Source organism: Dermacentor albipictus, chromosome 1 (genome assembly GCF_038994185.2).
Source record: "Dermacentor albipictus isolate Rhodes 1998 colony chromosome 1, USDA_Dalb.pri_finalv2, whole genome shotgun sequence".
Taxonomy (NCBI): Eukaryota; Metazoa; Arthropoda; class Arachnida; order Ixodida; family Ixodidae; genus Dermacentor; species Dermacentor albipictus.
The window spans coordinates 66,334,031-66,406,119 of NC_091821.1; the positions used below are offsets into that span (position 1 = coordinate 66,334,031).

General features: G+C 47.0%; 3 protein-coding genes across 3 annotated transcripts; all 3 read right to left on the bottom strand.

Annotated features, from left to right (window-relative positions):
• Positions 1-11,863: 11,863 nt before the first annotated feature.
• LOC139055176 (zinc finger protein Gfi-1b-like) lies at positions 11,864-19,015 on the bottom strand. Its single transcript, XM_070532731.1, has 2 exons — positions 18,762-19,015; positions 11,864-12,564 (listed from the first exon to the last, which is right to left on the bottom strand). The coding sequence occupies exons 1-2, from the start codon at positions 18,786-18,788 to the stop codon at positions 12,112-12,114; spliced, it is 480 nt and encodes a 159-aa protein (XP_070388832.1). The 5' UTR covers positions 18,789-19,015; the 3' UTR covers positions 11,864-12,111.
• Positions 19,016-37,354: 18,339 nt separating this feature from the next.
• LOC139055190 (kinesin-like protein KIF18A) lies at positions 37,355-39,299 on the bottom strand. The gene has a single exon (XM_070532732.1). It carries the CDS (start codon positions 39,154-39,156, stop codon positions 37,945-37,947), a length of 1,212 nt encoding a protein of 403 aa, XP_070388833.1. The 5' UTR covers positions 39,157-39,299; the 3' UTR covers positions 37,355-37,944.
• An 18,175-nt stretch (positions 39,300-57,474) lies between these two features.
• LOC139055193 (kinesin-like protein KIF18A) lies at positions 57,475-59,429 on the bottom strand. The gene has a single exon (XM_070532733.1). It carries the CDS (start codon positions 59,274-59,276, stop codon positions 57,984-57,986), a length of 1,293 nt encoding a protein of 430 aa, XP_070388834.1. The 5' UTR covers positions 59,277-59,429; the 3' UTR covers positions 57,475-57,983.
• Positions 59,430-72,089: the final 12,660 nt, after the last annotated feature.

The window sequence follows — 72,089 nt, forward strand, 5'->3', positions numbered from 1 at the left end:
ATCAATATGCAGATGATACAGTTCTACTCACTCGTCATATGCATTATGAAGAAGCAATTAGCGCCCTACAAAATGCAGTCCATAAGGCTATGCAATGGTTTGAAGAAAACTGTGTTTATATCAATGTTAAGAAAAGCTAAATCATGTGCTTTCGTAGTCCATTAAAAACTCAAAAAATGAACTTGCCAATATTTCTGCATAATGAACATTGTATTTCATGTAAATGTACTGCTATAGAATATGTGGAGACATTCAAATACCTGGGTATAACGTTCAACAGTGGCATGTCTTGGCAACATCACATGGCGTTTTTGTGTGGGAAACTACGTAGTGTTGCATATTTACTTTTCAACATAAAGGGTTTAGTACCTCTACCAGTCAAGAAAATGATAGTGCATGCACTAGCGTACAGTGTGCTGAGGTATGGGATAACGATCTTCGCCTTTTGTACAGAGCACTGGAAAAATCGGATTGATAAACTACTAAAAAATATATTAAGAAATGTGGCCTATGGTACTACACTTAACGACAATAATATTTTTCAGGAATTAGGATTTTGCACATTGGAGGGTTTATTTACCAGGACTGTTATTATGCGGCATAATTGGAGCGATGAATTCAAAGAGGCATACGATACACCTCGTTTGTTAAGAAATAAAAAACGTTTTAAGGTACCCTATTCCACTACTAAGTATGGTGAAGCGAGAAGAAGTGTATACATCTCAAAAATATTTAACGATTTGGCCGATGAATTCTTCTTGGCAACTTCGAAAAAACAGTTGAGGAAATTATTGATGAAACGTTGAAATCTACTCCTGATCTTTACTTAAGTTGTTGATGTGTTTCTCTTTATTTACTATGTCATTGTCTGTTAACGGGTAATACTACCAAACATTCTTCTCAAAGTTGAAAAAAACGTGTTATTATGTATGTGTCTACCTTTTCACTTTTTATGTCAATATATAACCACATCGCTGTACCGACTCTGTCGGGCCTAGTCACTCAAGTCCTCGTAGACTTAGACAGGCCCGTTTCTTTGTTTTGTGTTTGGATGTGTGTCAATAAATATTATTATTATTATTATTATTATTATTATTATTATTATTATTATTATTATTATTATTATTATTATTATTATTATTATTATTATTATTATTATTATTATTATTATTATTAATACATCGCTCCTCAAAAAAGGGAGATCGCTACGGATTTGGAGGTGGATAGTGTTGATAGCAGGCTGGCCCATCTGATTGAAGCCAAGCGGTCTGTGCTGGCTGGGTGGAAGGGGCAGCGGCTTAAACGCAGGCTGCGTAAAAAGATTTCCGAGCTGAATAAGCTGATTGAGGAGCACTGTAAGCTTTTGTCTAGGCAACAGTGGGATGAGGTATGCAACTTGGTTGACGAGCAGTTGCGCAACGGGAGGTCGTGGGGCTTGCTTAAGCATTTGCTGACTCCAATACGATAGTTAGTCAGGGGCACGTTCTTGCTAGAGCTGTACACGAAGCAGTGGGGTCTGCCTCGGAGGAAGAGCTGGTTGAAAAGCTGGCCAACAAATACCTTCCTGTTGCGGACCCGGATGCTCTTCTGACGAAACAGGCCTACATGGGAGAGGACAACTTTTCCCTAGATTAGGACTTTTCTGTGAAATAGATAAGCACGGTTTTGCATAACCTTAACTGCAAGTCGGCTGCAGGACCGGATGGGATTTCGAACAAGCTTTTGAAGAATCTGGACGATAGGTCGATCAAGTACCTTACCGGGGATAACCGGACGGGATTTCGAACAAGCTTTTGAAGAATCTGGACGATAGGTCGATCAAGTACCTTACCGGGGAGGTTAATGCTATGTGGAGAGACGGGGTGGTTCCGAAGCAGTGAAAGACAGCTCTCACGGTGCTGATTCCCAAGACTGGCAAAGTCTCGAGCATTGATAACTTAAGGCCTATTTCGCTCACTTCGTGTATGGGCAAGGTAGCCGAGCATGCGGTGCTTAATCGGCTTACAAGGTACCTTGAGGAGAACCAGGTCTACCCTCACACTATGATTGGTTTTCGGGCCGGGCTGTCGACTCAAGACGCAATGAAGCTCATCAAGCATCAGGTCATTGATGGAGATGGAAGGGGCGTTAAGGCCATCCTAGGGCTGGACCTGGAGAAGGCTTTTGACAACGTTCGGCACTCTTATACTATTAAGTCCGTTTCGGATCTTGGCCTCGGCGCACGCTTTCATGACTATATCAGGTCCTTCCTGTCAGGCAGGAAGGCTACCTTGAGGGTTGCGGAGCTGGAGTCAAAGACGTTAAATCTTGGAGCCAGGGGCACTCCTCAAGGGGCCGTCATCTCGCCCACATTGTTCAATCTGGCCATGGTCGGATTGACCAAGCAGCTCTTGGAGATTGAGGGGATTAAGCACACCATGTATGCAGATAACGTGACCATATGGTGTCCCGGTGGTAGTGAGGGCTATATCGAAAGTGTTCTGCAGGAGGCAGTAGATGTAATTGAGAATTATTTGGACCTGACGGGGTTAAGGTGCTCCCCCTCCAAGTCGGAGCTGTTGCTGTACAGTCGCACTAAAAGGGGACCCAAGCCAAGGGGATGGATCCCCGTGGACCAGCTTCGTACTTCAGCTTCGTGCTTCGTAATTCAGCTTCGTACAAGAAATGGCGATCTCATACCTAGGGTAGATAAGATCAGGGTTCTGGGGATGATGATTGAGTCGAACGGCGCCAACACGCTGACGATCCAGAAGACGATTGCCAACACAGAAAATGTGGTACGCCTAGTGAAGAGGGTGGCCAACAGGCAGACGGGGTTCAAGGGGGATAGTCTGTTTAAACTTATGCACGCATTTGTATTGTGTCACTTTACTTATGTGACGGCCATCCACAAGTGGAAACCATCAGAGAAGGAGAAGCTTGACACGCAGATTAGCAAGATCACCAAGAAAGTGTTGGGAGTGCCAATGTGCACCAGCACCGACCTACTTCTCCAGCTGGGAATTCATAATACCGTGGATGAGATACCTGAGGCTCAGGAGAGGACGCAGATGGTGCGTCTCTCTACGACTAGCGCGGGTCGGCAGATTCTGAGAGTTAGGTGTTCCTCAGGAGAAGATTTCGCAGCTTCATGTCGGTATTCCCTTGAAAGTCCGTAAGCGGTATCACGTCAAGCCTGTTCCCAGGAACATGCATCAGGAGCGAAATGTGGGTAGAAGAAAGGCCAGGGGGGCTTGCTTGCTGAGACTCATTCGTGATGAGAATCAGAAGGTTGGCTTCGTCGATGCCTCTTTTAACGAGAATAGGAAGCTATTTACCCTAGTTGTCGTGGACAATGAGGGCAGTGTCGTTAACGCTGCTACCGTTCGGACTGATAGGCCAGAGGTCGCGGAGCAAGTGGCTATTGCGCTCGCCCTGGTTGACAGGCGCAAGCCTTTTGTATATAACGACTCAAAGTCGGCCGTTAGGGCCTTTGAGAAGGGCTCGGTGGCTAAGGTTGCTTTTAAGATTATGCAGACATGTGAGACCTCTCAACACTACTTATGCTGGTTCCCTGCTCACCTTGGGATGATTGAGGGAGCCCCTCCGAATCTCAATGAGTCCGCTCATGAGGCAGCGCGAGATCTTACCCTCCACTCTGCCCCGCGCCACGGCGTGGCGGTACTCCCCGAGAACAGAGACTCCCCTTCCACATACAATGAAATCACGAAGTGTTACCTTCTTAATCGCAGGGTTTACGGTTTGCCGCATCCTAAACTAAACAGGGCTCAGGCACTTACATTACGCTTACTACAGACTGGTACTTATCCTTGCCCACGGAGGCTGAACATGTTTTATCCGGAGACGTATACAGAGCCTTATTGCCAAGATTGTGGTGCTTTAGCCGCGCTCGAACACATGGTCTGGTCTTGCGAAAGAATTGAAGACTCGGCGATCAAAGACGCGTCCAGGTGGGAGGCTGCACTTCGCAGGCCAGACCTGGATGAACAATTCTGGGCTGTCTAGCAGGCTCACGACGTGGCCGTGAGGCTTGGCCTTCCGGTCCCGACGTGGGAGCGGCCCGCTTAGTGGTTAATTATCACTACTTGCAGGACCAAATAAAGTTTTCCATCCATCCATCCTCAAAAAAGAAACAAAGAAAGCATTGCTATAGCAATGGTTAACATTACTTTTAACAGTTTTAAAGCGTGAATGAGTCACAGACAGGCTGCAGCAGCTGCCTCTGGAAGAAGCACAACACCTGCCAGTACTTCAAAGGGGAGAGAGGATAGGAAGGAGAAAGTAACGAAAGACATAGGAATCACAAAACGGAAACGGACAAACGTTCTTAAAGTACAAAACCATTACAGACAAAGTTGTCGTTGAAGTGTTGCTTTCGTGGAAATTAAAGTTTTTAAATACTAGTATCGCTCAATTTATCTGTACACATGGGCACATTCGAACAAGCATTCTTAATCGAACGTGCCCGTGTGTAAAAAGGCTCTGAGTGATGCAGATGACAAGAACTTGTCTGAGCGGCACAGCAGGTCGTTCGACACGCTTGGGACCCGTTTCATAAGCTTATATGTGGCGTTTATACGCTAGGGTGATGGACTTGGTCGAGTTGCTGATGCATGGTATTCGACGTACAGCGCACACAAGGACGAGACGTACACGAAGAATGACACAAGCACGCAGCGAAACGGAGTCTTCCAGGAAGTTCAGAGCCTAATGAAATCTCTTCTGGTCGGGAAGAACCATGGCGAAAAACAAAACAAACACCGACCAAAGTAAAGAATTATATTAAAGCTTGGTGTTTCGCCCCCCACAAACTACGCACAAGAGCTCCATTGTCTACGCTGCTGCTACAGCGCGCGCGGAAATCGTATGCTCGAAAGAGGAATAGTGTCGTAGAGACCTAGAACGTACGACGCGACTTGAGAGCTTGTGGTTACCCCGCCTCCTTCTTCGCATCCGTTCAGCGACACCTAGCTCGTCCGCCATACTCTACTACAACAGGAAGTTTCAAACAGGTGGCTGTTCCGTACGTTCTGGGGATCAGCGAAATCGTTGCACGTGTCATGAGTCAGTGTGACGCGCAGGTCGTCCACGTACCCTCACGTATATAGCTCAGCAACGCCTTCGTGGACCTTAAGGACTACCTGCCAAACGATAAGTTCCCTGGTCTCGTGTGAGGTATCCCCTGTGCGCAATGCGACTACAAGTACATCGGAGAAAACGGCTACATTCAAAGAAGACTCGAGGAGCATCGGAGCCACGATAACAAGCACCACGTGGCCATCATCGCCATTGCGGAACATGCTGGCACCATGGGAGAGAGCACGTGTTCTCACAATTTAAATAAATTTGAGTCAGCACCTTTTTCTTGAGTCGCTACTTATCCAGACAACTGCACGAAGTTTGAAACAAAATGAGGAAAATTATTACGCGAACTCCACGTGCCCCCTACGTCATGTACACAACCGCGTATAACCTCGCAGCCTTCCTGCTTACCCAATCGTTGTGAACAAGTTGTGGGGGCCGAAACGTCAAGTTTTGAAATAATTTGTCACTTCGGTCGACGTCCGTGTTGCTTTTCGCCAGGAGTCTTTTATTGCCTGGATGCCTCCCGTGCGCGCCAGCAGTGTGCGATACCACGTGATAACCTGCTTACCAGACGGCTCAGGTCGTCATGGCGCTTTCGGTGCTCCCTTGCAAATCGAACGAGACAGAAAGCAGTAAAATAGTATGCTCGAATAATTATTTATCCGTCGCGCACTGTAGAGCATAAGGTTCCAATGGGAGGACGCTTAAGCTTCGCCTTTAAGAGTGGAACGCGATAGAATTCAAAGAACCATGGCTGCTTCTCACGCTTCCCGGCCACTGCAGCGTATGTAACCGTAATTTTTACTGGGAAAAGCTCGCGGCGAACGCTATGCACGAAGGCGGGCTTTCTGGCAGAAACGCGGCCTCTTACGTGGGCCGCGATGCCTCGGAGGTGAGCCCCATCTGTAAGTGTTTCAAGAAAACGGGCGCGCCGCTCCGTGACTTCCGAGATATTCGCGCACCGGCGCGCGCAAATGGAGGACGCCGTGCCCGGTCTATGAATGGTAGAAACGCAGGAAGAAGGATTTGTTGGCGTTTTCGCGTAATGGAATTATATTTTCTCGTTAATTCAAATTACAATCCGACGCTATCGTGTCTAGAGGTTGTGTTTAAGTCGTACCTTACGATTTTTCTACGTGTTTTAGCTTGATAAATTAAATTCAGTAACTTCCTTGCGCCACATGGAGGGCCTGGGTATGGGTGGTCTGAAAATCTTTTGGAACGCTGGAAACCGAACACCGACGCCGAATTTTCTGCGACACGGGGCCCTCAACGCTATCGCGTTAATGAATAACTTTTGAGTCGGTACACTTTTAAAGGTACCCTTAGATCGCAAGGGTAGGCTGCACAGCTCGCACAAGCGCGCTAGGTGCAGCCTCACGCCTCAAACGAAGAGAACAAACTCTATCAAGTACAACTAAAATTTAAGTATTATGTTTCCCACTTCCAAAAGCGAAGCTGTTAGTGCGACTAGAAGCGTTCGAAAACGTTATGAGCGTGTTTTCCAGGTGTCGTGGGAGAACTAGATCATACACCCAGCTTATGTTTAGCGATAATAGGGGTCATATTAGGGGTGATGTGTAGTAATATTTTGAAGTGTGCGTGTGTGGTCCAATAAGAGACTACACAAAGATTTCTAATCTTTTGTTTTCTACTTGTTTTAAGAAGTTACATAAAACTATTATGAAGTTTTCCCGTTGCCCTATAGGAGAAATAAAAGTGGCAGCAATGTTATAGTTGGAGAGAATGGAATCATGTGAACTGAAAGTTATATTAAGGGTATTTATTTATTTATTTATTTATTTATTTTACCCTCAGGGTTTGCACATTACAGAGGGCAGGGGCATATTAGAGACAAAAATTGGAAAAAAAACAGTTGATACATTAAGAAGAAGCAGCAGGAACAATCGGCAAATTAATGCAATAAATGTACAGTTGCAACAAAGAAAAAGCCGAGTAATTTCAAGATATAAAAATAAAACAAACAAAAGGGTAATTCGGGGCGAAATTTTAGCGCGTCTGACTTAATCATGAGCTTCGCAAATAATTATAAATATTTATTTTCTCCCTATTATCTTGTCTGGGTGCTACCACTTCGTTTGCTTGTTGTGTGGTATAATTACGGCCTTTGCTCTAAATTACTTATACAAGCATTCCAGAGCGCTGTGAGTGTGTTTTACGAATCGCGTAGAATTACTCCTCTGTCCTGGTAGGGCTATAACTGCCACCGGGATTAAATTTGGAGAAAGTGGGCACAAAATTACGGCTGATGGGTATGCGAAGTTAAACTGCCGTGACTAAATTACGGTCTTTACAAAAAAAAAAGTAATAAGTACTCGAAAGCCATTATACGATTTTTATCTGCTATCTTTTCCAAGGAACTGTATACTCGTGATGAAAAATATGGGGACAAGAGGTCGTGCGAGAAAAAGCCAATTTTTCGGCAACCCAGACTGACAACCTGAAATTGACGAATGCGATGCGATATTTGCAATTCCAAGTCTGAACTGCAGTCCTCAGCTTTTTTTTTTTTTTTTGAAGAGGAAGAATCATACTTTTGTACGCGGCACCGAGGTCACATTTGGTGGAAAGGAAGCCGCATGTTATGGGTAATTTGCGGTGAAAATTTAATATTCTTGGTTTAATTATTAGCTTTCAAAATAATTACTGAATACTAGTTTTCTTCATATATACGAAGCCCACAGAGTGTTCGCCTGTTGTTTGCGGAAAAAAGTGAGTCGCAGTGACTTCATGTTACCTAAAAATAAGGGGGGGGGGGTAGTAGTTATTTTTGACATGCGTGCAATGTTTAATGTGAACACGTCGGTTAATTACGGCGTTACGCAAAGGTTTTTTCAGGTACAGTCCTAGAAATAAACGTAGCGTCAGCTGCTAACCAAAAACTAATAATCGCTTTGGGTAGCAACATTAACTACCCAAAGAAGTTCATACATAAGACTAGCCCATGTAGTAACAGTTTACTAAGATCTTAGTAATTGGTAGTAATGGCACCGGTAGTGACATTTACCACCCCCAAAAATTTGTTATTAGGGTTTAGTTTATCAGCGGTCTTTCAATAGCCAACAAATAATCGAGTCGCTTCTATTCTAAAATCAGAATTAGGTTTTAAAAACATAACCGCATTGCCGCGCAATTTAGTCTTGTTTACAAACCCATCAATTAATGGTATGTAAGATTAATGCTTGCGAGGACCATTCAGCTGCGGCTAACTACACTGTACAGAAAGGAACAAAGAATAAAGGGGAACACTGCATCGCAAAATACAATGACCACGAAACTACACGACTACTTTTTGAGAACGACCTTACGTGCACGTACTACGAAGGCTTTAAGTACCATTTAAATATAGTCGCTTTGAAATAAAAGGACGACTACTCCGGAGACAGGTGGTCAGCGGTGCGGACCTCAGGATGACGGACGACAAGTGGTAATTAGGCGCTAATTTTTAAGAAAAATACAATAAGGAACTTTTAAACTTGTAGTTTAAGCGGGCTCATCGTAATTGGCAAATTTAGGCGAGCTCTCCATACAAGCCACCTCAACTATTGGATCTGGAAAAACGAGATTACCCGAAGAACTGCGGCACGACGAAATTCGGCTATCAGAGCGCGCGAAACCGAAACTGGGAGGCTGCAGGGAGCGGAAGGCCGCGCCCCTTGAGGCGAAGTTCTCCGGGTGTCCACCCAGCAGCGGCGAACCAGCGCGATGCAACAGCAGGAGCACGGAGCCACAGCGGGCAGCCAATTGAAGGTCAATTTCCAATTTCCTCGAACGCTGCTGAGCGGTCGTTCGAGTTATGAACTCCTCGCGAGCAAGCGAGCGCGTTGAGACGCTTGGCACGTTTTGATTTGGCCTTACCGAGACGCAGTTAGAACGCAGGCAAGAGTTTGCACGGACAAGGAACGCGCGGATAACACAGGCTTCAGAGAGTGAGGGTGACGTGGCGTCACGGCGATGCCCTCTCCCCTCACGCAACACCTGGCGCGCTATCGTGGCAGCAGGCGTTCGCTTTCGCCCGCTCTGCTCCGTCGAGGCGCGGTCGTGACGTGGCGTCGCAGCCAACGAGAATTTACATCCTGTCTCACTGTTACAGACGACAGGCACCGGCTGTTTCGCTCAATGGGCCATTTGACGCTTTCGCATTAAAATAATAATATTAATAATAATAATAATAATAATAATAATAATAATAATAATAATAATAATAATGATGATGATGATGATGATGATGATGATGGTGGTGGTGATGATGATGATGATCAGGACCACTCTAATGGACGATCTTGCCAAGGTGAAATCCTCACGACGAGGCGTCGTACAGATTAATTGAACGAAGTGAAAGTGAGTCGGCACTTACAAATGGAATGTCCGCAAGACTTGCAAGTCAACAATCACAGTGAGGGAGGAGGATACTATAGTGTATATACCTAAACTGCCCGCTTTATAGTTGAACCAAAGCATGTTGGTCCTACATTCTTGCAAACGTAGGAGCTTCTGCCGAGCTCAAATATGTTAACAACTCTCCAGCGTGCAGCCGGTAGTATTCCCGGAGAAATTACGTTACAAGAGGGGAAAACACACGCAGAAATGCACAGCTGCACCCATTTATCATCTTTGTCGGTATAGTATCGTCTAATATTAACCACCGGCGCTGATCGGCCAATGTTCTACTTGTGCTGTTTTATTCCCAGCGTTTATAAAATGAAAAAGAGTGAAATAGGACAGTAGACACGCTGGTGCCATATTTTCTAACGAACCATTTCATTTTCGCTCTTGGACTTTCTGCGGGAAGGAGACTTCATCCCCTGCATTCTGAATGCCCTCTCTTAGCGGTTATTTACCCTACTTCTTCCACTACACATATGAGCGCAGTCAAGGCTTTTGGCCCTAACAAGGACTAATACCATTACAACATTTCATTTTCTATTTTTGTCATACTTTGTCAATGGCTCACACTCAATTCCATCATATTGTTGAATTCCGTGAACCCACCGCGATCGCTTAGCGGCTGTGGTGTTGAGCTGCTAAGCCCGAGGTCGCGGGATCGAACCCCGGCCGCTGCGGCAGCATTTCGATGGTGCCAAAACGAAAAAACGCCCGTGTCCCGTGCATCGAAGGCACGCTAAAGGTCCCCTGGTGGTCAAAATTAATCCGGAGTGTGCGGCGTGCCTCATAATCAAATCGTGGTTTTAGCACCTGAAACCCCAGAATTCAGTCGTCGAATTCCGCCTTGTTGATGTTTTGAGCCAATCAGAGGCTGTAGCAGTTCTGTGAGCCAATAAAAACTGACACGATGCCGAATTCGACGTGTCCACAGACGCTGTCGCGCTACCGTTAACGCCGGGATCGGCCACTCGGCGCGACGCATGATTAGAATGGTCCATAGTATCAACTGCAATCCCACATACGCTAATATTATTTCCAACTCTCCAAACACAAAACGCCTACTTTTAAACTCCAAGGTTAAAATTGTTAACTCTCTTATTATTTTTTGCACTTGATTTAACCACCCGATTTATGGCCAATCCCCCACTGTGCCTATGTACCACGGCCACACAGGACAACAACAAGAACAACTAGCCGAAGTTTCTGCATTACCTACGGTCAATCTTCGGGCCCTATCTAGTTAAGGGCACGAGTTAGTTTTTGCCTGCGCTGGCTTGATCTCGAAGAGTGTAATGGAGTACATGATCGGCAACGGCTGGCACCTTCAGCCGCGTCATCGGTGTCTGCTAACGCCGCGGGATCAAGCCAGCGCACGCAAAAGCCATTCGGCCAACTGAAACGAAATGTTATTTTAAGGCGCAAGCCTTTAGTAGCTTACCAAGCTCTTATTATGTTGCCTTATGCCCTATCTATGTTAAAAAAGAAAAGAAAAACGATGAACTTTCATACTCAAACTTTCTGAACCCCTATTGTGAACTTTGTTTTTGTACGCCTCCGTTGTTTGTCGTTTCCCTATTTTTCTTCCATCAATATTCCAATCGACTCTTACTAATATATATTGTGGACAAATTTACTTTCCCCTAGCTCTCGCTGAACCCAAGGGCTTCAAGGAGGCCAGAAGTGCCCAAATCGCATCTCCTTTCGCTCTGGCGCCATCTTCGAGACGCTGTAGCAAAACCAGAACGAAACTCTCGACTCTTTCGGTGTTCTGAAAGCGATGTGCTATGGCCGTGTTCTGCTCGTGCATACGCTACGAACCCGTCGTCTGCTTTCGTCACCCTCACATGCAGTTTGATATGGACCATTGCTTGACCTTGTCGGATGGCGCTACAATGCTCCATTGGTCAGAGCCATATAAGAGTGTACCATTCATTGACAGTGGCTAGACCTCTTGGTGCCGCGTACAGGAACACTAGCAGCATATATAGTTAAACTCGGTTGCTCCTTTAGGCGCATCATAGGCACATTGCGCGGGCTCAATGTTGTATACGTTTTCAAGCTTTGCCAACGTGCCTGTCAACTAATCGCCAGGTTGACACCCAGAGTAGCCGTCACATTCGTCACCCTTTTATGCATGCTATAGCTTCATATCTAGGCTCAACTATCTTCGCTTCAGAATAGTGGCTAGCCGGGCTTGTTGGTTTGTAAAAGGATGCTTCTCTTGAAATTGTCGCCTATGTGTTTTACTCTTTAGGTAAATCTTCAACTGCATCTGGCCACATCTCTTGGATAAAATTACTGATAGGCTTCGAGCTTTCACGAAGTCTGCTTTATAGCATAGTCAGCAGAGATGGAGAGAGAAAGACAAATGTTCTCATTAGCCTTTCTTTATGTTTTCGATACATGAAATCACCCAACGCAATACGCTATGTTTCCATTTCCGGGCTTGGGTCTTCCGGCTTCACGTCATGTACTGGCTTACGAAGCACGGCGCCACGTCGATAATTTTTTTGTGTGCTCCTAAAACCAATCGTTGAAATAAAATGTGGCGCGCAAATACGGCTCCTGGCCGTGCGTCCTGTAGGCCAGCTGGTTCACTGCCCAGCCTTTCCTTTCGAGCTACCCGGTGACCGACTCGGGCGGCGGATTCGCCCGAAGCACCACGGTGTGCGCCGACTGCCTGTGTTCTTTGAGCTCGGCCTTCCCTCGGAACATCTGCCTGCAAAGGCCGCACATCAGACTGTCCGAGTGCGAGTGGCGCATGTCGTGCAACACGGCTGCGCCGATGCTGGCAAACTCCGCGCCGCACTTTCTGCACATGAGCTCGCCCAGGTGGGTGCCGAGGTGCGCAGACATGGTGGCCTGCGACCGGCACAGCCTCGAACAGATGGGGCAGGGCAGCTTGCTGCCCCTAGCCGCACCCGCGTACCTGTGCGCGTACACCTCGTGCGCCATGAGCCGACTGGCGCAGCGGAAGCGCTGCCGGCAGTGCCGGCACTCGTGCACCGTGGCGGCACCCGATGGCCGGATCCGCGGGCTGAACTTCGAGCGTCTCCTGTTTGCCGACGGCCGCTGCAAAGAACGGAGAGAGCACCGTCATGTAATATACTCGCGCCGCAATAAGCTGCTGAGTCCGCACATGTAATCATTTAAACAGGGCAGGCGCAAGAGCGGTCACGGGCCAGCTGCTACATTCTACTAAGACCGACATACATTGGCGCTGCGTCCGCGCCAAGAAGGTTGGAGAAAAAACTGCTGGAGTGGAAACTATGTCCCGAAAGTGAAGCCGCACCGGAGGGGAACGATAGAACTATATATAAACGATAAAAATGATGAAGAAGCGCTTTCCGCACACTTCCCACGAGTTAATCAACCTCGTTGGTTAATCATGGATTATTTTACCAGACAGATACTTATTTGCGTGTACCTCTATATTACTGGTTTTATAGTGATATTTGAATATCCTGACATATTGTGTTGGGGAGAAAGTTATCAATATTCAGAAGAAATTACTATTTTCGTTCGGAACAGCCAGCTTTTATTTTCTAATTAGCCTAGCATTACAATAACTGAGCCAAATCACTTAATCTGTAAGCGCACATCACCCGACAGGGCTCTATTTCAAGTGAAGGAGGGGCAAATATTGGCTTCACGTTTCCTGGTAAGAAGCTACGGGAGCTCCCACTCCAGCAGTGTTTCTTCAATCTCCTTGGTCCGCACAAACGGGGCCCATGTGGCGGAGCTGGTGCGAAAGGCGGTTATGTTTTCCTTTACCCTTGACTTTCTATATTGCATCCAAGTATCTTAAAGTCCGTATTAGTAAAATTACGTCGATGGTCGCGAGGAAATCTGTGTTCAAAGTAAATGATGTAAGCAATGACCCCTTTTTTCTATTAAGCGCGTATCGCATTGTCCATATACGATCGACAGATGTACAAGGACTCCTCCAAACATTTCTGAAAATTTTTAAAGCGATAGCTTTCTTTGGCTCTTCCCCCCACTTTGCGGTTTGTATGCGTCTGCCCGTTTATGAGGGTAGTAGATTCAACTTAGGCTACTAGCTATGCGGTGGCTGCTGTCTTGCCGAGCAGACAAGGGTATGTGCCCGAATGGACAACTTGCTACTGGCTGGCCTATATATAGCAGACAACGTGGGTAACTGGGCATGTACTACAGCACTGCGTATGTGATATTGGTATGAGTCCATTCTTTGCCAATACCCCTGAATAGATGTGCCCAGGTGACGCAAGGTGTATGTATAGCCTTAAATAGAGGATGATCATTTTAAAGTTTTACCGGAGTCCCGATAAACATGGTAAACACGGAAGGAATATGGTTTTACGGAACTTTTTAAAAATCGCCCGAGGTAGATTGCATATAATCATTGTCCTTGAGCTGCACTATTTGAAGATGCGGACATTACTAGCATGAGTAATCGAAACACATATTCAACCAATGAAGTAAAACTCACTAATTAATTTCCTGATTAATTACTTTACGGCACATATTGCAATCTACGAATTGTAGCCGCTGAGTTTGCAAGACGTATTCATTTGAGAATTATTTCCAGGATTACACCAGTTTTGAGAGAATATTTCTGAAAGTGCGGGATGAAATACATGGGCGTTCCAGTTACTTTTGTGCTTCAATGCATAAAACAGCCTTTTTTTGAACAAGTGTAACAACAGTGCACATTTAAGGCGAGTTTGATGGCGCGTATATCCAAACTGGTGTCGTATTCTGGAAATACATTCCAAGTGGATACGCCTTGCAAACTCACGTGATACAATTAGTTAATTGTCGTATGTGCCGCAAAGTAACCAATTAAGAAGTTAATTAGTGAATTTCGGGTAGTTAGTTAAATATGTGTTTCGATTTCTTGTGCAAGTAATGTCCGCTTCCTTGAATAAATCCAGCGCGAGGACTAGAATTAGAAAAAGGACTAGATCCAGCGCGAGGACTAGAATTCCGTAAAACTTAAAAATGTCACTTGAGGTAGAGCCATTGCATCGAAGTTCCAGACGAGATATATGGATTGCGAGGGTTGCTATAGAGTTTCAACAGGGGTGCTGTGATGATAACTAAATATACTATATCATTTGGCATTGTGGTTGATGGTGAGACTGCTACTTCATGTATCTGCTGATGAGCACATAAGGTCTCGAGATTTACGGATTGCATGGGGATATGCGGCAGGTCATACAAGAAAGCTGTCGCTGTCATTAACGATCAGCTTCGATGGTTTCTGCCAGATTTTCTTTATTTCGTTAGCATTCTTAGGGTACTTCACGCACTTTCGGGGGCTATGTATAATGTTTGTATGTTGCTATCCACGCATGTTTGTATCTAACCTCTTTCCCGACAACTTGGCTCACTGGGTAGTCCGTGGTCGAACGGGCAGCGCATTGGGCTGCTTTTCTGGAGGAACGGGATTCGAAACCAACCGTTGGACAAAGTTGTGTCCCTCAGTATGTGGCAGTGTGCGCGTACGTGCTGCTCTTCAACGAACCTCTTTCACACCATCACTGCAGATGCCGGACGCCGACTTGGAGCACTGTGTATGTGCCACTACTGGTCTTCAATGGAACTCTTTTATGGCAACGTGAACCACTGCGTATGTGCCAGTAGGTGTGTGCCGCTCTTCAACGAACGCCTTTGACGCGAACTTAAGTAATTATAGGCATGTGCCACTGGGAATGTGCTGCTCTACTATGACGAGAAATATACTTTAAATTTAGCCGACGTTGAGTGGAATCGAACCCACGACACAAGGCTTCCCACGTCGCACGTCGAACCCACGTCGCAAGGACAGCAACCGGATCCTTTAGCAGGCGGCGTCACAAATGCACGGCGCATGTGCAGCTTTTCCATGATCGTCTTTAACGCCAACGCTTTAGCGAGCTGCGCCATGAATGCACTGGTTAAGTGCTGCTGTTCAATGAACATCTCGCAAACTTGGGTCACCGAGTATGTGCCACCGAGTGTACGAGGAGGAGCTTTTTGTTTTTGTTTTTTCACGTTCCTCCGCCGCACGCCGCAGGAAACGTTTTGAAAGGGTGCCGGGGTTTTCGCCGGTTGGTTGATTTGTGCACCTGCGTCCATGTCGTCTGTGCGCCAGTTGTGCGTTTCATGGATCGTGATTAATGGCTTCTACGGGACAGCATGTCGTTCCTGGAAGTCATGTAGCAGTCAACGACTACTGAGTGAGCGCTGTTGTGCTAACAGTTTAACAGGGCGGCCGATAAAAGCACACCGAGTTCCGTCTGCTGACGCGGCCGCCTTGTAGCTTGTTGTCGCTGATGTCTGCTCTTTCACCTCGCTTTTTGTATTCATTTTACACATTCATTAGACATTTCGCATATTCAAGAAGTCTTCAAGCGAAGCATCTTGCGTTGGATTTGCCAAAGCGGTGCATTTGTTTACACCTACATCTACAGCCACAGATCGTTGTTAGCTTCGGATGTTATGGAAATGGAGCATCACTGATATGAGATAATGTCAAAACATAGCAAAACACACATAGCTGTACATATGAGCCGCGTTGTTCCTCGCTGACACGAGTCACTATGAGCGGCCCAGCCACTTAAACAACGGCAACTGTGATCTAGACATATATTATGGGCTGTTATTGCCGATTCTCGCTTTTCTTTAAGTTCATCATACTTACAGTTGGCGCGTGCCATAAAGTATTATTAGAGAAAAAAAAACTTTATAGCTGTGGTATACAGGCCCCTTTTCGTAAAGATTTACGCTTTAGTTCAGTTGAAGTTAGCACCGAAACCCGTCAAAAGACAATAGCTGGATGGAACAACGCTAAATGCCAAGAGGTATATCAGGGACCTTTAACGACGACTACGACACTCCCTAATACGAAACTTGAGCGCAGCTCGATACGCGTTTTCATTTCGCGATATATTGAGGCAAATAATTTGAGACATCACCGCACTGACCGGCAGTGGGTCAGTGCCGTCAGCGCCTTCGCAGAGGGAGGGGCAGTATGGGAACCCTGGCATGATGAGCGGTATCGGAGCTAGCTGTGGAAGAAGAGAACGAGCGCGCCAGCAATGGCACGAGCCCGTTCGCGCGATTACGCCGCGGTACGCCGACGAGCCAGGTGTGGTACAGAAGACGACGACGAACGCGGAAGCAGTGGCACGAGCGCGTTCGCGCGTGTACGGCGAGGGACGCCAACGCTCAAGCCCAAAAACTGTGCTCGGCATAAGAACGCGGATGCCGCCGCTGTTACCGTTGGTAACTGAGCGAGGCGGTTAATTGTTTATGCTGCTGTACTGAATCACTGTCTCTTGTTTGCCGTTTGATGCAGAGGTGCTTCTAGAAATGTGTCAGCATAATAACACTTACAGAATCATCCATATACGTAGCGAATGCGACCGGCAGCCTCCGGGAACGGTGACGTACCTGAAGATGCTGCTACAGCGCTGTGTCACTGCTTACCGCTTATTGTGTACGCGCCGTGCGAATTGAAGGTATACAGTTGATACAAATTACCATATGGCCACAACTGAACTATAAGAGCAGTTTAAATCGTAACTGCTTACTTTTAAGTTCAGGCCCACCAGTAGCAGCTGCACGAACTCGACGGAGCCAGGCCTAAACCAACCTTTGCTAAACAGGATCTACATTGCCTCAAACCTCATGTGCACGCGTCTTGAGAGGACTGAAGCTTGTGCATTTCAACATCGAAGGCATGTTTCGACTCATTTTGAGCGCGATTTATTATATATACAAGCGAAGGCGCTGCGGCTATCGCGTTGTCCGTCCGACGGCCGATCACGTCGGGTTCGGTCGAACGCCTCATGGTCGCGGCACACTGACTTTGTCGGTGCTGTCGACAAGAAAACCAGTCGCGCTACGACAACTCACTCCCTTCAATTGCGTCATTGTCGGCCTATTATGATAAAGTTGTTTCAGCAACACACTGTGCTGTCGGCCAATCGTTGGCGTTAGCGCCTTGTCGATCTCGCATCGACCCCAGTGTACGCGCAGCCACCACCAGCAAGAGAGGGCCGACGCTGCAAGAAGGCGTCGTCAGCAACGTGATGTATTTGAAGTATCACCCAAGTATAATGCAGGGGTTTATGTATAAATATTGCTAGCCATCAATGCAGGGCGGCAACTACGGGGTTCACTGTGCAGTCCGGACGAAGCCCTGGCCGGTTTCTGTTTTCAAGTGGAGTTGCAGTCTTGCGCTACGCACATTTTTGGCGCCGCACCAATGTAGAGCTATATACCAGTGGAGTTACAACGCGGTACACAGCACGAGTGGATGCTGCAGTGCGCGTCTGTGCGCTTTTTTTTTTTCGGGGGTCTTTATCCCGATATCAGACAGCGCAGCCGCGCGCACATCCTTTCCAAAACGTTTCGCGACTAATCCGCTAGGGTAGGATGCATGCGCCATCGCGCCGTGAAAAAAAAAAAAAGGCGATTCTCAGCGTTCGCAGGCACCGGCGCGCCACGCTTGTCGTTTCGGAAACCATGCGCGCACTTCTCGGCAGCGCCACTAGATGGCGCAACGTACTAAGAAAAAAAGCGCGAGAGAGGAGCCCGGTTGCCGCATGACGCGTTTCTCGCCATGCACTTCGGAGGACACGCGCAGGATCCGCGGCGGCGGCGCTGAATGGGGGCGAATTTTCATAGGGAATAGGGCGCCTCAATACCAAGGCGGCGCTGCAATCGAGGCACCCTATTGAGGAAACGTGAAAAAGAAATCCCGCTGCAGTACACGCCTCGCACATAACTCGTTTAGGCTGTGTCGCTATATAAGTTGTGTTGCTATACTGATTCAATGCTAATCCATGCATTACCATCGACGGTCATCGCAAGACGGGTTCTGCCGCAATATATTTGTCGGTGATTGCTGTAGTGCTTCGGCAGTTACACACTACCGCATTGTGGGCAGCCGACACCCGAATCTAAATACATGTACAGTGAGATCCACTGTTAAATGAAACACATCAGCACAACGCACGTACGTGCGAATTTTTCTGTCTGATAAGTGTATTGTCGCCTGGCCTTCTAGCAGATGACTTCTGATTTGTTGCGCTGGCGCCTTCCTACATACATCACCAGTGCATTGACACAGCTTCAGCCGCAGCTTGAAGCTAGAGCGCCAGCACATTGACAGCCACAGATTAGAATGCCTTTTAATAGCCAGTGGACCACACTGCACGTGAGATGATCATCAGCCGGACGACCACATTTGCTTATACGAAAAGCGCCTAGGGCATAGCAAAACGTTCGAAATTTACCGTTCCTCCTGCTCGTTCCGTCGTCATGGCGGCGGCGGACAGCAGCAGTGGCAGCCGACGCAGGTGGCACACGAAGCTCTCGATGACCGTAACGGCCGCCGTGAGAGGTGCTGAGGGTGCCGCCTCACGAGCCGCTGAGCCCTACGCTTGCCCTTTGCTACAGACGGCGCATAGGGGTGACGAACGGGCTGAGCTGACCGGTGGCTTAGCGCAGCACGCGAGACAGACGGGAGCGGTCGATCGTTACCGGCGATCTGCACGCGCAAAGGCGCTGAAGACAAAGAAGAAGCGGCACGCGGGCGAAGAGAAAGAGAAAAATACGGAAGAAACGGCAGATACATATAAAAAAGCGTGTGTTGGGGGAGGGAGGAGCAGGTTGTGCCTGTGAGAAAACAAGAATGTAGATGTGGGATTGCAATAAAACGAGGAACATGTCTGCATATACCGCGCGATTCTGTTGATTCTCATAGTGGGTATCTGCCCCTGATACCGGGACAGGTGCCAAAAAGGAAGAAGAAAATAAGCGACAACACGCGCAGAGCTTCGACGTTTTCATCAATCCTCCCGAATCATATTTCAGAATAGGTTGGCGGCGTTACCGACAGCCACAAGTTGTTTTTGTTCAGGGGCTGTTATCAAAACTTCAAGTTCGTCTACCGAACCTGATTTCTCCAAAATCTAATTCGTTCAAGGTAAAACTGATTTTCCTGACATTTTTCCAAAGCACGCAAAACTTCTTCCTGCGCGCATACCTGAAGATTTCGTTCACTATCATCTTCGTCAATTTCTGCCTCACTAGGTTATTTCTATGGACACAACACAAAATTTAGAGAGGGCCGGCGTTGGCATCTTTTCAAATAAGCTTAACTGATCTTTTGTTCTCCGTCGTGCTGTATACACTCCAATATTCCTTGCTGAATTTCTGGCAATTATTTTGGCCATGCGAAAATTGGGCTCACAGAAATCTAAAGTAATAGTTGTTACAGAGGCGGTTTCGGTCTTCCTGGTTCTTGTTCTTCCTGGTTTCTCTTCTATAAGAGGAGCTACATATAAACGCCTTTTATCGATGAATTGTAAGGAATCATCTATACTTCCCGCATATGATTTTCGACGTCTAAAATTTCGGTGGAACACGAGCAAATGCCTTTCATGCCAATGCGAGATGACGTTATCAAGCTTCCGCTTTAAAGTTCCTCGCCTAAATTTTTACCTTCATATATCTGGTTTATCCGTAACTGTACTCTGCTCCTCGTGTAATGAACCAGAAACTATTGACCATTTCTTTATTTCTTTGCCGCCGCTTCTCCTCCCTCCGCAGAATGCTCCTCATATTCCCAACTAGTAGACTGGGTTTAGCATTTACAACACCAAACATTTCGTCTTTTGGTGCCTGTCAGTTAGGCCCAAGCCATGGTTCGATGATTACTGTTCTGCACAAGTTCATTGAAGCATCCGGAAGGTTACGCTGCTAGGGTACCGACCGTGAGACATCTTTTAAATAGTTTTCTAGTTTATTTTTATTCTTTATTTATATAATTCATATACAGGTCCTCCTAAAATCTGTGCTATCGGTTAGTTGCCAATGCTTCGTTCTAAATGTTCGCCTTTAGCACTTTTGCTGTGCTGTTGGGTGTACGCTTCATTCCGTCCAGTGTGGCTAATCCCCCTCGTGTGTACGAGCCATGTTATGATGCAACAACGCTAAAAACGATCAATGGCGGTGGGCTGCAGACAGCGGTTCTTCCTACAGGTTGCTTTCTCTCGTTCGGTGCCTCTTGAGCTTCGTTGACCTGCAGTGGTGTTTTGGCTGAGTATCGGGTGATTTCAGGTTTCTCACTAACCTTACTTTAGTCCCTGATTTATTAGCACTTCTTGCATCAGCCGTCTTGGGCGGATGTCAACTGATTCTCCTGGCCAGGCACGCCTGGTCACCGTCCCTGCCACTTAATGAACTGCCTCTAGATTTACGTTTTCGCAGCGGCGTCAGCACTATTCCTGTTGCGCTCGTGCCTGCAACGGAGGTTCTATCACTCTTACCATGTCCAACCACTTCAAGACCATCACTGACGTGCGAGCGTTTGGCTGAGGAGATATAGTGTGTGGGTCACCAGACCAGACCTGTGTTGAAGACCTACTGAAATGCACTTCATCCGCTTCTACCCCGGTGAGTGCTTTTATCCCGCCTCACCTAGCGTGCACCAATGACATCGTGCGGGGCTCCTACTCCCCGCTTAAGTCTAACTGAAACTCTGCACAAGCTCTCCGCAGCAGACGTCATTTTTATTTACTGCTGCAATCGTCTTGTAAATAACGAAAGGATTCCGACTGAATCAGTAATTGCCCCGTTTGCGGGCACATCATGTCCTTCAGAAATAAAGGTGTGGCCTCTTGTATTCCGCGTAGTAGCACTCGCGTCAGATCCAATGCAATGTCAGAATTGTTGGAGATTTCGGCACAGAGCAGGAGGAGATGTAAGTCGAGCTTGCGTTGCCGCACCTGTGGAGATGGTCATCCCTCAAGTGAATGCTTCGCACAATCTTAATAATGCTGTCTCTGTGGGGGAACACACCCAGCAAACTATTCGAACTGCTCAGCTCGGACTCAAGATATACAAATTCTTGAAATAATCGACCACCGTCACTGCTCCCGAAGAGATGCAATTGCATTTGTTAAAGACAGGGCCTTCGGATACTCTGGTGTTACAGCGCGCAACACTCCAAGCATGGATCTTAATCTGTCGGAATTGACTCGGCTGAGGAAAAAGCAACGGCTAAAGCTATGGATAATTTGATATCCAGCCTGTCAGAATGCTTGGCGCAAATCCTTTCAAGTAAGATGATACAAATAATACAGACCAATAAAGCACCGATGCAGCCATCAGCATCTAACGCCACACCTCGAATGCCTAGGAACGAGGTAGTGACGCCTTTTCTACATCTATGGATCAGTCGACCGACACTACTCCGCTAGTCCAACCAGGCGAGGATGAGTCCTCTTATTCAGACACCGTTAGTGTCTCAGATGCGGAACTTCACTCTCGAGCTCCCAAACACATGGGATCCCCAATTTCTAAGATTATGAAAACAAAATTAAAGAATAGTCAACCATCGCCTATGATTAAAGAAAGTATTTAAATGCGGCTTCTGCTGTGCCATCAACGCAATTGACCAGTTGAAAGTACTGCACTGGAACTGTCGCTCTATATTCTCAGCTTTAACAGAATTATCTTACCTATCTAATTAACTTAACCCACATGTCATACTTCTCCAGGAAACTTGGCCTTCGCCAGGGAAAAAAATTCCTTTGAAAGGTCCTCGGTCTTTCCGATTAGATCTACACTCGCGAAGTGGAGGATATTGATACTTGTTTCCAGTAAAATGTGCCACATGGCAAACATTTCTTTTAATATCATGGAATCCGACTGCGGAATCTTGGTAATATATTTGTGTCTCCCAGGATATCATCCATTCTCAATGATAAATGCTTATTTCCCCACCGGTGTGCAAAGTACGCGTCAACCGATAGGGCTATGGCTGCTTGTAGAAAGTATATTGTGTTTGCAGGGGACTTTAAATCGCACCACGTGTCGTGCGGGCTAAAAACACATTTGTGTGGCAAGCGACTATGGGAGTGGGCTTTGAAATTCACCTTTGTTGTCAGAGCACAGGACATGTAGGATTTGCTAGAGGTCACTTTCGTTCGCTGTTAGATTTAACATATTGTGCCGCTGGCATCAATGTTTCGTCGTGGTTAGCGGTTGACTCGGCAACCAACAGTGATGATCTTACTGTGTCATTCGAAGTCGTTTGTCCAATAACATCTTTAGAATATCGGGCATGTGCATTTGTTAGTCACAATAAATTTAATACTTCCTTGCGTTCAGCCGAATTCGAAACTAGCCAATGCAAATGATAAAGAAATCGCTTCAACAATTTGCTCGCTTCTACATGGTTCCCGGAAGCAAGCTGAATTTGTCATCCCTTCGGCTAAAGGCACCGCTTGTCGTTGGTGGAATGGTGATCGTACGCTTGACTATAAAAAAAGAAAAGCCTTTCGGAAAATGCTTCTCCATAATCAATGCCCGACAAATCAGAAAAATTATCGGTTTCACGCTGGTGTATTTAAGCATACTGTTAATCAAGCCAAAGATGAATATGATATTAGGCATTACGATTAATTATCAAAATAAAAACAAAACAAAAAAAGCAAGCGTGCTCTATCCGCATTTCTTCGTGCTAGGAAGGTGCTACCAACGCCCTTAACATTAGACTCGATCGTTTTGACCCTGCAAGAAATGAGCGCCTCCCTAGAAGAGATTGCCAGAGGTTTAGAAAAGCGATTTCCAGCCTGGCTTCTGGCTATTCGTTTTGCAGTAGTTCGGATGGCTTCACGTCAATTTCACTATCTGAGCTAAATCAGACTGCACTATGTTTTCCGAATACAGCCCCTGGCCCTGATGGAGTCACAAATGCAGCGTTAAAAATATTGTTACAGGAATCGCATAACGTTCTTTTAGACCTGGTAAATTATTCAATTCAATATGCTTGGATACCGTTGCAATGTGAGCTTGCCAAAGTAATAATGATGCTTAAGAAACAAGGGGAAGGGTATAGATAGAGAACATTAGGCCCATTGCGTTTACGTCAAACGTAGCAAAACTAATTGAGAGGCTTCTTCACCTTAGTATCATGAAATTTGTTAATTACAATTAAATTATTTGTCCCTGTCAGATTAGTTTCAGGGCCGGCTGCTCCATCTGGCATGCCCACATCGACTCAAAAAACCGAATACAACTCGCTCGACGTCATAAGCAATGCGCTGCCTTAATGACCCTCGATATCGCTAAACCATACGGTACCGTGGAGCATACTGTATTGAGAAAAAGGCTAACATCCCGTGGTGGTCCTGGATATATAGTAGCATGTATTCACACATCTTTAAGAAAGAAGAGAATTAGATTGCTACAAAAACGGCTTTTCTTCTTCTAGTTATAAACAAACGAGAGGAGTACCGCAATGCTCCGTCCTTTCCCCGATGCTTTTTAATATTCTCATGAGCACACTTCCCCGTCATGAAAAAGTATCTACTTATGTTTATGCAGACGATATTGCATTTTTCACATCTGCAAACGACATCCACACGCTATAAAAACGACTGCAAACATACCAAACATACCTTTTTGCCCTAGAGGCGTGGTTAGATGTTAATCAGTCTTTACTCAATGCCAGCAAATGTGCCCTGTTCGTCTTTCCGATGCATGACTCAGTGCACATCTCATTGTCTTACCACCTTCAAGACATACCACAAGTATAGTGTGTTAAATACCTTGGAATGATTAATAACGCCTCTCTCAACTGGCGCTCACACATAGATGATGTGGCTATAAGAAGTACCCGTGCAAATGTGCATACGGCGTAGGCTAAGCAATCGTCGAATAGTATTGAGGAAAGATACACTCCTAATGATATGTCCTATGTACGTTCGTCCTATATTAGAATTTGGTTGCGTTTTCTTATCTGGAGCTCCAGCCTACTGGTCCCGCCCTCTGGTCCTCTTAGAAAGAGGAGCATTACGTTTATATTTAGGGCTTCCTAAATTTGTTGCAAATTCTGTTATTTATCTATAATCCCGTGCTCCTCCTCTTTCGTCCAGGTTCCGCCTTTTGACAGTACATATGTTGTTGAGAACTTATGAATCACCCCTGCTCCGACGTTCTCAAACAATATTTAGTTCCCAGCCTGCGTTATTTTTTGGTGTCACCAGGCCGCGATTACATACTCCACAAGTTACATTCGTGGAAAAATTAGTTGACCCTTTGGTCGTGCGCAAATGCGATGTACTTCCGATTCCCGACAGAGATGTTACCACGGATATTAAATTCGATGACATTTTTCTAATGATGCAAAATTAGTTCCACATCGTATTCTAGACGTTATATTACAAGATCATCTGCCGAACCTTCAAACGAACATCGCAATAGCGACAGATGCTTCGCAACGTGAAGAAAAGTCACGTGCAGGCGTATTTTCCCCGATTCTTGAATGGACATTTCCTCTTCGGCTGCCAGATTTTATACCCATCTCTTTAGCCGAATTCATGGCAGTGGTGCTGGCTTCACGCAAATTAGGCTCATCAATTACGTCAGCCGTGATAATCACTGGTTCATTATCTTTGCGCTTATCCCTTACTGCTTCTCGTGATTCTCGCGTAATGGGGACGTTTCGTGTACTTGAGAAGCGTGCGTTTCGTTTGAGTGACTGGCCCACCATAAAGAACTGCTTATAAATGAAATTGAAAATTATCTAGCCAAGGCATCGATAAGCGACCCGATTCTCCAGTATTGTCCTCTCACTGCTCATGTCACTGCTGCTACACTTCGCAGGAGCGTCATTATGCAGGCCGTGTAAGGCTCCGCAATAACTAACTCTACGGATTACCGACATCTTCTATACCCTTGGCAAAGAGAGTTTTGCTAAACATGAAAAATTGAAGTGTCTATCACGAAGCTGCGCTGCCGAATACCTACGTTAAACTTCTATCTACACAGGTCTGGTCTGGTCCCCTCCCTCACTATTACGCTCATTTTGTGGCGAAACGGAGACAATAGACCATTTCTTATTGTCTTGTAGGCGTTTTTCTATAATAGGAAAAGACTACTGAAAATCCCGCTTCGCAATATTGGCCTAGATTTAGCTGTGCCGGTGATCTTATCTTTTAGAGCCTCCATAATTGGTTTCCGCCACAGAAATGTTTGCTTGGCAATCCAAAATTACTGATTTAAGCAAATCCGTTACCATCTCAGACTGATCCTCTCCCTTACCCACAATATCTTTCTTTATCTATCTATCTATCTATCTATCTATCTATCTATCTATCTATCTATCTATCTATCTATCTATCTATCTATCTATCTATCTATCTATCTATCTATCTATCTATCTATCTATCTATCTATCTATCTATCTATCTATCTATCTATCTATCTATCTATCTATCTATCTATCTAGCATTAGTTTTTTTATTCGCGGTTTTCTTCCGACTGCTTCTTTTTTCCCTAACAAAAAAACATTACTTTCTAAACTCCTACGTTCAAATTGTCAGTACCCTTGTTTTTATACACCTAATTTAACCACCCGATTCATGGTCAATCCCCCACTGCGGGTATACGTCACAACCACACTGGAGAATAACAACTGACACTAATGAGACATGGCGCAAAGGAAAGCGAAAACGGGCATCTTCTTTTTTTTTTAAATGGGGTTTTACGTGCCAAAACCACTTTCTGATTATGAGGCACGCCATAGTGGAGGACTCCGGAAATTGCGACCACCTGGGGTTCTTTAACGTGCACCTAAATCTAAGTACACGGGTGTTTTCGCATTTCGCGCCCATCGAAATGCGGCCGCGGTGGCCGGGATTCGATCCCGTGACCTCGTCCTCAGCAGCCCAACACCATAGCCACTAAGCAACCATGGCGGGTGAAAACGGGTATCTGGGCTTGGCACGAGCTGGTTACCATCTTGGTCTCTGGCTGCCCTGCTCTTGTAAATACTGTGTAAATAGTCTCTCTTATCTGTGTATTTCCGCACGTTATATTTTGGTGGAGGTTTGCGATCCCCGTCCTTGCCACGGAGCTCCGCAGCGGTCACTACATCGAGCTCACTACCGTGCCTCCCGGAGATAAGACCCCATCATTTTCGGCTGCGACTCGTCAGGCTGCTCCAGTCACGTGACACTTGCCCACGCTCGCGACCCTGGTCTGTTTTTCGGCTTGGACGGCGCTGACATCGACGAGTGGATCAATCTCTATAAACGCGTCAGCACTATTAACAGGTGGAATTCAACGATAATTTTCCTAACGTCGTCTTTTACCTGACCGGTGCGCCTCGCGTGTGGTATCGCGTGTGGTAGCGGAATGTTCAGCGGCTCCTTCGGGCACCCGGTCGCAGCAAAAAAAAAAAAAGCCCTTACGACGCGTTCTCAGAGCCCTACAGAGTCCTACGTCTCATACATACAAGACTTTTGGCTCTTTGCCGCAAAGCTGAGGAGAAGATGTCTGAAACAGGCAAAGTGGCCCACATATTAGAGGGTATATCGCATACGACGCCTTAAACTTGCTGGTTTTCAGCAACGTTTCAACTGTTGACGCCACCATCAAAGAATGTTACCACTTCGAACAAGATAAGTAGCCGTTGAATCACGCCCAACATGGTGTGCCTGCCCAATACCGCTGCTACGTCGACTTCTGAAGACCATCCCTGCCAGCCAATCCCGCAGTACTGTACCGTTATATATATAGATACTCATTTATTTTCTCATTTGTGTAACCAATCCTATCGTTCAGAATGCGGAAGCAACAATCTTCATCGCCACCCATCTCACGCTGTTATCGCTGCTGACCTCGGATAGCACGAGTCGCGAGCCAAGAAGAGAACTGGTTCTGATCACCGGCGGGGCATGGACGCTGTGCCGCCAATGGCCGCCGCTACCCTCACCTTCTTCAATAAATATAGGGATGACGGCGCACCGGGCCGGTCTCCTCGCCGTACACACGCGACACTGGGAGATTTCACCAACCTATACCTCCCCACTCCTCATTAATCACTCCTAGCAACAGCGACAACGATGAGGTCGCGGGCCTTGATGCGTACAGAAAGATTCTAGAAGGAAATTCTGAACGGCGATGGAGACTGCTTGCCTCCAGAATCAAGGCCATAAAAGATAGGGATGAAAAGCCACCGTCTTGCAGTCACTGCACGGTCATAATTACCGCTTAAATTCGAAAATAGGCGCCGTTAGAGTAGCACATCTAAAACGGGACGAAGGGACACAGAAAAAACACGCCAATGACATTTAATACGACGCACCAACAAGCCCAACGTGCCACCTTAGTTGAAATTAGGGCTTCTTGGTCAATAAAGCGCCATGTTATGATGATGTCAATGATGATGATGGCCTAAAAGGCCGTCTTTCATAAATTAATTACAAAGATAGATTAAAAAAACCACACAACGCTTACACGTGTGTAAGGCAAATGTTTAAGCGTTAGCTGTGGTGCGGGCTAGGCGTTCTCGATCCCGATCTCGAGCTAGCAAAAGGGGGGCCTGGAAGGTCCTGCTTCCGCCATGACATTTTATTGTGCCGCCCCCGGCGCTCCCGTAAACATCACGTGGTTAACGCGACGCGGCGGCAAGCAGTCGCGTCACGTACCACCGACTCACGGTGGTGACTCACGGGGACCAAAGGAAAGGAAAGGCGTAACTACGCCACGGAAATATTTCAATGATAGTGAAAACCCCCCCTCACGGCAAGACACTTTACATGCGAACAAGTTTATGATAACTTTATGAAAAAGTAAGATGTAAAAAACTTCATTTTGAATGGTATAGGTAGCTTACCTAGAGAATAAATATGTTGCCCAATCCTCACATTGCTTTCACGTTTCAACAATGCTTTTCACGCTTTTTGACGCTTGAAAAAACTTGCAGACTTCAGTGATCCATCCGGCGGAGTTGTTTTTCAACGAAGAGCGAAAAGGACGCGATGGACACCTGTCGCAACGTGTTTTGTGTTGTTGTTGACTCAGAACATGATTGCTTCTTATTCGAGACGAGAAGAGAGTAAGACAAAGAACGAAGCGCAGTCAGCCAGATCACCGCCAATTCAAAGAAAGTATACGCTTGCGATGAACGATGCGCGTGCGCACCATGGCGTAGTAAAACCTGGCGTGGTATAGCACGGCAAAGCTGAGCGCCTAGTGTGTCAGTGCTGATTTACTGCGCAGATACGTTCAATTACAGCTGCGAGTGCACGTGGAGTGATTACAGTGATACAAGCAGGCTTTATCTGAAAATTTGTGTAACTAACACAAGCCGCAATGCATATATGTCACCTTAGTTTTACCCGGAACGCCAAAGCGGCGGACACGTCAAAGCGGCGGACACGAAGTCCAGAAACAAGCAAAGCTGAAGAGGTCGTGAAACAGTGATATTTGCAGCACACTGTGCTAAAGGACGCGGAAGCAAACCTTCTTTCTTTACCTTCCTGGTTCTCTACTTTGTTTATTATGAGCACTTTCCACGGCAGTAATTTTTTTTTGAAGGGGGGGGGGAGTTTAAGTATCACCCAAAATGCGAGCATCAGTTGTGATAGCAAAATTTAAACAGCTATACGAAGTAAGGATAGATTTATCGGCATATAAGCTTGTAAACGTTCGCCTACTAACTAGATTAAGACGCATAATGCCACGCGCACAGAGGCATGCATGAACGCATCTCACTCGATAACTGGGGACACTTGTTGTCGAAACGCTGGCGTGAGATAAAGCGGAAGCAGCAGTGAGGGATTCTTTAACGTGCACCTAAATATGAGTACAAGGGTGCTTTCACATTTCGTCCCCACTCCAAACTCTTCACCGCCCGGTATTTACAAATAACATAAAAGAAAGTGGTGGCAATAGTCCCCATCTAAATGAGGCCGCCGTGGCCAAGAATAAATCCCGCGACCTCGTACTTATTAGCAATCCAACACCACAGCCACTAAGCAACCACGGCGGATGACTTGACCTTGGCGCTGCCTCTCGCTTCAACGCGAACTAAGCGGCGAGAACACAGCGCCCACGAAGCTATCAGCCCTCAGCCCGCCTAGACCCTCTACTCACTGCAGATCGCTTTCAAGATGGGGACCGCGCAGCCGCCGCTGGAGTAGAACGCACGCCGGTGCCTTGCGCTCGATGGAAGACGGCGTATTCCTTCGTGCCTTACTCCCTTGCGCGCGCAAGATCGAGCCACCATCCCGGCTCGCCCTCGCACGCTTTTACTGGCGCCCACAGCATATGGCGCACGGTCACGACGTTATCGCACTTGGACTTTGTACAGAACATCACGGCGACATCAACGATGACGGCGGAAATGTGCCTGGAGTGTCCATATAACTGCTATCGTAATAAAACTACAACCGGAACTTGCGTCCATCTTGTTTCTGTCGCTGCGGGTGCAATAGCGGTCTATACTAAAGGCCTTAGGCGTAGCGCACCCGACTCAGAAAAAAAAAAGAGCGAAACAGAGCACACACAAACACGGCGCTGACTCTCAACGAGTTTATTTCTGGGGTTGGAGGAAACATACTACACCTTACTAGCGGCGTAACAAAACACGTGCTCTGAGCTTGCTGACAATGCCATATTGCGACATGCATGATTCCTATTCCATGATTAACATTCATAGCATGCTAAAGAATTTCAACTCTTTTGTTGATAATGAGATTGATGGTTCGCTGATACATCTTAAAACTTTTTTGTGCGCGAACAAACAGGGACGAAGAATAGGGGCAACACAAGGATGAGCGCTTTCTAACAACTGGTTTTATTTTTTAGGAACCACCTGCTTAAATACGCAGAGATATGTGCGATCTAGTCAACAGAGCACGCCTATAGCGCATATAATACTCTCAGATCTGCGCGATCTAGTCAACAGAGCACGTCTATAGCACATATAACACTTGTGAGAAAAAGACGTGGACCAAAGCCACCCGGTCAACATAAAAACAGTAAGGTGCATGAAACAACCACTTACAATAAAATGCGTTAAAGATGTGATGATAGAAGCGAAATTTCTTTATCCAACAATGAAACAGAAGGATGGCTGATGCATTTTTCTTTTTGTTTTTCACTCCAGTGTGCTTCGACAATTTCCCTGGCGGTTTGATTCCTATGCCTATACAAGATGTCCGTGCTACTAAGACAAAGTGAGCAATCATGTTCTTGGCAATGCTTTGCCAAATGCGTACTAGGGCGACCTTTCAGACTAGACAAGTATTCCCTTAACCTCGTGGTAATGCATCTCGCAGTCAGCCCTACGTACACATGACCACACATCATGGGAATCTGATAAACAACGTTCTTCACGCAATCAACAAATTGGTTCTTGCGCCGATGCTTAACACTACATTCTTTCTTTACATCATCCTTACTTTAGAACTTATTTTTAGCCTTAGAAGACACACTACCTATTTTGTTTTTTGCCGAAAATACTACTTTTACAGCGTAACTACCAGCCACCTTTTTAAGTCAGTGTGAAAGGCCGTGCACATACGGAATCACTGAAACCTTGGAAGCTACATCCTTCTGCCTTTGATTCTTTGTGCATTGTCCTTTATCATGTTTGTTTTTTCATTAGTCTAGCGCACGACGCCAGCATCACAGCAAGCGGGCACCCAGGCTTTCTCAACCTATCAACTTGCTCAAAAAATGCAATGTTTACGGTGTGGTGACATGACTTCAACAACGCTGACCGGAAACACGAAATGACTATCCCATTCTTCACAGGCCTGGAATGGTTTGAGGCATAGTTCATTTAGCGGTTTTCCAGCTCGGGGTGAGAATGACCAACACACATGTTCCGGTAGGAATTCTAACTTGACAACAAGAAACTGTAGCTTATTATCTACCGGTGCTTCCGAAGTAAATGTTAAGCCCTTGCCCAGAGAATTGAAGGCTTCTGCAACCCTATTCTTGAAAGCATCCTTGTCTACATGACAGCCTATTTTATTGTAAGTGGTTGTTTCACGCACCTTACTTTTTTTATGTTGACCGGGTGGCTTTGGTACACGTCTTTTTATCACAAGTATTATATGTGCTATAGACGTGCTCTGTTGACTAGATCACGCAGATCTGTGGGTATTTAAGCAGGTGGTTCTTCAAAAATAAAACCAATTGTTCGAAAGCCCTCGTCCTTGTGTTGCTCCTATTCTTCCTCCCTGTTTGTCTGCGTACAAAAAGTTTTAAGATGAATCTGTTCCAACTAGGCCGACTCGCCGTTAAAATCAAATTATGGGGTTTTACGTGCCAAAGCCACTTTCTGATTATGAGGCACGCCGTAGTGGAGGACTCCGGAAATTTCGACCACCTGGGGTTCTTTAACGTGCACCTAAATCTAAGTACACGGGTGTTTTCGCCCCCATCGAAATGCGGCCGCCGTGGCCGGGATTCGATCCCGTGACCTCGTGCTCAGCAGCCCAACACCATAGCCACTGAGCAACCACGGCGGGTAGACTCGCAGTTATGCTTCGCTGATACATGCATCACTATATATTGCTGTGTATTGTGCTCCAATGATCAGCCTGGTCAAATTGTTCCCGATTTTGCCTAGAAAAACAACATCATTAAAAGGAGGTCGGAAGGTGCATTTCTTGCTGTAAAGCAAAAGACCATCGAACTGCTCATTTTTTATGCGATGCATCTGAAGTGTTGTTTCTAGGATTACAGTTTCTCATGATAATATAGACAAATGCCTATCGGCAGCGGCATCGCCCCGCAGTCCTGACGACACTGAACCTTCCGCCTCTCATGTCGAATGCGGGGGTGGTAACAGTTGCGAGTCAAGTTCACAAAACATGGAGAACATGGATTTCAATGCTCGAACTTGTAAACATCGTGTTTCTACGCACTCCACGAGAACTATTATCCTTCATAAACTAAAGAGTAAAAAGAGTCGAAATTACAACCAATCAAAGGATGATTTCCTAAAATACAGCATTCTACAGATGGCAGCTAATACTGCCGGCATGTCGGCAACATAGGCACCTTAAAAGTGCTGCAGTGTAACTGTCGTTCCATTTTTGCTGCAGCCACTGATTTGCTATATCTTTGTGAAAACCTTTCTTCTGATTTGATTATTTTGCAAGAAACGTGGTTATCCACCGAAAAAAGTCTTAATTTAAAGAATTATCGCAGTTTTCGTCTGGATCGCCCTTCTCGTAGAGGGGGTTTGGTATTTTTCATCTCATCGAAAATTTGTCATAGAGCTAAGATTGTTCACCAGTCACTCTCTGCAGGAAGTGATATCCCAGCATTGAACGTAATGCTGCCTGGATGTAACCTATTTTAGATAGTCAATGTTTATTTTCCTACAGGAGTTATGAATGCAGGTTCTCCTGATGCCGTGGTTGCAGCATGCAAAAAGGATATAATCATAGCTGGTGATTTCAAATGTCACCACGTATCAAGGGGCTATCTGTCCGATTCCTGTGGTAAACGATTGTTAGATTAAACTTCATCAAATGACCTCAAGTGTGTAAATTCGAGAACCCCCGACTTATGTATCCGGAAAATCGCGTTCTGTGCTAGACCTTCTTTCATTTCGGGTTCTGTCATTTTGTCCTGGTCTATCACCTCGGCCACAAACAGCGACCATTTTCCAATAATTTTTGAAATCGCGTGCCAAATTAATTTGGTCAGTAAGTATGTCCGCACCTAAGTTTATTATAGCAAATTTCAACATTAATTGCGATCAGTTTTAAATAAACAGGTAGGACTAAGGGGAACAGTAAAATCACTTAATTTGTGTCAAGTGATGAGTGACAGTTGTAAAAAATCCAGGTTCAGTATGCAGTCAACCAAAGGTGGTACTTATTCCCCTTGGTGGAATTCTGACTGTGAGCGCAAATATATAAGAAAATCAGCGCGCAGAGTGTTACTGTACAACCAATGTCCACATAATTGGAATGACTATAAATTTGTTGCAGCTACATTCAGGCAGACAGTCGACAAAGTGAAAGAAAAGTATAACGCCAAACATTACAGTTATCTATCGTCTCTAGTAATGAAAGAGCCCTGTTAGGTTTCTACTGCCTAAAGAGATTGTTTCAGTACCAACAAATGTAGAACCTGTTAGTTTAACTGCCACGGAATTGGTACAGTCACTGGAGGAGATTGCAAAATGCTTAGAGAGTTGATTTACGCGATTTCTACCCCATCATATCACGGCACCTGAACAAGCTGATGAATTCGTAGCAGCCACATTTGAAGAATTAATGAAAGTGGTAAAGTTACTGCCAGCTTCAGCTCCGGATCCGGATCGCATAACTACAGCAATGATAAAAATAATGTTCGAATTGTCTCCCCAGTATTTGCTTAAGTTTATAAATTTTTTCCATTAAGAATGCATAAATTCAACCAGATTGGATAGTTGCCCAAGTAATTCCGCTACTTAAAATCCAGGGCGACGGATATACAATAGATAGCATTAGACCTATTTCTCTGACTTCAAATCTCGTAAACTTAATCGAGAGAGTATGTATGGTCAAATCGAAAGGTGGATAGGCGACAAGCAAATATTAAGTGACTCTCAAATAGGATTCAGGCCTGGGTGCTCAGTGTGGTGTGTTCACGATGACTTGGAGAGCCGAATTCAACTCGCTCGCTGCTACAACCAATACGCGGCCTTAGTGAAATTAGAAATTGCGAAGGCGTGTGACAGTGTTGAGCACACCATCTTGATCAACAGACTTGAAAGTGTGAATCTTGATCCTACTGTGTATAATTGCATGAGTCATAATTTCCTAATCGGACGTACTATTTATAGCTATCAAAACGGCGTTTCTTCTCAGTGTTACAGACAAGCGGTGTTCCTCAAGCGGTGTTCCTCAAACTCTCCCGCGTTTTATTTAATATTTTAAGAAGTCATATTCCGACACACCATTATGTGCAGGTATACGTATACGCTGATGATATCTCATTTTTTCGGCGTCAAATGATATACGTAGCCGTTATAAAGCATTGCAGTCGTGCTTGAACCAGATTGAAATGTGGCTTAAAGGAATACAAATGTCACTAAATGTAAACAAAAGTGAAGTCATTGTATTCCCCGTAACTTTTCCTATCTGAATAACACTGACATATGATGATGAGATAATTCCACAGGTACAATCATTAAAATCTCTGGAAATGATTTATACAGAAAAGCTTAATTGGCGGAGACACATAGAATACATCGCATCTACATAAAGGAGCACGTGCTCTTGGTTTAGAATGCTCTTGGTTTAGCAGTTGTTTTAGAATGCGCAGGCAGACTCTGCATATCATTTATTGTATGTATGTCAGCCCTATTTTAGAGTTTGGTTGCGTGTTATTTTCTGGAAGTGCTGCTTATAAATTACGCCCTATAGTTATTTTAGAACGCGTATCATTACGTATATGTCTTGGCCTTCCAAAATTTGTAGCGAATAATATTCTCTATTATGGAACTCACCTGCCTTCTCTTAAAATTCGATTTCGGATACGGTCAGTCGAATCGAAACATTACTGAATGCGTCCCCAGAGACGCTCCCCCTATACGTTCACTCGAGAGCCGACTGCATTCTTTGCGAATCGATGGACTCGACTACATCGTCCCCAGATAATTTTTGTGCAGTAGCCATTAGAACCATTACGAGTAGCAATCCGTGATGCGGTTTTCCCAAATTTACCTACTGTGACTGTAAGCGTGAAATTCGATTATGTGTTTCCAAATAACGCTGTGCTTCGGCCTATTAGATACCTGGAAGGTTTCTTAGATGAAAACTTTGAGAACCTTCATATAAATGCACTAATAGCCGCAGATGCTTCTGTCAGTAAACACAAGGCATGAGGGCGCATTTATTTGCCATTATTAAATTATTCTTACTCTCTTCGACTGCCCGAATTTACACCATGCAGTATTTCAGGCAGAGCTATTGGCTATCACTCTAGCTCTATGAAAACTACCCTAATCGATTTATTCAGACGTGATCATAACTGAATCGTTATCGTTTGTTCTGCTCTATCAATACCAAATTCATCTACCATTATTCAAGAATTTTATTCATCTCTCCCCCAACATTTACGGCTCATCCATTCGGTATGGGTACCAGTACACATGGGACTCCCTTTAAACGAGTCAGCAGACGCACTAGCGGCGGCATCTCTTAAAAGCCGGTTACTGAGAATCATAAAACCTTCGGCATACGTCACGGCTGCAAGATTTTAAAAATTTTGTGTCCACGAACACGGCAAATCACGAGTAATAAGTAAAATCAATTTTCAGCACTTTAGATTCCCTTAGCACAGCAGTTGGTGTTCAACAAGAAAATTTGACGTTTCATTCACGAGAATGCGTTGCCCAATACCAATCCTTAACTTTTATTACCACAGGTCTGGTATGGCATTTTCCCCTCAATGTTTTTATAGCAACGAGCCTGAAACTATGGAACATTTCTTTATAGAGTGTCATAAGTTCGACGTGCGCAGAAAACGATGTCTAGAATGTTCCCTTCGCCAATTTGGATTGGTAACTGCGCTTCCTGTGACACTGTCTCTTGGGGTGTCGACACTAGGACACTGCAATAGGAACGTATGTCATGCCATATTTAATTTTGTACGTGAAACAAAGAGACCGCCACCTCAGTTTCGTCGTTTTACTTTATCCAATATGAAGACGAAAATATAAGCTGCGAATTTTAAAACAATACAGCCTGAAAATTGATATTAACGATTAGTATTCATTTAACGTCATCCTGAAATTACAAAATTCTATTTAAGCACTCATCCCTTTTTACCTTCTGCCGCCCGATTCGTGGCCGATCGCCCGTAGTGGGTCATGAGTCATATCCGTAAGTACCAAATGAAAGCATCTGGTCATTTTATTGGGCCGATCCAGAAGATAGTGCAGTATAAACATATGGGCCCTCCCCGTGGATATATACGGCATACAATTTTAGGCCGATTGCCCAAATTGCTGTCTTGAAATGCGGACAAATCACGAAAGTAGTCGCAGTCTACAAAGGGCGCCGATTCCGAAGGCAGCGCAGTCTAAAAATATTGGCCGTTCCAGTGGGTATGTGCCTCTGGGTACGTGTCGTTCTTCAATTAGTTTCCTTGACGAAAACTTGGGTATGTGTCACCGGGCATGTGTCTCAAGAACCACTTCGTATGCGCCGCTCTTCAACGAACCGACGCCAACTTGGATCGCTGGGTAATATGGGTCGCGTTTCCATGGGTATCGAAAAAAAGAAGCTGCTGTCACGCGTAACACGACCGAGAGCGGCTGGGGCGTACGCGGTGCCAGTCGCCCGTTTACGTTTTCGTTGTTCAGCTAGGGGAAATACAATCGTTGTCGGCGATGGACAAACTTGGGTTGGGTAGGCATCGTGCAAGATGCATTATAGCATGCTCTAGCGCTCCCTGTTGTTCCACTCTCTTGCCCACGGCGATTGTCCATTGTCCACGCTTAAGCCCGCAGCCTATTTTCGGCAAGCGTGGAGAAACCATTTTTCTTATCAAATCAAACCATGGGGTTCAATATACAGAAGCAACACAAGGACCATAGTGTGGGACTCCAGATTAATTCGGACCCCTTGGGGTTCCTTAATCTGTAAGTACTAAAGCGTGTTTGCATTTTGCCCCAATCAAAACGCGGCTGTCGCGCTGGGAATAAAACCTCCGACCTAGCACGCAGCAGCATTCCCCCTTTGTCACTGGCCCACCAAAGCGAATCTTTTTTATTAGGGGTCACGATGATTGTGTTTATGGTCCAGAAGTTTGTCAGCTACACCTGCTACATGGGTTAGCTCAGAATTCTGACTACACAAAGTTTCACTTTGCGTCATCGTATTCGCCAAATCTTTGCTCTCAGTGATGGTTTATGACTGTTTCTTGTACAGCAGTGCACACAACAACGCTTCCCACGAGAAGTATTGCTGCTCTTTATGACTAAACTTTCCTTCGCACTTAAAATGCACAGTTATTTTGAGCGCAAGTTACTAAAGTGATAGACACGCACGAAGACGGGTGATTCGAGTTTTCATAAGATATTATTTATAAATCAATTATTACGATTCAACGAAACGACTAAAAAGTTTTATCGGAGGCGTGTCCAGAGCCGCACTGATGCTCTCCGAATAAGTGCCGAGCGGATTGAAAATTCTGCTTCACATGGCTGTTGTTCAGCGCAGATCACTATGCGACAAACAACGAGCTGGACTCGAGCGCTCGAGAGATTCCGAGACTGGGCCCATCTCCGTGATTGGCGACAGGATGGGAGTCGTGGACAGGACGTCTTTACACCTGTACGGACCACTGCCGCTACCGCTGTGGTCTTCCGAGCTCGCAGCAGGGCGACTTGACTACTAGATCGTCTTCGCGCTCTCGAGCACATCAGCCTCGACTACAGCCGTCCACCTTTCTACTTTCTAGAGCTTATGCTAAAGCCTTCCACCTTTTCATTTTGCTTCTCTAAGAGCGCGCTCTCTGTGCATAGACATGCGCACGTTCACATTGAGCACATTCTTTTTGGCCTGCAGCTTGATCTTCATGGCCCGCTCAGCATATACTACAGGTTGTTGTACGTTTCCGTGGAGCTGAGCTTCAACGCCGTCACTGTCCCAATTATTAGGGTTTGCACGAGGCACCCAGCGAGTCCTTGAGGATGTGGGTCAGCTTGGAGTCCTCGTACGGCACTTGCTGCATCCACTTCTTCGAGCAGGCGTCGATGCAGTTGCCGAGGGCCAGGAGCGACAGGTTGAGTTTGGTACCCTCGCGCATCTGATGCTTCATGTTCCTACTGGCCGCAGGTGCGCCCTCCAAGCTGGCAAGGTCACTAGAGCACATCGAGGCGCAAATTTCTTTGCTCGTGCTCGTCACATACTCCGCCAGTACAACGTAGCTCTGGAAGATGGTCTGCGACCATGCAGATTCAGCATCCGCATCGGTGACATGATGCATCCGGCTCTTGTTTCCTTTCAAGAGCAGCTGGAGGAGGGTGTCAGCGTCCTTCACCTTGCGTTTGGTGAGGTTCAATATGGCAAAGGTCTTGGCCGGGTCAAGGTACAGCAGGTCTCGAACAACCTTGTTGCAGACTTCCAGATAGGCGGCTGCTACGTCGCATGTCTGGGCCTCTGACCGGAGCTTGTCCACGCGCTGGTAGAACTCGCTGGCTATGAAGGAGACCACTCCGGGGCATTCCTCGGAGCCCAGCATTGCGAAAGTTTTGCTGGTGACGGTCGAAATGCGCGTGTATGCAGAGCAATCGCACCCTTCAATGAGCATCGTTAGCATGTCCTTGGTGGTGCTCTCAAACGCATACACATTGTATTTTGTTTCATCAAAGAAATGACCAAACATGAAGCCTTGGCCTTCATTGGGCTTCACGAGATCTCCACATGTCCGCTGTTCTTGAAATTGGAAAGACTCCGCCTCGCCCCTTGGGTCGAACACATGGCACCTGCCGTCCACAACGCGGACGATGCTGGCGACCTCAGAGCTACGATCGCTCAGTAGGCGCACGGGCACTGCCACGTTCACCTGTGCCCACGGTGACGGCGGGTCTTTGTTCCATTGGCGACGTTTCAGGCCTGACGTCTGCGCAGTCTCATTAAAACGCCGGTTTGGCGGCACCATTGTAGATTCCTCCATGGTAGCGTACCTCGATGTTGCGGGAGTCGACCTGACCATGGACGCGGGTGTGATAACCACGCAGACGATGCTGGCGGTTTCAGAGTCACGATCGCTCGGCAGGCGCACACGCACTGCCTGTGTCCAGGGTAACGGTGGGTCCTTGTTCGAGCGGCGGCGTTTCGGGGCTGACGACTGCACGGTCTCCATATAGAACGCCTCTGAGGTTTGGTGGCACCAGTGTAGATTCCTCTGTGGTAGAGTGCCTCGATGTTGAGGGATCCGGTTGGATTAAAGACTCGGGCGTGATGATATAAGATGGCGATAGTCCAGCCGGGTGCGGGCTCGTTCTCTACCACGCGTGCTCGGCTAACTTCGTCCTCTTCATCACCGTTGGAGCAGTGGCACTACAGAGGAGCATGCCAAGCCCGCTGTGCCTTTCAGAGTGGCAACGACCACATCGTTTGCTACTGCGTCAGTCATGTTAGTGCACAGCGCACGGGTAGCACTCGGATATAAGGTTTTCAGAGCAAAGAAAAATATTTTGTGCACAGAACAACGCCAGTAAACTGAACAGGTAAACGTTAGCAGGTAAGGAGTTCAATTGTTGGCAGTGCTACAATTTTACAACATTGTGAAACAACAAAATTAATTTTTTCAGTGCATATATCAGGAATCCTCGTGCTCACAGTCCACAGCCTACTGCCACCCCTTTTTCGATTTTACTACGTAGTTGTAAGTGAACGCAAAGCAACGCGGTGAAGTACTCTGGTTACCCATTATTTAAATAATGAATAATGGAAATAATGGAAACACCAGCATTTCCGGCACTAAATGAACATTCCTGTACCGCTCTACTTATTACAAAGATGGCGGCGCATCCATCTTTTGGAGATGAATGGCGAATTGAATGTGATTAGCTATTTATCTTAAGATAGGCGTGAAATGGGAGATGAAATATATTTCATGCAATGATTATTCTCAGCAGTGGTGATAAATTACGACGGAAAATGCATGACGAGCGCTATAGTCAACATGCCACACGTAGAAACCGCTGAGCAAATAGCTCCCGCGTTAGCCATAGCACAAACACAAGCGGACATAATCATCAGTGATGCCCCGACTGTGATACGAAACTTCGCCAACGGTCGAATCTCCCCAGAGGCACAACGACTCTTAAAATTCGGTAATAACACAGCTTGTCTCAGAGCCGACACGTGTAACGCGCGACTGCGCGAACATTTTGGACCTTATACTTACTGACCATCCATACTCATTATCATCGGTTACCCACCTTCGTCCTATCAGCAACCATAGTGTAATTCATGCCATATTTGATTTTGCCCCAGCACCCCGTGTTTTTTCCAGCAAAACTATCAACCTGTATGAAAAAGCAAATTTTGAAGCCATAAATGAAGAATTATGCACTTTTTTTGCCGTCTTTGAAACCTCATTTAATGAACGATCTGTTCTAGACAACTGGGAACTGTTTAGAAATAAAATGAATGAACTAGCAAGCAAGTATATTCCGAAACTAACATTCCGTGCGAATCATCAGAATCCCTGGTTCAATACCAATTTAAAAAGGTTGGAAAATAAGAAAAAAAGACTATTTCGTAGTGCCAAGTTTAAACCAAGCCCTACCTCTTGGGATAAATATTACACGCTGAGAGTGAATACTTACGTGCTGTCCGCAATGCCAAATGGTCTTTTTTCAATAATGACTTACCTAAAATGTTAACAGACAACCCCAAGAAATTTTGGAAAGTTATTAACCCAAGTAACACACGCACTTTAACTCTTGTTGATGATATGGATGAAATCGTGCCTGAAACTGAGTGCGCACTCATATTTAACAACGCATTTTCGTCAGTATTTTCTAATGATAATAACGTACCATTGACTAATGTCCCCTGCAACATAGTTTCTAGCATGCTGAGCGTGGTGTTTTATCCTGATGGTGTTTTGCGCATAATTGAAAACCTTAAACTTTCATCCTCAGCAGGTATAGATGGTATAAACTCTAAACTGCTAAAAAATACAAAATATATTTCTTCATCATTTTTGTGTCTTATATTCGCGCAGTCACTTTCTACAGGTTCCATGCCTCACGACTGGAAGGTGGGGAAGGTCATTCCCATCTACAAGTCTGGTAATAAGAACACACCGCTAAATTATCGACCCATCTCTCTAACTAGTCTCCCTTGCACAATCATGGAACACGTGATCTACTCCCTGATCATAAATCATTTGGACGCGAATCAATTTTTTCATTCGGCACAGCATGGGTTCCGCAAGGGTTTCTCTACCGAAACGCAACTAGCTCTATTTCTACACGACTTACATGTAAACCTTGACTCTAACCAATAAACTGACGCTATTTTTCTGGACTATGAAAAGGCCTTTGACAAAGTTTCTCACCGCCACTTGCTACTAAAGCTTTCTTCTTTGAACTTACACAGTGACGTACTCAAATGGCTCGAAGCATTCCTAACGGATCGCTACCAATTCGTTTCTGTAAATGACAAATCATCCACTCTTCTCCCTGTAACTTCTGGAGTCTCTCAGGGATCAGTTCTCGGTCCTCTTCTTTTTTAAATTTATATTAACGATTTACCCCAACACGTATCTTGTAAGATACGAATTTTCGCCGATGACTGCGTGATTTACCATCCAGTTTCTAATGCTACTGACGAAAACAACTTACAACAAAGTCTTAACAACGTGGAGTCTTGGAGTGAAAATTGGCTGATGACTCTTAATTTCAACAAATGTAAACATATGTCTTTTACCCGTCGCCGTAACCCTTTCCTGTCCTCTTATACTATAGTAAACGTTCCCTTAGAATCAGTAGAATCATTTAAGTACTTGGGCGTCACACTTTCTCGTGATCTCAGTTGGGGTACGCATATTTCCAACATACTTTCATCAGCTAACAGAACTTTTGGCTTCATGAGACGACACTTGCGTGACGCCCCGCAGAACGTAAAACTACTACCTTTCAAATCCCTTATCAGACCGAAAGTTGAATACGCATCACCCATCTGGAATTCATATCAAATCTATCTGGTTAACGAGCTCGAGTCCTTTCAAAACCGCGTCGTCAGATACATTCATTCCTCATACTCATACGACGTAAGCGTATCATCCTTAAAAGCAAAATCTGATCTACAGCCCCTTGCACGTCGCCGTGCTACTACCAGCCTTTGCCTCTTTCATAAGTTTTTTTACAGTACCTTATTTCACGAGCCATATATCACACCACCCGCACGCATATCCCTACGAACTGGGCACTCATTACAAGTCTTACGCCCACGCTCTCACACAGCTACATTTTCCTCGTCTTTTTTTCCCGCACAGCATCAGATTGGAACGCCCTTCGCCACCACGTAGCTGCAATCACTTGCCCGACATCGTTTCTGGAAAATGTGTCCTTGTTGGCTAATCAATAACCTGCTTTGTCACGTGTTATTATTTCTGTTTTTATGCACTTGCGGAAATGTAGCTTCCATGTACAATTTTTTCTGTATACCTGTGTTTATATTTGCATATTCAACTGTACCCACCGCTTATGTAATACCCCTAGCAAAGGGGTCTTTAAGGGAATAAAACTGAACTGAACTGAACAGGACAAAAGTATACATCTCATCTAGACACCTGCTCACACTACCAGAAGGTAGCAATGAGGCGGCGCACTGCATGGCTCGAGGTCTTACGGACCGAGCCTCGGTTAGCCCCGCCTCACCGACAACCGCTGAGTGTGAGTGGGAGTGGGAAGATCGAATCACCAGATTTTATGAAATTACACAACACCATGGATTGCAGAGGCACATATTCCCACCGCCGCACCCAAAATTATGCAAAAATCAGTCTGTCGAATGGAGGCACTACAAACCAGATCCTATCCGAGTCCAGCCATCATGCACCTAATACACCCAGATTTACACATGAGTGACAAGTGCATACACTGCGACTCTAGAGCCACCCTAGACCATATCCTATGGGGATGTAGGGGTATAATACACAATAACTGTGATACAGCCTCAAACAGCCACAGCCTCCGGGCGATCAAAGTCTGCGTTGTTCAGCTCAGACTTGCAACACCAACCCTCCACCATCCAGCGAGCCGAGGAAGTAGCCAAGGGCCAACAACCATTGGCTGAAACCTAGGCGGCGTCTATTCCCACCCCTTCCAATCACAGGGCACTAAATATATTAAGTTATTTGAATGAATTAATGATTATTCTGAAAAGCGGCACAAACCCAGTGAACCAAGTTGAGAAAGAGGTTAGGCGCGGGCATAATACATACATACATACATACATACATACATACATACATACATACATACATACATACATACATACATACATACATACATACATACATACATACATACATACATACATACATACATACATACATACATACATACATACATACATACATACATACATACATACATACATACATACATACATACATACATACATACATACATACGGTAAGGATTGAGGTCGGGCATGAATTAGATGGCAGCTGGCCCATGCCGTCGTCCAACTTATCCACGCTGACGACGCTGTTGAAGGGAGACTTGTTCTCATCGAGAACGAGGAATATGGGATATATTTACAGTATCTACATGAGAACGTTACAGTTCATCAGTCTCGCATGACTGAAAGAGAATGCACACTCAGCAGTCGCGCCACGTCTGCTTATAAACACTCTGTCCTCCCTAGATCCCTAGGTGAGGGAAAGCGGCCGTTCAACCGTCGACCACTTTGGAGCGTCCAAAGTCATCGTAGCCGACCCGCCTTCGAAGGGGGGGGTTTACACACACACTTCTGCACAGGTTTCACTGACCACACCAAGGTGAGAGAGTTTTCGCAGACACGGGTCTTGCCCTGAGCAGGCACCTCTTGGTCCCAGAGTAGACCCCGCGAACAGTGGCCGCCGCATTTGTCCATTGACTGACGGCTTCTAAGACCCTTGAGACTGCGCCGCAAAACACCTCCTTCCAGGAGTTCCCCCGCTCCAAACAAACCGTGACGGTGACGGCGATTCCACTAAAAATATTTGGTCTGGGGACTGCGACTAGACATCCCAGCGCCACTCGCTTGGGGACGCGGCGTATTGTGTTAGGAATGGCCGTACGGGGTGGCAACGTGCCAGCTTTCAGCCCGCTGCACGTGTTCCAATCCCACCAGACGGGGCACACTTCAGAGAATTGCAGATGAACGGCAGCCACGTGTCGCGCGGTCAGCTCAGGAATGTGCTACCCGCCAGCGCCACCCGGGACGGAGCAGAGTTCAACGAAACCCTCTGACGTCGGCTCCGGACCTTTTCACCTGTGTGTATGTGCGGCACGTGTATGTGAGTCATCATCCTCCTCCAACAGCCCTCGCCCTCCTCCAAAAGGGCGGGTCATCTACGGTGACGTCGAACGGTGACGTCGAACGATGACTGGACGAACGTTTCCGTCCACTGGGAATCCGTCCACTGGGACTCAAGGGGGGGACCAAGGGCTTATAAGCAGCGTTTGCCGGCTGCGAGAGTGTGCTCGTCGTCGGGAGCTGAGTGCTCGTTGTCATGCTAGAAATGTACTAGTGAGCTGTGTGCTCGTAAGCTGTTTGCTGTATGTTAGTCTTGCGGGCTCCATATGGGAGTCGCGCCAGACTGCTAATGTACCTCATGTTTAAACTGTAAATACTGCAAATAAATCCTGTCGCCCCAAGTTCATCCCTACAGCTACAACCGCCAAATCCTACAATTGTCGTCCTTACAAAGCGAGTCGCCGCAGCAGACCTGCCGGCGGCAACGAGTTGTTGAGGAGGCGCATTCCTTTTTTCACAGAGCGAGTCATCGCAGCGGGCCGGGCAGAGTTAGACGGTCGCTTCCCCGAAGATTGCCAGCCCCAGCAGATCGAACGTAACAGCTCCTCTATGGCCCGGAAAATCTCGACTGGCCAGTGCCGATAACCGCTCGGCAGGAAAAGAATGGCTCGAGACAAGGGAGGATGCCTTGGCTTGCAGCGACCAGCTGTGAAATGATGACACCGCCCCAAAACATCCAACAAGGACAGGAAGCTACAAAGCGAACCCCACAATACAACTCTGCGCCGCGATGACGTATCTTGGATCTCACTTTAAACCCGCTAGGCTTCAAAGAAAACATAAGTGCAGAAACAACAAATGCTGCATTACGCTACGCGAATTTTTGAAGGAATTTCATGCTGACAAAGTTAGCAATCATGGATGGAGTCCTGCTGAATGAGAGGGGATCTTCTTGGCTTAACAAAATTAGCAATAACAACCCCAAAATTTAGGCGGGATCCCTAAAAGCAGAATTCAAATTAGCCTGCTTAAACCATCCGCATTACTATGCAACTTTCCCTTTTTATATCTAACGGAGAAATTGTACTCTTGGAGAGTGAGGCTCCATCGGAGCAAGCGGCCATTTTTGTGTGACATTTGATTGAACCACGTCAGAGGACAGTGGTCGGCCTCGAAGATGAACCTCGCTCCGTACAAGTAACACGACAATTTCTGGGCTGCCCAAACTAAACAAGCATACTCCTCTCTGAAGCGCTGTAGGCTTCCTCTGTTACAGTTATTTTACGGCTGGCATAGAAGATAGGATATTCCTCATTATCGTCGCCGAGTTAGGTACCACGCCCATACCCCTGTCGCTTCCGTCGCACTGAATTACGAATTCCTTTGTGTAGTCTGGCGCGCGAAGCACAGGACGAGAAACCAATAGCGTGTTCAAACCTCGGAAAGCGTTCTCTTTGTCCTTATCCTAGTGCATGCTACTCGGTGCTCCCTTTCGGAGGGCGTCTGTTTAAGGACTTGCCATTTGCGAGTAATTCGGAATGTACCGTTGATATATAGTACCCCACAAGTCCCCAAAATGAACGAAGGTCTGTTTTCGTCCGCGGCTGAGAAAATTCTCCAATCGTAGCTATTTTCAGCTCGGCCGGCCATCTCGTGCCGTGGCCGACAACGTGGCCCAGATAAGTAACCTGCGAACAACCAAATCTACACTTTTCCGCCTTCATTGCTAAGCCTGCTTCCCTCAACCGTGAAAACACCTGTTTGAGGTGCGATACGTGCTGTTCCTAGCTGTCCGAAAAAATTGCTACATCAACAAGGTAAGGCAAGGCGAACTGCTGGAAGTCTTTTAGGACAATATCCATTAACTCAGAGAAGCTAAACGGCGCGTTCTTCAGCCCGAAGCTGAGGGCGAGAGGGCGAAAAGTGCCTACAGGTGAGATAAATGCGGCATAGCGGCTGGCACTTTCTGCAAGGGGAACTTGCTAGTATCCCCGCACGAGATCTATAGTTGAAATGTATTTAGCAGCGCTAACTCTTTCGATTCGTTCCTCAATGTTGGGTATTGGGTACAGCTGATCCCTAGTGATGGCATTTAACTTCCTGTAGTCAACGCACGGACGAGGGTCCTTGTTAGGGGTTTATACCAGTATTAGCAGTGACGTGTAGTCACTCTCAGCGGGCTCAATAACTCCCAACTCTAGCATGCGCTGTATCTCTGCCTCCATAATTTCTCTCTGTCGTGGAGACACGCTGTAAGGTTTTGATCGGTTGATGTCAGTTCTATTTCATGCGACATTAATTCGGTAACACCTGGCCGAACGCTGAATCTGTCGAGATATTCCCCTAACAGCGCTTTTAACTCATCTAGCTGCTCGGGTCTCACAGTGTGCTAGCTTACCGAATGTTTTACTACTTCTTCCAGGCTGATTTCAGAGTTGGAGGTCGCCTTATACTCATTAAACTCGGTACTCGTGTCATCCTGCTCCTTGATGGTAAAGTTAACGACTCCGCTCCGCTCTACGCACGGCTTCATCAAATTGCAGTGGTATATCCTCACCTCGTTGCTGCGACCGGGCATTTTCAGAGCATAGTTAGTATCTGAAAGTTTGTGCAACACATTAACGGGTCCGTCCCAGTGAACTTCAAGCTTGTTTTTTCTTGAAGGTTTGAGGATCATTACCTGGTCTCCGGCGTCAAACGTACGAAGCCTCGTATTCTTGTCGTGGTAGAACTTGGCGTTCTTTTGAGCTACTCCCATGTTCTTTCGACTAGTTCTTGGGTTGCACTTAGCCGTTCCAGCAGATTTAGCACGTATTCTACCACTGTTGGACACTCTCCTTTTTCCTCCCACATCTCTCTTAACATTCTCAGAGGATAACGGAGTGCCCTCCCATACACTAGTTCTGCTGGCGAGAACCCTGTAGCCTCATGAGGAACCGTTCGCAAAGCAAACAAAGTCGCTGGAATACAATTATCCCAGTCCTCCTTGTGCTCGTAACAGAGCGCCCACAAAACTCGCTGAAGCACTGAATGCAACCTCTCTACGCTATTTGACTGTGGGTGATAGACGGAACTGTGTATCAACTTTACCCCGCACTTTTGTAAGAATGTGGAAGTCAGTGAGCTGGTGAATACTGACCCTTGATCCGCCTGAATTTCGGCTCGAAACCCAACTCGTGCGAATACTGACAAAAACGCGTCTACTACTTCGGTGGAGCTGAGCTCTTTCAGAGGGATTGCTTCCGGAAACTTTGTAGCCGGGCACAGCATGGTAAACAAGTACCTATAACCCGACTTTGTCTTTGGTAGAGGCCATACCGTGTCTGTCACAAGTTGTCTGAAAGGTTCTGAAATTAAGGGCACTACCTGCCCTACCTTTAGTGGAGCTTTCCAGGTTTCTCCTGGTTTACCCGAGCGCTGGCAAGCGTCGCATGATCTTACAAAGTTTTCTACGTCTTTGAAACAGCCAGGCCAGTAGTATTCAATAAGCAATCTATCCTTCGATTTGTTTATGCCTAGGTGGCCAGACCACCCATTTCCATGACGGAGACTCAAAAGGTCCTCCCTGTACTTAGTAGGTACTACTAACTGATCTAGAATCCTACCCTTTCGATCTCTGTTGAGCCGATACAACAATCCTCCTCTCTCTTGTATCGTCATGTTGCGCCTAGCAAGGTCATCTTTAGCTGTGTGATGCAAGTTAGCTAAGCTGTCATCATTCTTTTGCTCGGCTGCCAGTGAACCTCTGTCCACACGTAAGAGCAGATCAAAGTTCTTTGAGGCCTGTGGTAGGAACGACCGTGTGTCGCTTGCGAGTGCGTCAGCTGACTCTTCCTGCAGGCGCGAACTTTGACACCCTAGTGATACGCTCTCATTGAGCTGGTCAGCTGGCAGAGTTTCCTCAACTGTTTTTTCATCCCTCGAGCCTAGCTCGGTTTCGGTTACTGAAGTTACCTCTCTTGCTACTTCCGCTAGAGTAGCTTTTGCATTTTCAGCCGAAAGCGACACGATTTCACGAGCTTGGCCTCGCGTCAACGCCTGTACTACGCCCTCTCCCAGTTTAAGCCCCTTGTCCCGCAGTAATTGATCCGACCGATTCGAAAAAAATGTAAGGGTACTGCAGCGACAAGAATTTGGAAACTGAAGCCTCGGTAACGAGCTCCCCGATCAGTCGACTGATTTTGACTTTGGCCATGGGTAGACACACGCTGTGTTCTTCTACAACCTGTTTGATCAATGCTACTTCTCCCGTGAAGTCATCTACCGTAACGTAAGACGGATGGACAATGTCCATAGTGGCGGCACTCTCTCGCAGCACCCATCATGGTATGCCATTAACTTGCAGGTCGTGAATGTAAAGGCTTAAAAGTTCCATATCCTCGTCTTTTTCATCCACGGAGGAGAAAACTACACTAGGCTTCCCGCAGTTTACAGCGATATGTCCGAGTTTGTGGCACTTAATGCAGCGGTCTAAAACATTCGAACTTTCTTTTCTGCTCTTTTTGTACGGTTTTCCCGTTTGACTCATCCTCGCTCTTTTCTGCGGACTTTTCCTCCACGCTTACAGGCTCGGGTCGTCTAGTCTGCGAACCCTTTTTGAACGGAAATGGCTTGCGCGGTCAATTTCGACCGTCCCAATTTCCGTCCTCGGCGTTCAGCTTTCTACGCGTTGCGTACTCTTCGGCTAATTCAGCCGCCCTTTCCACAGTGTTCACATTTCCTCTGCACCCACAGCTTCACAGATTGGGGTATGCTTTTGTAAAACTGCTCTAGACAAATGCATTCAATAATCATGCCTCTGTTCTCGTACGCTTCCGCGCTTTTCAACCACTCGACTAAGTTGGCTTTTAAGCCGTATGCAAACTCCGGATACCCCTCACTATCCTTCTGTCCCGTGCTTCTAAATTGTTGCCAAAATGCTTCGGCTGAAAGGCGGTACTTCTTCAAAAGACTAGCCTTAAACTTCACATAATCATATGAATATTGCGCACTGAGTCTGGCGATTACTTCCGCAGCCTCACATGGCAACATAGACAGCAACCGTTGTGGCCATGTACTCGGACCGAAGCTAATCTTCTTGCAACTCCTTTCAAAATTTCCTAGGAACAAGTCTATGTCGTTCCCGACCTCAAATGGCTTTAACAGCCTGTCCATGCGGTATGATTCTGCCTAACTTGGTCGTCCCAGGGACACTTTACTTCCTTGACACAACTCCAAACGTTATCTTTCAAGGTCAAGGTGCATTTTTTCTTAACACGTGTTCCTATCTGTCCCGTTTTTCTCTGTCTCTGTCCCGTTTCTCTCTTTTCATAAGAAGTTCTAACCCATTTTCAACGTCCTCCTCACTGGCCTGTTCGGAAATCAGCTTCAATATTTCCCATTTTAGCATTTCCTTGCGTACCTCTAGGCCCAGTTCCTCACCAACAATCAACAATTCGTCTCTGAGCAGTGTCCTTAACTCCATGATTGCTGCTTTACTGCTTTGATCCTGCTCGCTAAACCTACCTAGCTAAACACAACCTAGCTAACAATCAACAATCCAGCGTCCCTACTGTTCTAAACTGAACAGCCACAATATGAAGCCTAGAGAGTCAAAGCAAGAACCAAGCACTCATCGCGGACACAGCACCACGTCGCAAAGTCCGTCTCACCGCTGCCAGCCATTTGCAAGAGTTAGGGTCGGGCATGAAATAAATGGTAGCTGGCCCATGCCGGCGTCCGACTCATCCACGCTGAGGACGTTGTTGAAGGGAGGGACTTGTTCTCATCAAGAACGAGGAATATGGGATTTATTTACAATATCTACATGAAGGGTGGAGAACGTTACATTTCATCACTTTAGCATGACTGAAGGAGAATGCACTCCAAGCAACCATAAACGGCTGGTTAAAAACACTCTGTCCTCCCTAGATATCTAAGTGAGGGAGAACTGCCGTTCAACCTTCGACCAATGGGAGCGTCCAAAGTCATCGTAGTCGACTCGCCTTTGAGGGGGAGGTTTCACACACTCACTTCCACACTTTCGTTTCACTGAACACACCGAGGTGAGAGGGTTCTCGTAGACAGGGATCTTGACCCAAGCAGGCGCCTCTTGATTGCAGAGCTCAGCCCGCAGTCAGTAGCCGCCGCGTCTGTCCATTGACTGAGACGACTTCTGGGGCCCGTGAGAAAGCACCGCAAAACATTCTTTTCTAGGAGTTATCTTGCTCCAAGCAAACCCTGAACGCGACAGCGAATCAACTTGCAATACGCGGTCCGCCGAACGTGGCTAGACATGCCGGCGCCATTGGGCTGTTGTGGAGTCGAATAGTTGTCTTTACAAAGCGAGTCGACGCAGCGGGCCGGGAAAATTTTGCAGGTCGGTACTCCTGCAGGCAGATCGTAACAGGGCATGCCTCGCAGATAGTGAACCGAACCATTATTGCGAGTGGTGGGTTGGCCTATTTTCATTTGACTCGCCCTCGTTCATTAGAGATGCGAGGATACAATGAAATATACCAATGCGAAGATACAGTTTGATAAAGGGCAAAAAAGTGCCACTCGCAACAAGATATTTAAATATACGTATAAGTCTCCAATGAATCTGGGACCTCCCAGCCTGCATCTGAGGCGGCGGCACCCGCCCCTGACCTGCGTGTCGGGGGGCGGGTAGATCCCCTTATGCGTTGGAAAATAACGTTTATTCTATCTATCCATCGGGGGGGGGGAGGCTAAAGCCCTATAAGCCCCCCCCCCCACTTGGCTACGCCCCTGATGACTACCGGAAGCTGAAATCCGTAATGGTGCTCGACCTCTAACTCATTCCACGAGTTTACAATGTTCATGACCAATTAAGAAATGCAACATTTCTTACTACGTTGGATGTAACTTACGGATGCTGCCATGCCCGAATGCATCCAGATGACATTCAGGAAATCACATTAGTCATGACTAATTGACATTATGAATGGTTCGTGATGCCTTTTGGGTTAAGGAACACTCCAGCTATATTTGAAAGAGTCATGAAGTCAATAAATGCAAAACATCAGCTCAATATAGTAATCAACTGCTTTGATGTTGTCGTATACAAAGAGCCATTGGACGACCATCTGCGAAATGTCAAAGGACTGCTGAAAGCTTTTAGTGTCAAGAATGTAACATTGAAATGCTGGAAGTGTCAATTTTCCAAGCCCAGCATTGAGTATATGGGCCGAAAATAAAGTAAGGAACTGCGGCAACTAAGCAAAGCAACGTTGTTGCGATACTCAATTTCCCAACACCCAAACGAAAGAAAGACTCCCACCGTTTTCTTGGCCCCACTACCATCAGTAAATCCCTGATTTCAGCGGTATCGTTCTTCCACTCACAAAACTGCTCTACAAAGCCACCAAATAGGCATGAACAGAAGCATGCAAACAAGCCTTTCTAGAACTTAACAAACACCTAACTAAAGAACCAGTGCTTTGCATATACCAACCCTTGCTTTGGGGTTTTATATATTTTTATAAATTTCGATAGAGGGAGAAAGGTGTTAGATTCAGGTGTTATATATAAAGAGGAAAGCTTCGCAGAAGCCGAGCGTTTTGTTCACTGGCAGCCCAAAGTTTGAGATTTCAATGGTAGCATTAACAAACTATTCATACAAGCAGTTCTCTACATTTCGACATGAAGATTCTATTTAAACAAGCAAAATCACTAGTAGTGGTAAGTAGTGACAACGAGACCTGCTCATAAATCTTAAGACGAACTAATCAATTTAAATCCTTATTGGCCGGCATTATTATTACACTTAAGATAAAGCACAAAAATGAAAACAATAAATAAAGGAGTATTTGACAATCTCTTTTTCGTTATCTAAACATTTTAACAATGGGAAAGGTACAAAGAATAGTGCACACAGGCATGTTTTGCAGGATGTGTGATGCTTTTCCATATCTTACAAGCCTTTGTACATGTGCATTATCATCAGCATTGTAAGGATTTCTGTGTCCGTCCTACACCTGTGGAGTCTTTGCTCCCCGTCTGTTATCGTCCCATTTTACTGGTTCCCACTATGGTTCCCGCGTGTTTGATTACAGCTGCTAGTATATATACGGTGATTACAGTGATACGTGCGGGCCTTATCCGAAAATTCGTGCAACGAACGCAAGCCGCGATGCATATAAGTCACCCGAGTTTTCACAGAGCGCCAAGGTACCCCGTCACAGCGATTGGCACAACGTTCATAAACAGGCATAACAAAAGAGGTCGTGGTACAGTGATATTTGCAGCACACTGTGCTAAAGGATGCGACAGCAAACGCTCTTGGTTCTTTGTTTTGGTTATTATGAGCTGTATTCATGGCAGTATATTTTTTGTTTTTGTTTATTTATAGTTTTTCTTTTGGGGTGGGGGGGTGGGGTAGCACAGAAATTATAGTATCGCCCGAAATGCGAAGCATTTATTGTGATATCAAATTATTAGACAGCTATATACCAAGTAAACATAGTAGTTTTAACGCCCGTATAATCTTGAAAACATTCGTGTACTAACTACATTAACAAGCATTGTCTCCCGCGCGCACAGACAAAAATGAACGCATCTGACTCGATGACCACCGACAGTCAAAACACTGGCGTGAGGACGAGCGGCAGCAGCAACAAGCGATTTGACATTCGCGCTGTCTTTCGCTTCAACGCGAACTAAGTGTCGAGAACAGAGCGCACACAAAGCTATCAACCCTCCGTGCGCCTAGACCCTGTGCGCATCGCAGATAGCTTTTAAGATAGAGCCCGCGCGGCCACGCTATTTGCAACTGCCGCCGGAATGGGGGCGAGCTCCACCACTGGGAACGCTGGCGCCGCCGTCGGCGTGACGTAGTATGAGGGATCACGCGGACACAGCGGCCGCGTCGGTTTCTTCGGAAGCGCCGAAGCGAGCGACACCACCGTCGATACAGCAGCCCCGTCTCTGCCACAAGCGGCGTCCACGTACGCTACTTTATGCGCCGGTGTGTTTTTAAGTTTATTTACTAGAGCCTTAGCCCTGTGAGCTCTCCTCTCTTTGTTGTAGATAGGATGCATACTTTTAGGTATGGTGGCGATTCGGAAGCGTTTACGCACGTCCAACGGAATGTCTTTCTTGTCAGTCGGAGCACCCCTGTCGCATTGGATTCCTACCCATTTCATGATTTTTCTCCCTGTTTTAGACTGGCCTAATCTTTCCAACTGAGACACTCGTACTGCCTCAGTGAGCTCAACTAGCGTGTTGTGAACCTCTATTTTGAGGAGGAGGTCTGTCGAGGACGAGTCTGGGAGCCCTAGGGCTCTCTTAACGCTCTTCCTGACGATCGCATCTATTTTCTCCTTCTTTTCTCGTTTAAACACAAGATACGGTATGGCATGCGCTATACGGCTGGTAATGATGGCTTGCATGAGTCTTAGGAGGCTGTTCTCTTTGAGGCCCCTGCCTTTGAGTGAAATTCTCCTAAAAATCCCCATGACCTGCGCCGCGTATCCTTCTAGCTTTTTGATTGTCGTGAGGTTGCATCCATTTCTCTGGAAATATATATGCCCGGAATTCTGATTTCCTCTAGCTTGGGAACCTCATTTCCGTTTACGAAAACATTGATGGGTCTGCTGCTCCCAGCGTTTCCCCTTTGATATTTTGGCTCAATGATTAACAGCTCCGATTTCTGTGACGAGCACGCCAAGCCTGTGCTGGCCGCATGCTCTTCGACCATATTCGCCGCTATCTGTAGTTTAAGTTCGATGGCTGCGTCACTCCCACTGTTAACCCAGATATTATGCGAAGCATATTAACGTAGGTTTCGGGCCTTCGCGCGACGCCCAGCGGTGGCCACCATTGACCCTGAAGTGGGGTCACGTGACATGACGTCACGTGATGACGTCACACAGGCTGCAGATGGGGCCTCATATCGCGCCGTCGGTCGCCTCCCGGCGGTGGCCACCATTGACCTTCAAGTGACCTTCAAGTAGGTCACGTGACATGACGTCACGTGATGACGTCACACCGGCTGCAGATGGGGCCTCATATCGCGCCGTCGGACGTCGCCCAGCGGAGGCCTCCACGCTTCAGTTCGCGCCGTCGCGCGCGACGCGGCGGCGGCGCCACCATCGCTGCATCACGTGATATGTGACGTCACGCCAGGGATGAAGCGGCGCGCGCCCGCCGTCGCGTCAGTCTGTGCCCGCAACCGCGCCAGCATCTTTGCGCCAGGCGTGTATGCGGTCAAGATGCCTCCAAACGCTAAGGATACGCTAAGGTTAAGCCCAGTGGATGCTTCGCATCCACTGGGCTTAACCTTGATAAGCCACCAATTTTTTTGATGCCATCTGCGTACATGCTAAATTTAATCGATTTAATCTTAATGAGTTCCGCGGGGAGACACCTCATCGCTATGTTTAATAGGAAGGGTGATAGCACCGACCCTTACGGGGTCCCCTTGCTCCCAAATGTGATGGGAGGGGATTTTATATCCAGAAATTTTATATTCGCCTCCCTCTGCGACAGAAAGTCTTTGACGTATGCATATACCCTGTGTCCCACACCTACCTCTTCGAGGCCTACCAAGATAGCCTTATGGCTAACGTTGTCAAATGCCTTGGTGAGGTCGAGGCCTAGGATCGCCCTGGTGTCAGTTGAGTCGTATCGGTCTAGGATACCATGCTTAAGTTTGAGCATGACATCTTGTGTACTGAGCCCTGGCCTGAATCCAACCATTTCATACGGCCAGAGATCATTCTCTTCCATGTACCTGGTCAATCTCGTTTGAACAACATGCTCCATCAATTTCCCTACACACGAGGTGAGGGAGATTGGTCGCATGTTGTTCAAGCCGGGTACTTTGCCTGGCTTGGGAATAAAGATTAAGTCCGCCTGTTTCCATGTTTTTGGGAGTTCTCCTCTCTCCCACACTAATTTGGTTAATGCAATGATGGATTCATCGTCTAGATGTGTTTGTTATCTCGTCCGGACCGAGGGCCGATCTCTTTCTGAGGTTATTAATCTCTGCTCTAACCTCTGTCGTGGTTATGGGGGCATCGAGATCTGGATTGGGAGGTCCCTCGCAGTCCTTAAACAGCTCGCTCTCTGCTTTTCCGAGATATGTCTCTTGGAGCTCGCTAATGAGCTCGTCATCTGTGCCTACAAAGCCATGCCTAGCTCTCACCTGGTTTGTACTAGCTTGCATTTTTGATTTACTAGGGTCGATTAGATGTCTGAGAAGGCTCCAGGTTTTGGAGAGACTCATATTGGCTTCCATCTCATCGCACTTGCTGTACCAATTCTGCTCGTTGAGCTTAATCGCATATGTTTCTATTTCTTTGTTGAGTCTGGCTAGTTCGCGCCGGATATTCCTGTTCCATCTTTGTGCCTTGAGTCTTTTCTCCAGGTTACTCTTTCTGCTCCACATGTTCAGCAGTTTGCTGTCTAGTGCTGGGGGTGCGTCCTCATCCCCTGCAGTTGTAGTCGCTTCCCCTATGTGCGTTATAAGGAGGTGTGTCCACTCGTCGATATTGTAGATATCGTCCGGCAGTGGGGCCTGCTTTCTTTTCTCTCTGAATTTATCCCACTCCGTTAATTTCGGTTCTTTGATGAGGCGAGTTTTGACGCCTTTTCCTAGCGTGAGTGAAATAATAAAGTGGTCGCTGCCTAGATTGTGAGATGCGGCCAGTCGCAAGCTCCTCAGCCGAAAGACGAAGACGTATCAGGGAAATCGCGCTTCTTCCCGCGCGGCGGAGATGGAGTCTCCCTGATTTCCCTGTTCATCATGTCAAATTATGTTTTTTGCTTCTCATTGTTGCTTCGCACTCCTGTATTGTAAAAGAAGTTTGTAAGTGCTGTTTTTGTCTGTTGATGTCTTAATCGCTGAATGCCAAATCTTTTTTAATATATCTGTGCAACTTATTAAATTGAACAGTGAACTATGCTTGTAAGTGCTGTTTTTGTATTATTCATCGCTGTAATGCGAATTTTTTTTTAGCATAGATCTGTACAACTTAAGTATCCTGTATTTAGCGGGAACAAGGGCATTTGTGAAGTCGCGCTCATTCGGTTTTTTACCCATGTTCCTGACATTGTGTAATCATGATGTCGAATGAATCTGTCTGTCTGTCAAGAAGGGGGAAAGGAGGGAACGGAGTGCCTGGGCTGCGTCGTCGCAGCCAGGCGCGAAGGTCAGCGGGAGCGAAACGTGCCCTCTCCCTGCTACCCTCCGCGAGCGAGCACGTGATCATCATCATCAGCCTGGTTACGCCCACTGCAGGGCAAAGGCCTCTCCCATACTTCTCCAACTACCCCGGTCATGTACTAATTGTGGCCATGTTGTCCCTGCAAACTTCTTAATCTCATCCGCCCACCTAACTTTCTGCCGCCCTCTGCTACGCTTCCCTTCCCTTGGAATCCATTCCGTAACTCTTAATGACCATCGGTTATCTTCCCTCCTCATTACGTGTCCTGCCCATGCCCTTTTCTTTTTCTTGATTTCAACTAAGATGTCATTACCTCGCGTTTGTTCCCTCACCCAATCTGCTCTTTTCTTTTGGCTTAACGTTACACCCATCATTCTTCTTTCCATAGCTCGTTGCGTCGTCCTCAATTTAAGTAGAACCCTTTCCGTAAGCCTCCAGGTTTCTGCCCCGTACGTGAGTACTGGTAAGACACAGCTGTTATTGTGTTATTGTTATTGCTATTGTGTTAGTGTTATTGAGCACGTGATCATCGCGTGATAACCGCGCGGCCGCTGCGGAGATATCGGGATGCGCATGCGATCTCACTAGGTGCACCTCAATCTAGAAGTACAGAAGCGTGTTTGCGTTTTGCCCACATCAAAACGCGGGTACCGAGAATAAAACCTCCCACCTAGCGTACAGCAGCAGCCCGCCGTCGTCACTGGACCACCGCGGCGCATCTTCTTCATATAGTCACGATGATTGTGATAATGGTCCTCAAGTTAGTCAGGTATCCCGGCCGCTGCATGGTTTAGCCCTACATTCAGATGGCACGAGGTTTCAATTTGCGTCATCGCATTCGCCAAATCTTTGCCCTCAGTGATGGTTTATGACTGTTTCTTGCCCAGCAGTGCACGCAACAACGCTTCCCTCGAGAAGTATTGCTGCTCTTTATGCCTTGAACTTTTCCGTCGCACTTAAAATACACAGTTCATTTGAGCGTAAGTTGCTAAAGTGATAGACAGGCGCGAAGACGGTGATGCGAATCTTCAGATAATTTATTCATGTATCAACTATTATTATTCAAGGAAACCACGAAATAGCTTTATCGAAGAGCTGTCTAGAGGCGCACTCACGCTCTCCCACAAAGTGCCAAGCGGGTCGAAAATGCTGCTTTGCATGCCTGTTGTTCAGTGTAGATCAATACGCGACACACACCGAGTTGGGCTCAAGTGCTCGAAATTCCGAGAATGGGCTCGTCTCCGTGATGGGCGACAGGACGGGAGTTGTGCACAGGACGTCCTTAAATCTCGTTGGACAATTAACGGTCACCACCAGTGGTCTTCTGAGCTTGCAGCAGGCCGTCTTGGTTACCAGACCCGTTTTCGAGCTCTCGCTCCTCAGCTTCGACAACCGCCTTCCACATTTCCACCTTCTCAAGCTTACGCTGAAGGCCTTCCACCTTCTGCTTGTACACCTCGATGAGCGCGCTGTACATGAACGGACATGCGCACGTTCACATTGAGCACATTCTTCTTGGCCTGAAGCTTGATCTTCATGGCCCGCTCAGCATGCACTCCCGGGTGTTGTACCTTTCAGTGGAGCTGAGCTTCAATGCCATCGCTGTCCCAATCATGAGGGTGTTGTACGAGGCACCCAGCGAGTCCTTGAGGATGTGGGTCAGCTTGGAGTCCTCGTACGGCACTTGCTGCATCCAGTTCTTCGAGCAGGCGTCGATGCAGTTGCCGAGGGCCAGGAGCGACAGGTTGAGTTTGGTACCCTCGCGCATCTGATCCTTCATGTTCCTACTGGCCGCAGGTGCGCCCTCCAAGCTGGCAAGGTCACTAGAGCACATCGAGGCGCAAATTTCTTTGCTCGTGCTCGTCACATACTCCGCCAGTGCAACGTAGCTCTGGAAGATGGTCTGCGACCATGCAGATTCAGCATCCGCATCGGTGACATGATGCATCCGGCTCTTGTTTCCTTTCAAGAGCAGCTGGAGGAGGGTGTCAGCGTCCTTCACCTTGCGTTTGGTGAGGTTCAATATGGCAAAGGTCTTGGCCGGGTCAAGGTACAGCAGGTCTCGAACAACCTTGTTGCAGACTTCCAGATGGGCGGCTGCTACGTCGCATGTCTGGGCCTCTGACCGGAGCTTGTCCACGCGCTGGTAGAACTCGCTGGCTATGAAGGAGACCACTCCGGGGCATTCCTCGGAGCCCAGCATTGCGAAAGTTTTGCTGGTGACGGTCGAAATGCGCGTGTATGCAGAGCAATCGCACCCTTCAATGAGCATCGTTAGCATGTCCTTGGTGGTGCTCTCAAACGCATACACATTGTATTTTGTTTCATCAAAGAAATGACCAAACATGAAGCCTTGGCCTTCATTGGGCTTCACGAGATCTCCACATGTCCGCTGTTCTTGAAATTGGAAAGACTCCGCCTCGCCCCTTGGGTCGAACACATGGCACCTGCCGTCCACAACGCGGACGATGCTGGCGACCTCAGAGCTACGATCGCTCAGTAGGCGCACGGGCACTGCCACGTTCACCTGTGCCCACGGTGACGGCGGGTCTTTGTTCCATTGGCGACGTTTCAGGCCTGACGTCTGCGCAGTCTCATTAAAACGCCGGTTTGGCGGCACCATTGTAGATTCCTCCATGGTAGCGTACCTCGATGTTGCGGGAGTCGGCCTGACCATGGACGCGGGCGTGATGACCACGCAGACGATGCTGGCGGTTTCAGAGTCACGATCGCTCGGCAGGCGCACAGGCACTGCCTGTGTCCAGGGTAACGGTGGGTCCTTGTTCGAGCGGCGGCGTTTCGGGGCTGACGACTGCACGGTCTCCATATAGAACGCCTCTGAGGTTTGGCGGCACCAGTGTAGATTCCTCTGTGGTAGAGTGCCTCGATGTTGAGGGATCCGGTTGGATTAAAGACGCGGGCGTGGTGATATAAGATGGCGATAGTCCAGTTGGGCGCGGGCTCGTTCTCTACCACGCGTTCTCGGCTAACTTCGTCCTCCTCATCACCGTTGGAGCAGTGGCACTGCAGACGGGCATACCAAGCCCGCCGTGCCTTTCAGAGTGGCAACGACCACATCGTTTGCTACTGCGTCAGTCATGTTAGTGCACAGCGCACGGGTAGCGCTCGGATCTAAGGTTTTCAGAGCAAAGAAAAATATTTTGTGCACAGAACAACGCCAGTAAACTGAACAGGTAAACGTTAGCAGGTCAAGAGTTCAATTGTTGGCAGTGCTACAATTTTACAAAATTGTGAAACAACAAAATTAATTTTTTCAGTACATATATCAGGGATTCTCGTGCTCACAGTCCACAGCCTACTGCCACCCCTTTTTCGATTTTACTACCTAGTTGTAAGTGAACGCAAAGCAACGCGGTGAAGTACTCTGGTTACCCACTATTTAAATAATGAATAATGGAAATAATGGAAACACCAGCATTTCCGGCACTAAATGAACATTCCTGTACCGCTCTACTTATTACAAAGATGGCGGCGCATCCATCTTTTGGAGATGAATGGCGAATTGAATGTGATTAGCTATTTATCTTATGATAGGCGTGAAATGGGAGATAAAATATATTTCATGCAATGATTATTCTCAGCAGTGGTGATAAATTACGACGGAAAATGCACGACGAGCGCTATAGTCAACATGCCACACGTAGAAACTACTGAGCAAATAGCTCCCGCGTTAGCCATAGCACAAACACAAGCGGACATAATCATCAGTGATGCCCCGACTGTGATACGAAACTTCGCCAACGGTCGAATCTCCCCAGAGGCACAACGACTCTTAAAATTCGGTAATAACCACGACAAAAGTACACATCTTATCTAGACACCCGCTCACACACTACCAGACGGTAGCAATGAGGCGGCCGAGCCTCGGTTAGCCCCGCCTCACCGACAAGCGCTGAGTGTGAGTGGGAGTGGGAAGATCGAATCACCAGATTTTATGAAATTACACAACACCATGGATTGCAGAGGCACATATTCCCACCGCCGCACCCAAAATTATGCAAGGATTAGTCTGTCGAATGAAGGCACTACAAACCAGATCCTATCCGTGTCCAGCCATCATGCACCTAATACACCCAGATTTACACATGAGTGACAAGTGCATACACTGCGACTCTAGAGCCACCCTAGAGCATATCCTATGGGGATGTAGGGGTATAATACACAATAACTGTGGTACAGCCTGAAACAGCCACAGCCTCCGGGCGATCAAAGTCTGCGTTGCTCAGCTCAGACTTGCAGCACCAAACCTCCGCCATACAGCGAGCCGAGGAAGTAGCCAAGGGCCAACAACCATTGGCTGAAACCTAGGCGGCGTCTATTCCCACCCCTTCAAATCACAGGGCACTAAATATGTTAAGTTATTTGAATGAATTAATGATTATTCTGAAAAGCGGCACAAACCCAGTGAACCAAGTTGTGAAAGAGGTTAGGCGCGGGCATAATACATACATACATACATACATACATACATACATACATACATACATACATACATACATACATACATACATACATACATACATACATACATACATACATACATACATACATACATACATACATACATACATACATACATACATACATACATACATACATACATACATACATACATACATACATACATACGGTAAGGATTGGGGTCGGGCATGAAATAGATGGCAGTTGGCCCATGCCGTCATCTAACTCATCCACGCTGACGACGCTGTTGAAGGGAGAGACTTGTTCTCATCGAGAACGAGGAATATGGGATATATTTACAGTATCTACATGAGAACGTTACAGTTCATCAGTCTCGCATGACTGAAAGAGAATGCACACTCAGCAGCCACGCCACGGCTGCTTATAAACACTCTGTCCTCCCTAGATCCCTAGGTGAGGGAAAGCGGCCGTTCAACCGTCGACCACTTTGGAGCGTCCAAAGTCATCGTAGCCGACCCGCCTTCGAGGGGGAGGGTTTACACACACACTTCTGCACAGGTTTCACTGACCACACCAAGGTGAGAGGGTTTTCGCAGACACGGGTCTTGCCCTGAGCAGGCACCTCTTGGTCCCAGAGTTGACCCCGCAGACAGTGGCCGCCGCGTTTGTCCATTGACTGACGGCTTCTAAGACCTTTGAGACTGCGCCGCAAAACACCTCCTTCCAGGAGTTCCCCCGCTCCAAACAAACCGTGACTGTGACGGCGATTCCACTAACAATATTTGGTCTGGGGACTGCGTCTAGACATCTCCGTGCCGCTCGCTTGGGGACGCGGCGTATTGTGTTAGGAATGCCCGTACGGGGTGGCAACGTGCCAGCTTTCAGCCGGCTGCACGTGTTGCAATCCCACCAGACGGGGCACACTTCAGAGAATTGCGCATGACCGGCAGCCACGTGGCGCGCGGTCAGCTCAGGAATGTGATACCCGCCAGCGCCACCCGGGACGGAGCAGAGTTCAACGAAACCCTCTGACGTCGGCTCCGGACCTTTTCACCTGTGAGTATGTGCGGCACGTGTATGTGAGTCATCATCCTCCTCCAACAGCCCTCGCCCTCCTCCAAAAGGGCGGGTCATCTACGGTGACGTCGAACGGTGACGTCGAACGATGACTGGACGAACGTTTCCGTCAACTGGGAATCCGTCCACTGGGATTCCGTCCACTGGGACTCAAGGGGGGGGGGGGACCAAGGGCTTATAAGCAGTGTTTGCCGGCTGCGAGAGTGTGCTCGTCGTCGGGAGCTGAGTGCTCGTTGTCATGCTAGAAGTGTACTAGTGAGCTGTGTGCTCGTAAGCTGTTTGCTGTATGTTAGTCTTGCGGGCTCCATATGGGAGTCGCACCAGACTGCTAATGTACCTCATGTTTAAACTGTAAGTACTGCAAATAAATCCTGTCGCCCCAAGTTCATGCCTACAGCTACGACCGCCAAATCTTACAATTGTCGTCCTTACAAAGCGAGTCGCCGTAGCAGACCTGCCGGTGGCAACGGGTTGTTAAGGAGGCGCATTCTTGTTTTCACAGAGCGAGTCATCGCAGCGGGCCGGGCAGAGTTAGACGGTCGCTTCCCCGAAGATTGCCAGCCCCCGCAGGTCGAACATAACAGCTCCTCTATGGCCCGGAAAATCTCGACTGGCCAGTGCCGATAACCGCTCGGCAGGAAAAGAATGGCTGGAGGCAAGGGATGATGCCTTGGCTTGCAGCGACCAGCTGTGAAATGATGACACCGCCCCAAAACATCCAACAAGGACAGGAAGCTACAAAGCGAACCCCACAATACAACTCTGCGCCGCGATGACGTATCTTGGATCTCACTTTAAACCCGCTAGGCTTCAAAGGAAACATAAGTGCAGAAACAACAAATGCTGCATTACGCTACGCGAATTTTTGAAGGAATTTCGTGCTGACAAAAGTAGCAATCATGGATGGAGTCCTGCTGAATGAGAGGGGATCTTCTTGGCTTAACAAAATTAACAATAACAACCCCAAAATTTAGGAGGGATCCCTAAAAGCAGAATTCAAATTAGCCTGCTTAAACCATCCGCATTGCTATGATACTTTCCCTTTTTATATCTAACGGAGAAATTGTACTCTTGGAGAGTGACGCTCCATCGGAGCAAGCGGCCATTTTTGTGTGACATTTTATTGAGCCACGTCAGAGGACAGTGGTCGGCCTCGAAGATGAACCTCGCTCCGTACAAGTAACACGACAATTTCTGGGCTGCCCAAACTAAACAAGCATACTCCTCTCTGAAGCGCTGTAGGCTTCCTCTGTTACAGTTATTTTAAGGCTGGCATAGAAGATAGGATGTTCCTCATTATCGTCGCCGACCTAAGTACCACGCCCATACCCCTGTCACTTCCGTCGCACTGAATTACGAATTCCTTTGTGTAGTCCGGCGCGCGAAGCACAGGACGAGAAACCAATAGCGTGTTCAAACCTCGGAAAGCGTTCTCTTTGTCCTTATCCCAGTGCATGCTACTCGGTGCTCCCTTTCGGAGGGCGTCTGTTAAAGGACTTGCCATTTGCGAGTAATTCGGAATGTACCATTGATAGTACCCCACAAGTCCCAAAAATGAACGAAGGTCTGTTTTCGTGCGCGGCTGAGAAAATTCTCCAATCGATAGCTATTTTCAGCTCGGCCGGCCGTCTCGTGCCTTGGCCGACAACGTGGCCCAGATAAGTAACCTGCGAACAACCAAATCTACACTTTTCCGCCTTCATCGCTAAGCCTGCTTCCCTCAACCGTGAAAACACCTGTTTGAGGTGCGATACGTGCTGTTCCTAGCTGTCCGAAGGAATTGCTACATCAACAAGGTATGGCAAGGCGAACTGCTGCAAGTCTTTTAGGACAATATCCATTAACTTAGAGAAGCTAAACGGCGCGTTCGTCAGCCCGAAGCTGAGGGCGAGAGGGCGAAAAGTGCCTACAGGTGAGATAAATGTGGCATAGCGGCTGGCACTTTCTGCAAGGGGAACTTGCCAGTATCCCCGCACGAGATCTATAGTTGAAATATATTTAGCAGCGCTAACTCTTTCGATTCGTTCCTCAATGTTGGGTATTGGGTACAGCTGATCCCTAGTGATGGCATTTAACTTCCTGTAGTCAACGCACGGACGAGGGTCCTTGTTAGGGGTTTCTACCAGTATTAGCGGTGACGTGTAGTCACTCTCAGCGGGCTCAATAACTCCCAACTCTAGCATGCGCTGTATCTCTGCCTCCATAATTTCTCTCTGTCGTGGAGACACGCTGTAAGGTTTTGATCTTACGGGTGCGGTTGATGTCAGTTCTATTTCATGCGTTATTAATTCGGTTATACCTGGTCGAACGCTGAATCTGTCGAGATATTCCCCTATTACCTCTTTTAGCTCACCTAGCTGCTCGGGTCTTAGAGCGTGCGAGCTTACCGAATGTTTTACTACTTCTTCCAGGCTGATTTCAGAGTTGGAGGTCGCCTTATACTCATTAAACTAGGTACTAGTGTCATCCTGCTCCTTGATGGTAAAGTTAACGACTCCGCTCCGCTCTACGCACGGCTTCATCAAATTGCAGTGGTATATCCTCACCTCGTTCCTGTGACCGGACATTTTCAGAGCATAGTTAGTATCTGAAAGTTTGTGCAACACATTAACGGGTCCGTCCCAGTGAACTTCAAGCTTGTTCTTTCTTGAAAGTTTGAGAATCATTGCCTGGTCTCCGGCGTCGAACGTACGAAGCCTCGTATTGTTGTCGTGGTAGAACTTGGCGTTCTTTTGAGCTACTCCCATGTTCTTTTCGACTAGTTCTTGGGTTGCACTTAGCCGTTCCAGCAGATTTAGCACGTATTCTACCACTGTTAGACTCTCTCCTTTTTCCTCCCACATCTCTCTTAACATTCTCAGTGGATAACGGAGTGCCCTCCCATACACTAGTTCTGCTGGCGAGAACCCTGTAGCCTCATGAGGAACCGTTCGCAAAGCAAACAAAGTGGCCGGAATAGAATTCTCCCAGTCCTCCTTGTGCTCGTAACAGAGCGCCCACAAAACTCGCTGAAGCACTGAATGCACCCTCTCTACGCTATTCGACTTTGGGTGATAGACGGAACTGTGTATCAACTTTACCCCGCACTTTTGTAAGAATGTGGAAGTCAGTGAGCTAGTGAATACTGACCCTTGATCCGCCAGAATTTCGGCTCGAAACCCAACTCGTGCGAATACTGACAAAAACGCGTCTACTACTTCGGTGGAGCTGAGCTCTTTCAGAGGGATTGCTTCCGGAAACTTTGTACCCGGGCGTGCACAGCATGGTAAACAAGTACCTATAACCCGACTTTGTCTTTGGTAGAGGCCATACCGTGTCTATCACAAGTCGTCTGAAAGGTTCTGAAATTAAAGGCACTACCTTTAGTGGAGCTTTCCAGGTTTCTCCTGGTTTACCCGAGCGCTGCCAGGCGTCGCATGATCTTACAAAGTTTTCTACGTCTTTGAAACAGCCAGGCCAATAGTATTCAATAAGCAATCTATCCTTCGATTTGTTTATGCCTAGGTGGCCAGACCACCCGTTTCCATGACGGAGACTCAAAAGGTCCTCCCTGTACTTGATAGGTACGACTAACTGATCTAGAATCCTGCCCTTTCGATCTCTGCTGAGCCAATATAACAATCCCCCTCTCTCTTGTATCGTCATGTTGCGCCTAGCAAGGTCATCTTTAGCTGTGTGATGCAAGTTAGCTAAGGTGTCATCATTCTTTTGCTCAGCTGCCAGTGAACCTCTGTCCACACGTAAGAACCGATCAAAGTTCTTTGAGGCCTGTGATAGGAACGACCGTGTCTCGCTTGCGAGTGCGTCAGCTGGCTCTTCCTGCAGGCGTGAACTTTGACACCCTAGTGATACGCTCTCATTGAGATGGTCAGCTGGCAGGGTTTCCTCAACCGTTTTTTCGTCCCTAGAGCCTAGCTCGTTTTCGGTTATTGCAGTTACCTCTTTTGCTACTTCCGCTGGAGTAGCTTCTGCATTTTCAGCCGAAAGCGACGCGATTTTACGAGCTTGGCGTCGCATCAACGCCTGTACTACGCCCTCTCCCAGTTTAAGCCCCTTGTCCCGCAGTAATTGATCCGACCGATTCGAAAAAAATGTAAGGTTACTGCAGCGACAATAATTTCGAAACTGCAGCCTCTGTCACGAGCTCCCCGATCAGTCGACTGATTTTGACTTTGGCCATGGGTAGACACATGCTGTGTTCTTCTACAACCTGTTTGATCCATGCTACTTCTCGCGTGAAGTCATCTACCGTAACATAAGACGGATGGACAATGTCCATAGTGGCGGCACTCTCTCGCAGCACCCATCATGGTATGCCATTAACTTGCAGGTCATGAAAGTAAAGCCTTAAATGTTCCATATCATCGTCTTTTTCATCCACGGAGGAGAAAACTACACTAGGCTTCCCGCAGTTTACAGCGATATGTCCGAGTTTGTGGCACTTAATGCAGCGAATCGGTCTAAAACATTCGAACTTTCTTTTCTGCTCTTTTTGTACGGTTTCCCCGTTTGACTCATCCTCGCTATTTTCTGAGGGCTTTTCCTCCACGCCTACAGGCTCGGGTCGTCTAGTCTGCGAACCCTTTTTGAACGGAAATGGTTTGCGCGGTCAATTTCGACCGTCCCAGTTTCCGTCCTCGGCGTTCAGCTTTCTACGCGTTGCGTACTCTTCGGCTAATTCAGCCGCCCTTTCCACAGTGTCTAAATTTCCTCTGTTTTGCACCCACAGCTTCATAGATTGGGGTATGCTTTTGTAAAACTGCTCTAGACGAATGCATTCAATAATCATGTCTCTGCTCTCGTACGCTTCCGCGCTTTTCAAGCACTCGACTAGGTTGGCTTTTAAGCAGTATGCAAACTCCGGATACCCCTCACTATTCTTCTTTCCCGTGCTTCTAAACTGTTGCAAAAAGCTTCGGCTGAAAGGCGGTACTTCTTCAAAAGACTAGCCTTAACCTTCGCATAATCATGTGAATATTGTGCACTGAGTCTGGCGATTACTTCCGCAGCCTCACATGGCAACATAGAGAGCAACCGTTGTGGCCATGTACTCGGACCGAAGTTAATCTTCTCGCAACTCCATTCAAAATTTCCTAGGAACAAGCCTATGTCGTTCCCGACCCCAAATGGCTTTAACAGCCTGTCCATGCGGTATGATTCTGCGTGACTTGGTCGTCCCAGGGCCACTTTACTTCTTTGAGGCAACTCCAAACGTTATCTTTCAAGGTCAAGGTGCATTTTTCTTAACACGTGTTCCTATCTGTCCCGTTTTTCTCTGTCTCTATCCCGTTTCTCTCTTTTCCTAAGAAGTTCTAACCCATTTTCAATGTCCTCCTCACTGACCTGTTCGGAAATCAGTTTCAATAATTCCCATTTTAGCCCTTCCTTGCGTACCTCTAGGCCCAGTGCCTCACCAACAATCAACAATTCGTCTCTGAGCAGTGTCCTTAACTCCATGATTGCTGCTTTACTGCTTTGATCCTGCTCGCTAAACCTACCTAGCTAAACACAACCTAGCTAACAATCAACAATCCAGCTTCCCTACTGTTCTAAACTGAACAACCACAATATGAAGCCTAGAGAGTCAAAGCAAGAACCAAGCACTCACCGGAGACACAGCACCACGTCGCAAAGTCCGTCTCACCGCTGCCAGCCAGTTGCAAGAGTTGGGGCCGGGCATGAAATAAATGGTAGCTGGCCCATGCCGGCGTCCGACTCATCCACGCTGAGGACGTTGTTGAACACAACAGAGAACAAGGACGTTGTCCTTTTTTCATCAAGAAAGAGGAATTTGGGATTTATTTACAATATCTACATGAACGGTGGAGAACGTTACATTTCATCACTTTAGCATGACTGAAGGAGAATGCACTCCAAGCAGCTGTAAACGGCTGGTTAAAAACACTCTGTCCTCCGTTGATATCTAGGTGAGGGAGAATTGCCGTTCAACCTTCGACCAATGGGAGCGTCCAAAGTCGTCGTAGTCGACCCGCCTCTGAGGGGGAGGGTTCACACACTCACTTCCGCACTTTCGTTTCACTGAACACACCTAGGTGAGAGGGTTGTCGTAGACAGGGATCTTGACCCAAGCAGGCGCCTCTTGATCCCGGAGCTGACCCCGCAGTCAGTAGCCGCCGCGTCTGTCCATTGACTGTGACGACTTCTGGGGCCCGTGAGAAAGCACCGCAAAACATCCTTTTCTAGGAGTTCTCTTGCTCCAAGCAAACCCTGAACGAGACAGCGAATCAACTTGCAATACGCGGTCCGCCGAACGTGGCTAGACATGCCGGCGCCATTGGGCTGTTGAGGAGGCGAATTGTCTTTACAAATCGAGTCGACGCAGCGGGCCGGGAAAATTTTGCAGGTCGGTACTCCTGCAGGCCGATCGTAACAGGGCATGCCTCGCAGCTAGTGAACCGAACCATTATTGCGAGGGGTGGGTTGGCTTATTTTCATTTGACTCGCCCTCGTTCATTAGCGATGCGAGGATACAATGGAATATACCAATGCGAAGATACAGTTTGATAAAGGGCAAAAAAGTGTCACTCGCAACAAGATATCTAAATATACGTATAAGTCTCCAATGAATCTGGGACCTCCCAGCCTGCATCTGAGGCGGCGGCACCCGCCCCCTGACCTGCGTGTCGGGAGGTGGGTAGATCCCCTTATCTGTTGGAAAATAACGTTTATTCTATCTATCCATCGGGGGGGGGGGGGGGGGGGCTAAAGCCCCATAAGCGCTCCCCCCACCTGGCTACGCCCCTGATGACTACCGGAAGCTGAAATCCGTAATGGTGCTCGACCTCTAACTCATTCCGCGAGTTTACAATGTTCATGACCAATTAAGAAATGCAACATTTCTTACTACGTTGGATGTAACTTACGGATGCTGCCGTGCCCGAATGCATCCAGATGACATTCAGGAAATCACATTAGTCATGACTAATTGACATTATGAATGGCTGGTGATGCCTTTTGGGTTAAGGAACACTCCAGCTACATTTGAAAGAGCCATGAAGTCAATAATTGCAAAACATCAGCTCAATATAGTAATCAACTGCTTTGATGTTGTCGTATACAAAGAGCTATTCGACGACCATCTGCGAAATGTCAAAGATCTGCTGAAAGCTTTTAGTGTCAAGAATGTAACATTGAAATGCTGGGAGTGTCAATTTTCCAAGTCCAGCATTGAGTATATGGGCCGAAAAATAACGCAAGGAACTGCGACAACTAAGCAAAGCAACGTTGTTGCGATACTCGATTTCCCAACACCCAAACGAAAGAAAGACTCCCACCGTTTTCTTGGCTCCACTACCATCAGTAAATCTCTGATTTCAGCGTTATCGTTCTTCCACTCACAAAACTGCTCTACAAAGCCACCAAATAGGCATGGACAGAAGCATGCAAACAAGCCTTTCTGGAACTTAACAAACACGTAACTAAAGATCCAGTGCTTTGCATATACCAACCCTTGTTTTGGGGTTTTATATATTTCTTTAATTTCGATAGAGGGAAAAAGGGGTTAGATACAGGTATTATTTTTAAAGAGGAAAGCTTCGCAGAAGCCGAGCGTTTTGTTCACTGGCAGCCCAAAGTTTGAGATATAAATGGTAGCATTAACAAACTATTCATACAAGCAGTTCTCTACTTTTCGACATGAAGATTCTATTTAAACAAGCAAAATTACTAGTAGTGGTATGTAGTGACAACCAGACCTGCTCATAAATCTTAAGACGAACTAATCAATTTAAATCCTTGTTGGCAGGCATTATTATTGCACTTAAGATAAAGCACAAAAATGAAAACAATAAATAAAGGAGTATTTGACAATCCCTTCTTCATTATCTACACATTTCAACAAAGGAAAAGGTACAAAGAATAGTGCACACAGGCATGTTTTGCAGGATGTGTGATGCTTTTCCATATCTTACAAGCCTTTTTACATGTGCATTATCATAATCATTGTAAGGATTTCTGTGTCCGTCCTATACCTGTGGAGTCTTTGCTCCTCGTCTGTTATCGTCCCATTTTACTGGTTCCCAGTATGGTTCCCGCGTGTTTGATTACAGCTGCTAGTACATATAGGGTGATTACAGTGATACAAGCAGGCTTTATCCGAAAATTCGTGCAACGAACGCAAGCCGCGATGCATATAAGACACCCGAGTTTTCACAGAGCGCCAAGGTACCCCGTCACAGCGATTGACACAACGTTCATAAACAGGAATAACAGAAGCGGTCGTGATACAGTGATATTTGCAGCACACTGTGCTAAAGGATGCGACAGCAAACGTTCTTGGTTCTTTATTTTCGTTATTATGAGCTGTATTCATGGCAGTATTTTTTTGTTTTTGTTTATTTATAGTTTTTCTTTGGGGGGGGGGGAGCACAGAAATTGTAGTATCACCCGAAATGCGAAGCATTTATTGTGATATCAAATTGTTAGACAGCTATACCAAGTAAACATAGTAGTTTTAACGCCCGTATAATCTTGAAAACATTCGCGTACTAACTACATTAATAAGCATTGTCTCCCGCGCGCACAGACAAAAATGAACGCATCTGACTCGATGACCACCGACAGTCAAAACACTGGCGTGAGGACGAGCGGCAGCAGCAACGAGCGATTTGACATTCGTGCTGTCTTTCGCTTCAACGCGAACTAAGTGTCGAGAACAGAGCGCACACAAAGCTATCAACCCTCCGTGCGCCTAGACCCTGTGCGCATCGCAGATAGCTTTTAAGATAGGGCCCGCGCGGCCGCGCTATTTGCAACCGCCGCCAGAATGGGGGCGAGCTCCACCACTGGGAACGCTGGCGCCGCCGTCGGCGTGACGTGGTGTGAGGGATCACGTGGACACAGCGGCCGCGTCGGTTGCTTCGGAAGCGCCGAAGCGAGCTTAAAACGAAATTTTAACGCGACAGCGTTAAGGAGCTCGTGTCGCAGAAAAGCCGGTGTCGTCGGCGTCGGCGTCCACGGCGTTGGCCGTGAGCGATAAATCACGGCACGCACTTCATAAATAAAAAGCAACTTCCAAGGTGGGCTGCGTGGGAATCACCCACTCAGTACCACTCAGCCACGAGTTCGATGCTTCCAAGCGGTACAAACGCGCCTCTAGTGAATGCGGTGTTGCCTTCGAAGCGAGCCGTGGAAAGTTATACTGCGGTGTATATTGGTAATTATGAACATGTAACTTACAGAAGTCGCAATTACACGAGTAGCGAAGTGCGTTTCCGCTGCATTTCTTCTGCGCTTTCCGCACACGCAGAGCCATCTTGCGGCAAACACAGAAGACCCCCTCCTCTCCATGCACGGCGCTGCCCCGACAGATGGCGCGCCACGCGTGCATTGGAGCTGTGCGAGCACCGGTGCGAGGGGGGTCGCGGCATGGACCCTCTCTCCCCTGACAGCGCTTCGCCTTGCTCCCTCTACAGAATCAAGCGTCCTTCCTTTCTTTAGATCACTATCTGTCTATCTCTCTGCCCGTGCCGATCGCGACGTTGGGCTGGCGTGCGTCATTTCCCCCTCCGAGATACCGAGTTCTTTGGTTCGTTCCACTTGCTCAGGCGCACGTTTCGTTGCTGCGCCGAACGCCGCGCTGCTCGACCGTATGGCTCGACGCTCACCGCCTCGTAAGTGATGGCTGCCCTGTAGCCCATTGTCTTACACCCCTTGACGGGTCGACGGGAACGCTGTCGCGTTTCACTCTTGAAGGCGAAGCTTAAGCGTCCTCCAATTTTTAATGTCCCACATGCGCTGCGGTTCTGATTAAGTGGGGAGGTTTTTCCTATTAGGGTGTGTGCTTGACAACACTTGAAAGCCCTATTATAGGAATACAGTGACTGCCTTTGAAGGCGTCCAACATGGTAGGCTACTGGTCGGTGCCGGAGGGCCGGACGTACACAACGGAGCCCGGTGCCAGCCTTCATACATACCCGCAGGAAAAGAAGCTGCGTGAAGCTTAGATCGCGAAAAAAGCAGCCATTGGCTACAACTCGATTGTGCAGCAAGCAGTTCCGCGAGGAAGATTTCTGATACGTCATCGGCGCTGCGATGTTCCGTGACTTCATTGTAAGGTTCGTAACAGCGCAACCACAAGACATGGACAAAAAACGACGAC

What these genes read in the sequence shown, in the direction of transcription:
- LOC139055176 (XM_070532731.1), bottom strand. Translation starts at nt 18,788, where the DNA reads ATGACGACGGAACGAGCAGGAGGAACG. An exon ending in CGGAACGAGCAGGAGGAACG is followed by an intron (nt 12,565 to 18,761) that starts GTAAATTTCGAA and finishes CGTTCTTTGCAG; the next exon opens with CGGCCGTCGGCAAACAGGAG.
- LOC139055190 (XM_070532732.1), bottom strand. Translation starts at nt 39,156, where the DNA reads ATGGAGACCGTGCAGTCGTCAGCCCCGAAACGCCGCCGCTCGAACAAG.
- LOC139055193 (XM_070532733.1), bottom strand. Translation starts at nt 59,276, where the DNA reads ATGGAGACCGTGCAGTCGTCAGCCCCGAAACGCCGCCGCTCGAACAAG.